General features: G+C 41.4%; 2 protein-coding genes and 1 non-coding gene across 3 annotated transcripts; 2 read left to right on the top strand and 1 right to left on the bottom strand.

Moving 5' to 3' along the window:
- Positions 1-29993: 29993 nt before the first annotated feature.
- PSF2 lies at positions 29994-35893 on the top strand. The gene is made up of 8 exons (XM_086773653.1): positions 29994-30116; positions 30199-30273; positions 31067-31181; positions 34649-34748; positions 34870-34900; positions 35073-35165; positions 35248-35400; positions 35519-35893. The coding sequence occupies exons 1-8, from the start codon at positions 30069-30071 to the stop codon at positions 35537-35539; spliced, it is 636 nt and encodes a 211-aa protein (XP_086629779.1). The 5' UTR covers positions 29994-30068; the 3' UTR covers positions 35540-35893.
- A 2372-nt stretch (positions 35894-38265) lies between these two features.
- Positions 38266-38338, top strand: TRNAF-GAA (transfer RNA phenylalanine (anticodon GAA)). Its single transcript has one exon. It is a non-coding gene; the product is annotated as a tRNA-Phe (tRNA).
- An 8430-nt stretch (positions 38339-46768) lies between these two features.
- Positions 46769-48275, bottom strand: LOC147618624 (uncharacterized). The gene is made up of 2 exons (XM_086774444.1): positions 47909-48275; positions 46769-47806 (listed from the first exon to the last, which is right to left on the bottom strand). Exons 1-2 carry the CDS (start codon positions 48246-48248, stop codon positions 47022-47024), a joined length of 1125 nt encoding a protein of 374 aa, XP_086630570.1. The 5' UTR covers positions 48249-48275; the 3' UTR covers positions 46769-47021.
- Positions 48276-65978: the final 17703 nt, after the last annotated feature.

A 65978-nucleotide genomic window follows, 5' to 3' on the forward strand; every position in this document is an offset into this window, starting at 1 on the left:
AAATACCATCAGTACACAATGAAAAACTACCAACTGATAGCAAAATGGGTGTTGACACATAGTGATGGATGGTTTGCTTTAAATATTGAAAATTTATTCTTCGAAACTGTGAAAATCATGGTCAACAAATCAATTTGGGTTCGGCTACGCAAAGCCAAATTGAAAAGTTCTAGCCGCACAACAAGAGATGTCATTCGTGACACCAATATAGAGCAAATTTTAGCCTCTAAGAAAGGCTATAGAGACTTTTAGACATTGTGTACTTCTCTTGACTTCAAAGAGAAGCTCAAGAAAAATCTTTTTGTGATGATTTGACAACTAGGCCCTCCCACTTTCTTCGCGACTTTTTCTACAATCGAGAGACTATGGGGAGATCTGATTGATTCTCTGCAAGCTTTGAACCCAATCGAGAAGGCACTTGATGGCATACAAACGACGACTCATCCGATTTGATCCCATTACATGTGCAGGTTACTATGTGCATCGCTTCGAAGCAATGAAATAACTCTTGGCATCTGAAGAAACCATTATAGGTAGACTCCAAGATTACTTCTTTATCATAGAATTTCAAAGCAGGGGAAGCCAACATGATCATGGCCTGCTATGGATTGAAAATGCTCCAATTTTAGATGACACAGACCAAGCCATTGCACTTTTTGTTGACAAATACATAAGCACAAACTCTGATAACCTTCTAGAGAACCTTCGTGAGGCACAAAATCATCGCCATACAAAAACATGCATGAAAACCAAAAAAAGACATGCAGATTTGGCTTCCCTAGGATTCCTATGGGATTAACAATCTTGCTACGACCGCTCCAACAACTTCAAACAATTCACAACTACCAAAAACAACAAGACAAAGGCTTAAACTAGCCTTGAAGAATGCAACACCCTACCAAAATTCATTCACAAATTGGTTGTAATGCTTGCAAATAACTGAACTAGAATACCTTTTCTACAGTCGCAACACAATAAGAATGCCGACATTTTTTTCGCAGCGAAGGCTGCAAAACATAAACACAAATAATTTCAAAAAGAATCTATATGAACTATGGTTTGCCAACATATACATTGATTTTTTTCTCAATGCGCATGGTGTGGCAAGCTATTACACTTCATGTATGACAAAAGTAGACACCACATTGACTAGAACCATCAAGTAAGAATTCCAATGGTGTGTTAAGAACAATACCAGCAGTGTTGAGTGACTTCACAAAATTGGCACTGCAATCTTAAAACACAGCAACTAAGCTCGTAACAATTTGTGTGTGTGGCCTTGTCACTGCCTCTCAACACTTCTTCTAGGCAATGTATCTTTGTTAACACAGCCCTGATAGAGGAATGCACATTGTTGCTAAAACGACGATGATCCCTGGAATGTTTACCTGAGAATAGCACTGAAACATGTTTCTTTGACTCAATTCAAAAGTACACTAGACGACCTGCACATCTCTCCAACATATGCCTTGCGGATTTCCTAGAACTCTTTGACACAACCGGAAAAACACACAAAATATGAAAGAAACCAAGAATACTATGGTACATAAACTATAACAAGGAAAAAGACCCTGAGAATCACTAGTGAGAACAATGCTTGCTTTTCCTTCCATTCCAAAATAATGAGCTCTCAAGCTTGGACGGTTATGGGTCTTTCATGATGTCTACACCTCAAATGTTGATATTATTCTCATAAACATGCAAAAGTATAGCACGCCATCAACAATATAAGATGAGAATGAATGCAACAGGTCTTGCTCAAAAGCATCGAGCTCAAATTCTAAAAATCTTGGCGGCATAGAAAATTCTAAAAATCCTGGCGGCATAGAAAATGAAAGAGAGCACTATGACATTGCACTTGATATTTTGAACAAAAAACCCAAAAAAAAGGACCTTAGAGCCCCAAAAACCTACATCTTCATGCCCAATGCAACTTTTTGTGAACAGCTCCAAAAACTAAATGATGAGCAACAATTAATCTTCAATGATGTTATGCTCCGAAAGAGGTTGCAACCAACAAAATCCCTCAATCTTTTCTTGACTGGTGGAGGAGGCACATGAAAGACATTCACACTATTGCTCGTTGTACAAGGCCTCTTTTTACGACATTACAGTTAGTCTAATTAGGACTATGTTGAGTCTCCAATAGCCCTGCTTATGACCTACATGGGAAAAGCTACATTCAACATAGGTGGAACAACAATCCATTTAGCATTGCACTTACCATTACTCACAAATACACCTACAAGTCTATCCACAGAAAAACTAGATATCTTATCCACACATTACAAGAATCTCAATCTAGTTGTATTTGATAAGATTTCCCTCATTGGATCCCGAACTCTCAGCCTTTCTGATAGTCGATTGCGTTGTATCAAGCACGTGCATGATAAACCATTTGGTGGCATTTATGTCATTATGTGTGGTGATCTTTTTGAAGCAATTCTTGTTCGTGATTCATGGATCTTCAAGCCATAATCACAATTGCTAGAAGCAATCACACCCACATATTGCCAAACAACACCAAGGTGCTACGAGCTAAAAACCACTATGAGACAATGTGATACAACCTTCATATACATTCTCAATAGAATAAGAATAGGCACCACTTATACCCACATGCAATACCCTGTACATGGACACCATTGCATATGGTTGCAAAAGAATTCCATATAGGTAAAAATGTTTTGAATACAGTCACAAGAAAGTAATTCCCAATATAGCTTGCATCAGCAAGGACGATACATAGGTCTCAAGCGCTCACGATGGAAATCTTGGCATTTAGTCCCAAAAAAAAAACCGTGGCCATGAATTAGTATACACAACTCTCTCAAGAATCAAAGAGCCAAAGAACTTATTCTTGCTAGAACCCATACAATCCACACACATAAAGATTGATGAGAGCGTCCAACTAGAGACTCATCATTTGCAAGCTAAAAGAAGATGGGAAAGCTTCCAGAATCAATTGGAACTTTACAAACACTCACACACAATCATCCAATCCTTAAACATAATCTCCTTAAGACAACACAAAGACAACATACTTTGCGACAAATCGTTGATGTCGTCACACATTCTATGCTTCCAAGAAACAAGATTGCATGCAGGTGAAAGCATCAAGCTTGGAAATTTCAATGTCATCACCTCAACCAATGGCCATAGTCTTGCAATTTATTACGATCCAATTTTGAAAGTGCAATCATCCCATAGTAGCCAGGAACAAGACAACATCATGACACTTTCTACTCATTTCATTGACCGCACCAACAATCACTTCCAAATAGCAGATCACCAACGTCATCTCCTTGTGCTTTTCATCAACTACTACAAGTCATTCTCCAACAATTTAGCACACAACACCAAATTGTTCTTATCGGAGATTTTAACATTGACACACTAAAGCAAACAAAAACATATGCATCTCTCACATCTTTCTTGGCTGCTCACAACATATCACAATACATACATCACATTACCAACCACATTGCACCAATCAACTACAGATCACATATGGACAAATAATAAGAGCATCAATGCAAAATTTGGAACCAACTACCGTTACTGGTCGGATCATTCAATTCTCCACATGGTCACACCAAACAAATTAGCACCCTCCTTGTAAACTTCATCCTGTTACACTCGATTCAACCTACCATTCGTTGCCCCCTACAACTTCCCACCCCCCCTCCCCCTTCACCAATCCTTATGAGCCTACCCATCACCCTCCAACAATCCTACAAAAAACACAATCTAGCCAATCACTCAGCCACCTCAATCTCAAACTTTACATCACAATCCTTTTTCCAATCCCATCCACCATACCATGTAACTTGCCTTGTAAAAACTCCTATTCTAATATAATCTCATTTTTCTTTCATCCATTTCCAAAACATTGTTTGCTTTATTTTACATATTATCCCTTACATTCAGTACAAAAGGCAGGCCATCTTAAATTCTTTAAGTTATTTCTCTCTCTCTTGCTTGAAAATCTTCAGTCTCTTGGATTTTAGCATAAGACAATAAGACAATCCAAGGACTAAAGATTTTGGCATACAACCCGAATGAAGTAAGGAATTTTTTATAATTTGAGACTATGGACACAAGTACGTGTGGGATTTATTGACACAATAGGTACTGGACCCCATCTTCATGCCAATCAAATAGAGGTTCACCCCCAATAGAGTTTGTAGAAGAATAGAAAAAAAACTCACATGCTTGCTACACTTTCCATTGTTTAATCTAGCACAATTTGACAACATCATGAATCCTCAATCACAAGATTTTCATGAGATTAACATAGTCACATATATGATTTCTTACAGTTATAGGCGTTTGAAGAAAGATCGCCCAATGGAGACATGAGCTTTTTGAAGCTTGTAAGGTTTGGAAGCTTTAATAGCTTTTAATGAATAAATGTTTTTAACATATAAAGGTCAAAGCTTTTTAAATATAAAGCTTAAAATCTTTTGTTTTGTTGAGTTTTTTTTATAAAATATATAAGCTTTAGAACTTGTAATAGTTTTAAAGCTTTTGAGTTTTAGGGTTGAAAAAAAACTTTTGAGTGGAAAATTTTAACCCACCTATTTTCGAAAATAACATAGGTGTTATGTAAGCTTTGATATTAAAGCTTATGAAGTTTAAGGGTGTAAAGCTTTTGAAGCTTTAAAATGTACATATAGCCTTTTTTATTAGAAAAAGAAAAAAAAATCTTGTAATATTTATAGTTTCAAAAAAGCTTATAAGAAGCCTTGAAACTTTTAAATAACAAAGCTTTAAGCTTTAACAATCCTCGTGTCTCCATTGGGTGCTCTGTCATGCCTATAACTGCAAGCAATCATATATGTGACTATTTTAATCTTAATAAAATCTTGGTCCAGTACCTATTGTGTCGACAAAGCCCACATGTACTTGTGTCCATAGTCTCAAATTATTAAAAATTCCTTACTTCATTCGGGTTGTATGCCAAAATCTTCAATTCTTGGATTGTCTTATGTTGCTATCTTGAAGTACCCTCCTCGTGTCTCCATTGGTGGGGTGCTCTTTCTTCAAATGCCTATAACTATAAGCAATCATATATGTGATTATTTTAATCTCAAGAAAATCTTGTAATTGAGGATTCATGAGCTTTACCATGTTCTCCCACAAGGTTCCTTACCCCGCCGCTGTCGATATTAGTTCATCCCACTTTGGCATAGGTGCCATGATTGGGATATGGTGCGTGTACGGGAGATTACATGGACTTGTACCATAAGCCTTGGGAAATAATCTTGTTGTTAGATTGAAGGATATTACCTACACTAGCACTTTAAAAAATAGTTTAGGCTACAACATTGTGTTCCCAAATTTGATAAGATCTTTATAATCTGTAAATAGAGAGCTGTCCCAAAACATCTTCATTAACATAATTTGCAGGTAAGGTAGTACCTCATGGTGTTACCTTAGTGTAGCTATATGGGTCGGCTTTCATGCTAGAGATTCCTTGGGGGTGAGGGTATCAGTGGAAAGAATAAGAAGCTCAAAACATCTTCATTAACATAATCTACAGGTAAGGTAGTAGGTCATGGTGCTACCTTAGTGTAGCTACTTGAGTCGGCTTCGGTGCTGGTGACTCCTAGAGGGTCAGAGTATCAATGGGAAAGTTAAAGTGGAAAGAAGAAGAAGCTACATAAGTAGGTGGCCCAGTGTTAGTCATGTCAAGGGTGGTCTCATGAGAGGGGAGGAGTTTGGAGGAGTTTGGAGTATCAATGGGAAAGTTAAAGTGGAAAGAAGAAGAAGCTACATAAGTAGGTGGCCCAGCGTTAGTCATGTCAAGGGCGGTCTCATGAGAGGGGAGGAGTTTGGAGGTGAGAGGCCTATAAAGGGGATATATATAGTTGTATGCATTCTCTCCCTCCCTTTCTTTGTCAGATGATATGGGTGGATAATAAGGCTTAGTGCTATAATGATGAGCATATCAAGATCCAATTGATCTTCTTATGTTATGATAGTGGGGTATTCAGTATTGTCAATAGCAAAATCATAAACAACAAAAACTAAAATCTGTTCTAAATGTTTATAGATTTTTTTATAGAGTTTTGGTATTCTATAGGGGTGATAAAGAGTGATCTCATGTAAGCATAAATATTTATGGGTGTCATAGACTTCTAGCTAGCCCTAAGTTTGAAACCAAGTAAAGGAGTTAGTAAGGGTCTCAAAATTTATAGCGGAAGGTTAGAGGGCATAAATAATTCAAGCAAGTACTCTCGCTCATCTAAAATGGTGGAGTTTATTAATACCCTAAACCATGACCTAAAGTTTAGCACTATTGGATATAATGAATAGGTATACATGGTAGCAAATTAATCTGTGGGATAAACATCATTATGGAAGATGCCCATGATTAGTAGGTTTAGCATCCCTATTGGAGTTTTGTTGTACTAATGCAATATCCCCATGTGTTGGATCTTTGTTAATATCTATGTCATAGTGCATAAAAGAGAGGGTTAGTGAGGAAAATAAAAGGTTTAGAGTTTGAGGAGGGGCCCTTGGAGTCACCGACAATAAACAAAGCTAGTTTTTTGAGGCACCTCCACTAGCTGCTTCATTTTGTCACTTGTCTCTCGACTTGTAGTTTCACCTATTAGCTTAATTGTTGCTCTAATTTAGCTACTTGTGCACCCTTTTTTGTTAGCAGTGTTGTAATGGCTACTTTTATTGTTTCCCTTACCTGTGTAGGAGTTGGACATATTTGGCATTTGCTTCATGTGTTAATTTTATCATTTCTTCAAGATGTAGTAAAGTCTATTGAAGTAGTTCTTCTTTTGCCTACATTTTTACCTTCGTGTCTTGGATGGAGGTTGTCAAGTGTGATACAACTTGCTGGTGGCTATTGATTGCCAACTCCAGCTATCCTTTACCTCCCTAGATATTTGTATGGGGGACTTGAATGTTTTGGACATGTTTTCTATTTAATTCTTCTCTTTCCTTCTCCAAATATTCTATTCTTTCCTTTTAAATTTCTTCAACTTTGTGAAGCTCTATGATTTGCTCTTTTGGCAACTTTTTTCTTGCATCAAAATCCTTCTCTATCTTGTTGTAGCTTTGTCTTGCGTTCATTGGCTTACTCTACCTCCTTTTGTAGTCCTGTCATGTAATTGCTTAATATGTTGTCTTACTTGTTCCTTTAGACTTTGGAATTTTTCCTCATATGCTCTAAATTTCCAATAGTTTTTTGTCAAACTTTGCTTTCATCACATCAAGATGGGCATTTATTTCCTCTAATGTAGCTTGATACCTTTGCTTTTGTTCATTGAGTTCTTTCTCAGCTTTGCTTCTTTTTGCACTTTCTCCAATCAACGCCTCTTTTGTTATTTTTAGCTCTTACTCACAAGCCTCTAGACTACTTTTGTGACTGTAATTAAGTATGTAGTTGGTTAGCATGTGGTAATCTGACTACTTTTTGTGTAGTGATTGACTGACTACAATTAAGTATGTAGTTGGTTAGCATGTGGTAATCTGACACTTAAGTATTCACATTGGCAGCATCTTCAGCTTCTGGAATTTCACTGTAGGTGCTTGTATTCCAATATTTGTTGCAAAGACCATGCTCTAAAGCTAACATCTTTAACTTCTTACAAAGGCCATGCTCTAAAGATGACATGTAACTTAGAAAATTAGGCTTTGTGTTGCATGGGATCAGGAGAGCAATTGATTAGATTTGTCGTACTTTTTGGAGGGTCCAACCTCGTCTACTCTAATAGGTCCCGATTTTGTTACCTTTTTTGATTGAGGGTTGGCTTCTTGTGAGATGGACTCTACTAGTGGAATCTCTTCTTTTGATTGAGGACAGGCTTGCCCTTAACCAGTAGCTCATGTTGTGATGGGAGGGTACCTGATTTTTTCTTCGATTGTGGGCTGCACTAGTTTATGCTATGACTTATTTATCACCTTTACTATTTTTACATGGAAGAGGAGAGGTTCTTATTCTTGTACTTTTTGTATACCTTCCACCATAGCTAAGGCTTGAGGTTCAATGAATGACACTCATTCAATTCCTATGTCAGGGTCAACCATGGAAGAGAAGGAGTATGTAAATAGTATAAGTGTAAATGTGTGAGCGTTTTTTGCGAGCGGGGGATTTTAATATTGGCATAATATTCTAGCTAAGGAGGAAGAAGGGTTTAAGGGGAAAATCACTAAGCTTAATGAAGCCCTTGCTGTGCACCAGCCGAACAAAGAATGGTCAGCCTTCAAACTAAAAGGGAGTAGATAAACAAAGCCCAGGTTGACAAACTCAAAGCCTTAAATGAGGTGATCCAAGCAAAGATTGGATTAACCCCTCACGCACTGCTGTTTTCACAACCTGCACCTTCACAAATTAAAGATCATTACCACACACTCATCGGATTAACCCTTTCGGCCATCACTCAGGCCAGTACAACGAGGTCACCAATGAACAGAAGGAAGAGAGCATCACGCGGCACTAAACTTAGCTATCTTGGGCCATATGCGCAGAAGTCTCAGGGCTCTATAATCAGCACATATATACAAATAGCTATTAAGGAAAGCCTACCCTAACCATGTCGTGGGAAGTTGCCTATCATCCCGTGAGCTTGAGTATGGCTCAAGAGCACCACCGTAGCCACTCGTCTTCACCACCGTCCTCCCGCAATCATTGTCACATCGAGGTGGTTGCTCTAATCTAATGGGTGATGCAAGCTCTCTCGTTCATGAAGATCGTGTGGGATTTCACTGAAGAGGATTGCGTTGAGAGAGAGAGAGAGAGAGAGAGAGAGAGAGAGAGAGAGAGAGAGAGAGAGAGAGAGAGAGAGAGAGGAAGCAAGAGTGATTAGCACTCCCAAACCCTAACCCTAAGCACACCACACATGTTAGATTAGAGTTTCAAGAGAGAGGGAGAGAGAGACACTCCACTTCTATTGCACAAATGGGAGAATGAGTTACAAACAAGAGAAATTGGATTTTATAGTTCTTCCAAGCCTTTTCCCACTAGGCTGCTCGGGAGTAAGTGACTTGGGGGGGCACCCAAAACATAGTTACAAAGCTTTTCTCTATGGTTTGGCCAACTGACCAAAGGTCCTCTTGTCTGTCCTTTGAAGCTAATACTTGGGAGTGTCTTTAGGGTGTTTCCCTCATCAAATGATGGGATTTACAATATAGCATGGGCACCCATTACACAAGTGTGCGGACATAGTTGTCATAGGAATGTGTTACCCAATATGTGGACATACTCCCCTTCCTGAAGTCGATCGTGTCCTTGTGATCGGTGAGAGGTTGGTGAGGCACACGGGGAAGGTCACACTTGGTTGGTTCTCCTCTCTCTTGGGAAATGAGAGGGGGTGGGGGAGTTAGTATGATGGAAAGAAGTTAGTGGAGTATTGGTGATTAAGTATCTAGCTAGTCGTACGGGCTCTTAGAGTTTTTTTTTGTATGTGCCCAGTAGTACTCTTTATCTTTTTGTTTTTTATTTTTTTAAAATTTTTAATCGCTTTTGTGGACAGTGGGACATCCTCATTAGAGGAGTCAGATTACTTGAATGAGTAGACTAGCATGGAATACTTAATGACCAATATCCTAGTGGTAGGTGGTATGATTAAAGAGGAGTTAGTAAAACAATGGGGTTAGTAAGCAAATGGAAAGGGGGTAATTCCAGAGAGGGAGAAGGAGGCAACATGCATGAAGACTGCTTGTACTTCGAGAGATGCTGTAGGTTGATGGGGATGGCGATGTTCATGAAGCTCTAGCATTTGTGTCAAGACATCATGATGGGTATCTTGGCTCCCGTGGATGTCGAGTCATCAAAGTTGCAGTATTCTCTCTTTTTCTTTTTATGCTTTATCTTCTTTAGTCATGGTAGCTTATGGAGCTGGGATCCTGTTTTGATAAGAGTAGTAATTGATGGCAAGGATCCATAGGTGTTGAGCCGAAGAAGAAGTTTTGGGTAGGATTGATTAGACATGAAGCACAGTTATTCGGGTGCAATAGGGGTGATTAAGAAGATCCAGGCGATGGGTCATACCATGGACCAGGCTTGCACCCACCATGGTCCCCCCATCAAGAGATGTACCTAGATGGTTGTCAATGATGAAGCTTTATCTGGTGTGTGCGCATAGGACAGAGCCCAGTGAGATTTGCAGGTGTTGTGCATGGGCGAGGGAAAAAGGTGTGCCCGTTGTCCTAATCACCTAAAAACTCTCTCTCTCTTTATTTATTATTATTTTTTTGACAGGTGTTTATTAGTCAGCACCCCTAAAGAGGGTTTTGTACTGAGTAGCCCATTTAGCTAGATTGGTGAGCTTACCTTTGAGTGTATCTTTGTGAGTAGTTGGATAAGCTCGGCCATTTGTAGCATGACCCCTTGGTTTGGTGACGAAGTTGAGGGATGGGGTGGAGTGTCGTGGTGGATGAGGATCCGTGTGTTGAAAGGGTTGGGCGAATTGAGCTTTAGAGTGCCCAAGGGTTGGGTGTGGGCAAGTTTGGAGGATTTTATTAAGGAGGAGGGGACTTGCTTTCGCGTTGGTCACCAAACCATCTTTGTCAATTGGATAGGTACTGGCGTGGTGGGTGTGGTTTGGGCAAACTGCTAAGGGGTATGCCTTGGGAGCCAAATGATGGAATTGTGATCATGGAAGCCTTGGGCTTCTAAGAGACATTTGGGCACCCAACACAGCTAAGTGATGAAGGTCCATGGTTGGCGAGGCTTCAAGCTTTTTTGTCACGAGACGAGGCTTTGAGCTATGAAGTGGTTGTCGACGTGGAGAGAAGAGGCTTTTGATTGTGGTTTGGGGAGCCATAGGCGTGTGTTGCCTTCATGAAAGCCTTGTGCTTTGAGCACATTGGTAGGCACCCAGCATTGTTGGCTTTGCTATGCTTGGGGTTGCCAAACCTATGGTTGTGATGAGACCTTTTGTCGTGGCTTCTTAGGGAGTTGTGGTGGATGACACAAAGCAACATGCTTTGGTAGCGCCAAAGGTGAGTGTTGCCTTCATAGTAGCCTTGTGCTTGTAACAGGGGACTAGCCAATGTTGAAGCTTTGTCTTAGGGTTGGTGTGTTTTGGCTTTGTTGACTTTTTACGCTGGGTTTAGAGATGGCTGTCTGGGGATCCATAATTCTGTGTAACCATCGTAGAATCCCTGAGCGGCAAGAAGATTCTTGGGCACCCACCCTTTATTGTCATGATAAAGATATGAGGTTGGGGTGCTTGCATTGTGGGTGGTCGAGGATGTAGAGTTGAGGGGCAATGTCGATTTGACGAGGCTTGTTTGTCATTTAGCGGGTGGTGCAGTCGAGGGTGAGGGTGTGTGGATGATTTCCTCTTGGGGACACAAGAGGACAGTGGCCTTTTTTTCACGCCAATTGATTTGGCAGTGAGTGGCATCAATCCACTCTTTTCCAATAATAATTTGGCCTTGGAGTGCTCCTGCATCTATAACATGAAATCTGCACTCCAACTGGTTATTTCCAATAGATATTTTAGGAATGAAATACCAACACTCATTAAACGCATTTCATGTGAAATTTGAATGTAAGTGTTTTCGTTTGTTAGTGTGGGTTTTCCAAGAGTTTTCCATGCCTCCAAGAATATGAGATTAGTGCGGACCATAAGATAGATGTGGGCTTGCCACCATTGGAGACTATTCTTGGTTGGGAGTCTAGTCCATATTCTTGGTGGGTTGAGTTCTGGTGATAGTTCAGGGGCAGTGGAAGACTTACCAGTTATTGTGGGGGGTGAGGGAGTACCCTTTGTGGAAGGAGTTGGTGGGCGCAGAAGATCAGAGTCGATACACTCCTCGTCCCCCTAGAGGAGCGTTGTTACCTTACCTTGGGGAAGCTTGAGGGTAGCTATGTTGTCAGCAAAGTTGATTGTACTTGTAGCATTATGGACCCAGCTTCCCCCAAGGATGACTGCTTTTTTTATCTCACCTGTGGGAACCACATAGAACTTACAAGCCAATGGGTTACATACATTATGTACAGTTTATGTAAAGGACCCAAGGCTTTGTATGCGTTGTCCAACCGGCAATTGAATTTTGGCATGGGTAGTTTTTAGAGATGGTTTGCCCAGAGAGAACCATGTTCCCCATGGCAAAAGATTGTGGCTTGTTATGGGAGACAGCAAGGCACGTTTCCGTTATATGTTTCTGACAAAGGGAAAATCTATATCCAAACCCGTAGGGTAGTTATTGTAGGTTGTGGAGCTACGCTTACACTCAGGGTGTTAAGCGAGGCAGTGGCTTTGTAGGGTTCATGAAGGGTCTGGCCATTTGGGAGCACAAATTGTGTGCCGAGTTTGCGATCTGGGAGGGTTTCAAGTGTAGCAAGGAGTTTCAGCCAATCGTGGTTGACTCCGTCACCACGGACAGAAGCGGCTATGCATGGCACCCGTGCATCATCAAGGGCTTGATGACAAGCATCACAAACCAAGAGATCATTGCTCCTAGAGGTAGTCATAGATTCTTCAATAAGGGGAGATTTGGCCATGGGATGTGAGTGCCAAGTATATAAGTTGATCTTAAGCATTTGAGACGCTTTGCCGAGGTAGACATTATGTAGGTCCCAATCATGGAGAATTGGGTTTGTCTCATGAAGGGTCAACCCAAGATGGCATCATAGGAGGCATTACGAAAGTTCATGACCACAAATGTGGGGTGGAATGTCATGCCACAAACTTTAACCTTAGGTCATGCACTAGGCCTAAGGGTTTTGCACAGTTTCCGTCCACAAGCTTGATCACCAATGTGGTGCCCTAGATTTCCCAGCATGTTTTCATAAGGATGCTTACTCTCTAGCACCTCCATCCAAGATGCCTTTGACCACATGTCCATTATAGGAAATGGGCAATGCTACGTTTGTGTCATCACCTTCAAAGTATTGTTCCCCAGTGCATTGACGCGAATTGTCAATGCACCTTTAGGTCATGGGTGGTGGTGATGGAGTAAGTCTAAATGATGGGGCTCATATTCATCTGAGGAATCCAGAGCTTCCTCGTTCACATAAGCTTGTAGTTTGTGTTCCATCCAATCCCGTAGGTCATTCCATAAATTTGGACTACCTTTTAACAAGATTCCAATGGGCATTTGGATTTGGAACGAAACGAAGGCAGAGAGGCCAGCCAAGTTGCGTTGATGTGAGTAGAGGCTTCTTGAGGGGCGGGGCCTTGATCATAGGGTGGACCAGCAATAGTATATGGAAGTTCAATTTGGTCCTTATTTGACAGGTGTGGAGGTTAAAAGGTAGTTGCAGTAGGAGGATAAAATACCTCAACAAATTTGGTGTGCGAACCTTATGAGTCTTTTTCAGACTCTATGTCAGTGTTCGCATCGAGTTGTTTGATGTGAACGTCGGATTTGGCCTTGGTCATTTGTGGAATAGGCATAGGAGGATGAGGAGGTGCATGAGGGTCAAAATCGTCAATTGCCAACATCATGTTGGCGAACGGATCTTCCTCAGCCTGGAGCGGTTGCGGGGGCTCCTGCCTGACCCGATGTGGAAGTTCAGGTTCAATGGGGGACGACACGCACTCCAGTATACGGGGTCAAAGGTTACGAAAATGGGTGGCGGTTCAAGTTGAGACTAGTATTACTCTACCAGTGCTTGGGCCTCCTGAAGATGTTGCTTCTCAAGGACGATTCTCGGATATTTGGCCAGCCGTTTTTCTCGTTTGGTGAGTTTTTGTTAGGCTGCAGGGGGGAGAGGTAGTTCGAAACGATCATCGCTTTGCGGAGGAGGAGGATGTGGTCTTTGTTGACCTTGTGCAGATGCTAACCCAATCGTCATCGTGGCCAATATGCTTAGAGCGTTGTTTCTTTTGGGATGTGGCCTTCTTTAGCATGGCCTGCAACCATGTGACGACATTCAATGGGATAGTGGATATCTTCCCATGTTGAATGCTCAACACATTGGGGGATGGCATGTCTTTGATTGTGGAATGAGAAACTGATTGCAAAGGGCAATCCTTATAGTAATGATCAATTCCATAGCCATGACATTGTGGTTGCATTGGCAGACGTTTCTTTTGAGGGCAATCTGCCACTCTATGGGGTTCATGTGGCGCAGAGGAAACATAGAAGAGGTGGTTTCCCTGCAGGTGAATAAGTAGTTTAGGGTCCATGTGAGGTACCGGCAGAGGGAGGTGAGGTGGTAGAGGTGCCTCAGGGATGGCGGAGCGCATGGGCTCCACAGGTTTAGCTATGGAACTAGTTGGGGTCTTTCCATAAGCAATGGGGTTTGCCTGAAGAGGCAACGGTTGGAGTGGAAAGATGGGCACATGAGAAGGTCGTGGTGGCGCCATGTGTGAGTCGTGAGTTTATGGTGGTGCCACCAATAAGGTTTCGGGCCTAGGAGGAGAGGAAGGTAATGTTACAAAGGAGCTATGGCGTGGCATTGACGTGGTGGCCAATTGCATGGAATAGCTTTTTTGCATATTGTCATTGAGAAAGATTTCCCATTTGCAGGCCTGATCAAAGTGGAGGGGACCTTGACCAACCAAAATAGGTTTTGTATGTGATGTGTGTGGGTACAAGTGTTGTGACACTCCCCTTCCTAGAGCTTGTGCTAAGTTTGGAATGTTAAGTTGTGGCGTAAGGGGAGGTGTTGCAAGGGTGGGAATAGATCCGTTGGTGGATAGAGAAGAGGGTATGTGAATGTGCTCGGGGTGTCTATCCATGCTAGGATGGCGCATGTATGGAGGGGCCCCACTAGATGAGGGATCTTTAAAGATCGTTTCACCCTCCCGGCCAAGCATGTGGGGCATGGCGATCACATATGTGAATGAGCAATTGAGGCCAGGGTGCTGTTGAATGGAATGGTGGCATTGGGGACATGCAACCATGACCAAAAGTTGTCCATGGTGTGCGGGTAAGCTTAAAGAAGCTTCAATGGTGTGCGCGTAGGTCCGAAATAAGAGTTTTAGCTCACTTTTGCCTTGTGCTTGCATGAACGCACCCTTAAGGTAAACAATGGCCTTTTGAGGTGTTTTATGCATGTAAACACGACCCTAGTGAGTCAAGGAGGTAGACCAAAAGCATCTTAAAAGATTTAATTATTTTTTTTTTAAAAAATTCGTTTGGGTTTGGTATGGCCGTACACTCACACAAGTGAATGCCCGTGGCTTTAGGTTGGAATGGCCATAGCAAGTTTTTTTTTAAAGTTTTTTTGGTACCGCCGTACGCTTACGAACATACATCTATGGTGGGTGGCTCTAGGTTGAAAAGGCCGTGGCAAGTGTGGAACAACTGTGGTAAGTTTTAAATTTTATTTTTTTAAGAGTTTTTTTTGGCGGCTGTACGCTTACAAGCGAACGCTCGTGGCTTTAGGCTGGAACGCTCGTGGCTTTAGGCTGGAACGGCCATGGCTAAAAAAACTATTTTTATTTTTTTAAAATTTTATTTTGGGTACGGTCGCACGCTTACGAACGTACGTCTGTGGCTTTAGGTTTGGAACGGCCATGGCAAGTTTTTTTTTTTTGAAAAAAAGTTTTGTTGGGTACGGCCGTACGCTTACGTACGTCCGTGGCTTTAGGTTGGAACGACCGTGGGCAAGTTTGAATTTGAAATTTGAAATTTTGGATTTGAATGTGAATTTCAAACTGGAGGGAAGTGAGTGGGAGACAACTAAGACCCCCTCTTTAATGCTAGGTTGTGGGATAGGGCTAAAGTTAGAGGCTACCTCTAAATTAGTGGATTTTGACTAATTTAGAGGTCCTCTAGCTTAACTAAAGTTATGCTAGAGGTCCTCTAACTTAACTAAAGTTTAATTCTCTTAATCCCACTATTAATCACTCCTTAACCCTCTTCTTTGCCTTCAAATTACTCCTAATTGGAAGCATCGTGTCCAACAACATGTACTGTTTTGGAGATTGGAGGTGGCACGGGGCCTATGCTAAAAGCCTCTATGCTCATAGGGCATGATTGTATGCTCATTGACAATGAGCATACAATCATTGTCAATGAGCATAGGGCATGATTGTATGCTCATAGGGCATGATTGTATGCTCATAGGGCATGATTGTATGCTCATTGACAATGACAAAGAGATATGTGAGGGCTATCTTACTCCTTTTATAGAGAATTATTGTGGTTCTATGCAAGTGGCTAGCATGGAAGTGACTTTTGCCAGCGAGATGATGAAGATCAATTTGTTGTGGATGATGCACCTCTTGACTAGTAAGTAGACTATCTTGACTTTTGATGTGTAGTGCTTTTTCTCATGCCTTACCCAATTATATTGAGTGCCTTGTTATGTAGAGAAAATGGTAAGGCATATGATCTTGGATTCTTCATATGATCGTAAGCCACTGGAGGAGCGACAGGATGCATGTTTTTTGATGGACGATGTGGATGTTGTTTAGATACTAGCATGGATACATTGCTCACATAGACCTTGAGAGACATTTTGGATGTCCCTGGTTGCATCAAGTTTTCTAGATTTTTTGAAACATATGTTTAATCATTTTATGGCATGGTTTTGTGTGAATTTATGGAGTTAATTAATTTATTTTATACCATGCTATGACAAGATTCTATATTTAAGTAAATTATATTTTCCTTTCTTTCATTTCAACGTTCGCTATACAATAAATACAAGGAAACATTTGTGGGATTTCATCGTTGTGATTTAGAATTGTTAGCATGTGTCTCTTGCTAGCTAGATGGATTAACCATATTAATGTTATTGTTGTCCTTATTTGTTTCATTTTATTACACACTCATGGAATTTAGACACTACCAATTTTATGGGATCTCATCATTATAATTTGAGAATAAATGTATGATTGGAAAAGACATGATACAATATAGGAGATAATGATTGGATTGGAATGCATGTCTCTTGCTAGCTTGGTAAATAAATGCTCATGGTATGGATAATGTATGATTTATAAAGTCATGATACAATATTGAATTAAGTGTCTCTATGTTTTGTTTTGATGACTACTCAATAGAATTAGTCGTGGGAGTCCTGTGTGGATTTTCATCATTATGACTGGGAATGGTTAGATAATGCTAATTGTCTTTGTTTTGATTTATTGCCCACATAAAGAATTAACTAAAGAAAAATGTATGTGGGTTCTCATTATTATGATTGGAGATGTTTGGAATGCATTTCTCTGCTGGCTTGGTAAATGAATGCTCATTGTATGGATAATGTATGATTTGTAAAGGCATGATACTATGAAATAAGTGTTGTCTATCTTTGTTTCATCTTTTTGCGCACTCATAGAATCAAGAGACCAATACTAATGTGTTTATCACAATGTTGGTCCCTAGTAAGTTTGATAGGGTAATGCTCATTGGATGGAAAATGTATAATTTGTTGCTCTTTATGTGCAAGTTTTCTCACCTATACACATAGAACCAATAACTATTAGTTTCTTATAACAAAAAACCCATGCAAAGAATGAATATTAATGTACCTTTTTTGCCCTCTCATGCCCATAAGGGGGACACATGCTAGCCTTGTGCAAAGCCAATGCAAAGAATGTAGTCATTTACATGAAATTTTAAAAATTAATACATAACAAGAAAATATTGTATACCTAAACAATATGGTACATAGCATACCTTGAACACATGAGTATACTTTGTAGATGTTCCACATGGCATCAACCTTGCACATGAAGCCATGCGCTCTACCAATGTGATAGATGAAAGTGGACAAAATATAAGAATCCAACCCATGTCATCAATGACTGTGGGGGAAGCCACCAAAAGTGAGAACTTTCCTAGTAAAATGAAATCATAGTTCCACACCTTCAACTCTTGTAATGTGGTCTTCTTCTCTAGTGCACCAAAGGTAGCCAATGGAGCATACATAATAGAGCCCTGGCCAATCCTTTTATGTGAAAGAGAAAGATCACCAGAGGATCTTGTGTCTACACAAGACAAAGTAAAGTCATTTAACACTAAAAGAAAATTGAAGCATGCCATGATAGAAAAACATGCCATATTATCAGGAACTTGTATAGTAAACTTACCCTTTATGGTGGATGACCCCCCTTCTTGCCTTGTTCCTTGGCATCTTGATCTTCTTTCTCCTTGAGAGCTTTTAGTTCTTCCTCCATTCCCTAACTCTAATTTGCATTCACCATTTAGGTGCCTAAGATAATTCTCTTTCTCCTCTTCCAAGCACTCCCCTTTCTTCATATCAAGCCACCAAGGGCAGTGCTTCCGCTCCCAATCAGTAAGCAAGAAGACTCCATTGACTACATTATTCTCCCTAAATATGACTAAAGTGTACATGCAATATGTAGGGGGGAAGATTCCATGCTTTGTAAATATTTGGCAAGCATGGAATTCTCTTTGATGAGATGAGATGCATCAAGAACCTACTATAACAAAGTAGAAAGAAAAGTCCCACTAAAAGTAACATATGAGACTATCGACATAAGTAATTTTAGCATATTTACATACACCAATTAGCAAAACTGATAGTTACCTGTAGACCAATCAACGAGATGAGTTCTTTAAATCCACATGCTTGGCAGGTGGAGTTCCCACATTCATCTCCTTTTGAAATGCATAAAACAAGACACCCATGTATCTACTTACTATATCACTAAAATATGCCTCCAAACTTACACCAATAGGTAGCTCCACTTTATTGCCACCCCTGGTAGAATCTAAGACTTGTTGTAAAAGCCTTTTTGCATCTTCCAATAGTTGATCCATCCATACCTCCTTTGCCAACCAAGGAATATAGTGATAGCTCAACCAAAAATTCTCATCTTGCCCCAATTTTTTTAATATTTTTTCTTTTTAGAGACATTGATTCCTCCATCCAAAATCCATGGATCAAGAATAAAATAATTTCATAGCTCCATTAGCACTAGGCTAATTTGGAATAGAGGAGTGTCTCTAGAAGATTATCCTTAACTCTCGTCACTGGTTCTCCACTCAAGATTCTTGGTAGTTGGTCAACTCTTACATGCATGGACCTTTTTTTTGTAAAATCAAACTTAAGAAGAAGTAATATGAGACCTAGTGTTAGTAGGTTCTAGTTCTAGTTTACCCAAAGCCCAAAGCTTTCCATGTTTTAAACGATAGTAAGTTGTATCTTTCCCCTTTGTCAATTAGAGCAATGCTCGTAACTCTCATGGTGGTATGGTTTCCTACAACAAAGCAAACACGTGAATCTTAATTCACAAGATCAATATCCAAGTCATCATCCCGAAGGGAAACTTTAGCACACTTCTTTGGCCAGCACATCGAACTACGACGATGTACACCACAATGCAACACAGGATTCCCTCTAGGGCAATATGCCCTCAGGAGTTGTCACAAGCTAGTGAGAAATGAGCTATATGCAACACACACATAGCTCACTAGTACACAGAATAGATAGATAAGCAAGAACACACAAGCTCTTTTTCTTTTTAGAGACATTGATTCCTCCATCCAAAATCCATGGATCAAGAATTAAGTAATTTCATAGCTCCATTAGCACTAGGCTAATTTGGAATAGAGGAGTGTCTCTAGAAGATTATCCTCAACTCTCGTCATTGGTTCTCCACTTAAGATTCTTGGTAGTTGGTCAGCTCTTACATGCATGGACCTTTTTTTTGTAAAATCAAACTTAAGAAGAAGTAATACGAGCCCTAGTGTTGATATGTTCTAGTTGTAGTTTACCCAAAGCCCAAAGCTTTTCATGTTTTAAATGATAGTAAGTTGTAGCTTGCCCCTTTGTCAATTAGATCAATGCTCATAACTCTTATGGTGGTATGGTTTCCTACAACATAGCAAACACGTGAATCTTAATCCACGTAGGATCAATATCCAGGTCATCATCCTTAAGGGAAACTTTAGCATACTTCTTTGCCGAGCACATTGGACTAGGATGATGTACACTAGAGTACAAGACAGGGTTCCCTCTAGGGCAATATGCCCTCAGGAGTTGTCACAAGATAGGGAGACATGAGCTATGCAACACACGCATAGCTCACTAGTACATAGAATACACAGATAAGCAAGAACACGCAGACAAGAAAGAATAGTAAGAATGGCGAGAACACGAGAACACGGAGTTATAATACACATCACACAATGTGCGATAGATGAGACCCAAGGTGCAATATTATTAGCCCAAAATGATCCCCATCACACAATCCCGATATCCCTTTGTACAATGTTGCTTGGTCTTTGGGTTGGTCTAAGGGTGACATCAAGTGGCCCTGCCATCACGTGGTGCCCATTAAGTGAGTATAAGAGACAAGTAGTACACGGTTGTAATGTCAATGCAAGTGGTGTGCTTGGTACTCTGGTGGCTCGAGGTGTCAATGTAATGGGTTGGACCGGTCTAAAGTGACAATGCAAGTGGTTGGACCAGTCCAAAAGACTAAAATGAAATATAGGTGGCCGGTATGGTGATGTGGATAGTTAGCACTTTTGTCTGGTCAAAAGTGAAGGGCCAAATCGGCAAATAGTTGGCAATTAGGGTAGCTACAGTTGCCCACCACTAATTTATTCATCATCCTTGATGAATTGCAGAGAGATGCTGATAGAGAGGATGGAGAGGTTGTTAAGACATTGGAGGGGGATTTGTATGAGTTCAAAATAGATATTATAAGAGAGATAATGTGATCAACGTGTTCAAGTCTATATATAATGAAATGAAATAAAATTTAACAAAATAAATCTATGAAATGTAACAATAACAAAACTGAACTAGAGGCCTATAGTGTTAGGAGGATCAGTGGAGCCATTATGTCCTATAGATAGTGGTCCACTACAGTAGCTACACTATGACTCTGGGTTGGACTAGCAACAGGGGTGGCCATGAGGCCTCCAATGCAAACTGCAGAGTCTGCCTCACTGCTTAAAACTAGGCAGCCTGCTCCCTAAGAGAGGGTAGTTGTGCAAGATCCATATCAACAGTAGCAAGGTGTGCCCTTGTAGATTGAATCTCTACCTCCACCATGGCAGCATGTTTTTGTGATGTTGTGAGAGGAGACCTGAGAGTAGCAACTTCATCACAAAGTTGTGTCACAGTAGTAGTAGCATGTGTTAGCTCCTCTTGAAGACAGTTACTTCTTGAGAGCATATTTGCTAGATGGTGATGTTGGTGTAATGTAGTTCACCATGTAACATGGACCACTCCTGATGATTGGAGGATGAAATAATAAGTCAGGTACTCAGAGTAGATGCGAGCTCACTCCACAAGGGGTCTAGAGTGGCATCTATGAAAGGAGATTCGCGTGGATCTCGAGATGTGGAGGAAGAGGCTCCAAAATTAGAAAAAGATGCCAATATCGAGAATGGAGATGCATATGGTTGGACAGCAAGGGGGGCGAGGGAGGTATTCACCCCTATGGGCTCAGGGGAAGCATTTGTGACATGTGGGCTCAGTGGCAAGGTGTGCTCCAAGTAAAGAGGGAATAGAAGGGGAAGAGAGTCCTGTGTGAAATTGATGGGTACATGACCAGAAGCAGGTGGGGAGAGTGGTGAGGTAGTGAGACCGGCAAAAAAAGAGGTGAAGTAGTGTGATTAGTTAGTGGAGTAGTGAGATTAGTTAGTGGAGTAGTGAGATTGGCAATTGGATGAGCCTCATTTGTCTCCTGAGTGAGGGAAACCATTGGTGTGATTACCCAAGAAGCATAGATAGTAGATGAAGTTGTGGAAGAGGTGAAGGAGGCAAAGATTATTGGGATACCTATGGATGAAGGTGCTCGAGTCATTACAGACACGTGCATGGACTCACTATTGCCAAGCAGGCATGGATGTAAGTGGCATAGGATGACTACTCAATACCCAGTGTAGTATGTAAGTAAGGAACCAGACACTGGGCCAAGCAAAGTAGAGATGGAGGGAAACTGGTGTTGGGCTTGGAATCTATGGCATTTGTTGCGAATAATCTCGTAGATGAAGTGCCCAAAGGGGTATGGCCTACCCGTACATAGCAGCAAAAGACCTCTATGATGGCAAAGGAAGAAATAAGGGGGAAAGGGTTGGTGGGGTAGGTCACGGAATAAAAAGAAGTAACGAAAAAGGACGAAGAGGGATAAGTGGCAAGGAGAAGTGCTATCTCCTGTAAATAAGGGATGTGGTGGAGGTGCTCAATTCAATGGTCGGGATGCCGGTGATGAGGATATTGGACAAACAGGGGGGCCAACCATATCGAAAAAGGCTAGGGGGCAAAGAGGCAACATGTGAGGTTATTAGCAAGTCCAAAGTGAGGAAAGTTGCGGATGAGGGAGGCACACAATGCAAGATCTGTAGGGGGAAGTTGGATGGTAGCCAAGCCTGTCAACCCTAGTGTAGCAAGCTTGGAAGGGTTGAAGAGGCAATAAAGAGATGGGCTTGGGAATGGATTAGGCTAATGGAAGTTAATGTAAAAAGTGTACTACTGAGAGTTGCAACATGGGGTGATTTGGAAAAGAGTGATGAGAATATTTAAGGGATTTGGGGCTACCTATTGCAAGTGGGTTGGTGGTGTAGGTTCTTCATATCAGATGGCACACAAGCTGGGTCATTGGCGTCAGACCTAGGTGAGGGGGTGGAGAAGGGAGAGCCTAGAAAGAATGGAACAAAAGGATGGTTGTTTTTTTATATAGTGGACACCAAAGTTGAGAAGAAAGAATGGAACAAAAGGATGGTTTGGACTAGCCCAAAGTTTGACCCTTGATCCGTTGACCAATGGTCAATGCTGACCATCCATGGATGTGAGTTGTGGATGTGAGTTGAACAGCTCCGTGATCTAGGATGTGCTGAATGATGAATGTTGCTTCCCATGCTTGGACTAAGTTTTTGGCCCCCTTGAGGTACCGAGCCTAGTACATCAATACTGGATCACCTGTGCCAAAGTGTGGATGGCACAAGCGATGGTCATGCCATGCTTTTCTTCTATTCTACTCTTCCTGATGTGCTTGAGAGGCCCTTGCCCGTGTTTCCTCCAGAACAAAGAGATAGAGGATGTTGGTGGTCTACATGGCCATGGGTTGAGTAAGGTGAGTGGAACCTACCTAGAGTGATCCACTACTATTGAATTCAAAATTGGAGACTTCCTCTAAGCCAACAGCCAATTGGAATGGGCTATGTTGAGTTGTGGCCTTATAAGCGGTGCAGTATGCCCAAAGGGTGCCAAGGAGAGCTTCCGACCATTTGTTTGGGTACTGGTAACACATCTTTTTTAAAAGCTGGCAACAAAACTCTGTTGGTGCTCTCAGCATGGCCATTGGCTCAAGGGTAGTAGGTACAGGATTTCCTATGGAAAATTTGGTTGTTGGCCAGAAGGGTTGAGATGAGCTCTTTGACAAAGTGAGAGCCTCACTCGCTTGTGATTTCAAGTGGACATCCAAACCCAGTGAAAATATACTCATACAAAAACTGTGCCATTGTCTAGGCAATGTAATCTTTTGTTACTTGAGCCTTTGCCCACATAATCCGTGGCCATGAGAAGGTGCTTGCATCTACTAGAGGGGTAGTGCATGTGTCATAGTAGAGTACAAACTCCTTGCAATCCTTGAACATGGTGGGCCACCACCAGAATCCTCATTGAAAAACATCGATGGCTGTGGTGACACCCGAGTAGTGTCCACTTGCCGAACCAGCATGAGCATCTTCCACTAAGTGCGGCACTTCATGTGAGGACTGACACATTTGTGAAGAACCCCATCATGTCCAGCTTCATATAGTTGACTCGCCACAAGTTGGAAGGGATTACTTTTGATTAGCAGATAATGCTTGTCTTGGGGGGGAGGCCGATTGAATAGGAGCCCGTAGACAAAAGAAAGACTACATCCCCATACCAATCTGGGGCAGCATATCAACTTTGAAAAGGACATTATCAAGTAGGTCATCGTCAATACGTGAGGGTATGGTTGGTTCTCCGGAGTCAGTTGTAGAAAGATGATCTGCCATGACATGATATTTGCCCGGGCAAAGAAGAATTTTGAAGTCAAACTCTTGAAAAAGCAGGATCCATTGCCACATCCTCCCAGCAACTTTTGGTTTGTTGAGAAGGTATTGCTCTTTGGTGATTACAATGAAATAAACACCCAAAAGATAGTGCCAAACTTTTTGACATGCATAGACAATTGCCATACCTTCCTACTTCATGGTGCTGTAATTCGCTTCTGCACTATTGAGTAAAGGACTGGCATAGTAGATTAGCTAGTCCTCTCGATGTTCCTCGCTAGGTTGGGCCAATACTACTGCACCAATAACAGTGTGGCTTACATCTGTATGGACATGAAAGATGATGGACCAATCAGGTGGGATGAGAATGGGAGCCTCAGTGAGCCATTTTTTGAGATAAGCAAAAGCACTGGATTCTGTGGTGGACCATTGGAAGGGATTGGAAGGGCATAGTAAACATGTTAGTGGTAGGGCTATGTCATTATACATCATGATGAATCTTCTATGATACCGAGTGTGGCCAACACATACTTGAGTTCCTTTGGGACTGATGGGAGGGGTCCTGTGTGCAACCTAAGGATGGCTACAATTTTGTCGGGATCAAGTGCAAGGCCTTGTGCAGAGATGATGTGTTCAAGTAGGGTACCTTGCACCACTAGAAAATGACACTTAAAAGCGTTAAGGTGTAGCTTGGTGACCTACATTTTGCAAATATTAAGGATAGTTGAAGTAGGTGTTCAGCAAAGCTTTTAGACAAGTGGATAAGTGAGTACCAATGAAATTTGAAAAATCATCAATGAAAACATAGAAGAAACTGAGGAGGAATTCCCTAAAGATGTTAGTGACAATGCGTTAAATGTGGCCGACGCGTTGTTGCACAAACCAAAGGGCATCTTATTGTAGAAATATGTGCCCCATTGTGTAACAAAGGCTATTTCTACCCGATCATCTGGGTGTATGGCCACTTGGTTGTAGCCATTGAACCCATCCATGAAGCTGTAGAGATTGTGACCAGCCACATCCTCAAGAACCCTGTCCATGAGTGAAAGGTAGAGGAAACCCATCTTTGATTGTTGCTTTATTAAGAGAACGGAAATCAACACATACCCAAATCTTATTGTTTTCTTTTTGGGAGCGATGACCATTGGGGAGAGCCACTCTGAATGTTCCACTAGAGATATTATATTGACAGATTCCATCTTTTCCAATTCCACCTTGACCGCCTCTACTGGGATTGAGCTTGTAAGCGTGTCCCCTAACTAGCTTGGTACCTTCTTGGAGAGGAATGGTGTGAACCCCAATGTCTGTCGGCACATCATATAGATCCTTATAGGTCCAAGCAAACACATATTTGAAGAAATGGAAAAAAGAGGTGGCTTGGTCCAAGAGGGTGGGGTGATCCCACAACCAAGATGCTAGCAGGATGGGACAAGGATCTTTGGGAGTACTAAGATTATATTTCCTCACTAGATCTTGGCTCACTAGAATAGGCAGAGGTTCACCTATAGCTGTAGAGAGGGTAGCTGGGTCATGAGCAGGGTGTGGATCAAGTGGAAAATCCCCATACTTCTCCTCTTTCCATGAATGGGGGAGCTCCTATGGGCAGACGGCTGACCCATTGAGGGAATCGGAGTGTTGTTGACGCGGGCGAGTGGTACATAGAGTAGGGGAACTATCATCCTTGGTTGGTTGGGCGGCGAATGGGTGATTGTTAAACTTCTTGCCCCAACACTGGTCTGTAATTGGTTCCCCTCTTGTTCCCCTAGGCCATCTACTTCAAATTGTTCAGAGGATTCTAGTGGAGGGGGAAGCTTGGAAATCTCCACCATGTAGCATGTGAGCTTCCGGGTAGCTTCCAACCAATCTAATAGTTTTGACTCCTCCATGAGGTACTATGCCCTCTTCAAATTAAGTTAGTGCTGGTATGGACAATGTCGATGTCACTGTAGCCCCTTGCACACCTTGGTCTAGGCCCTCCTCGAAGCAGAAGTCCTTGGAGCCGTACTCTGCTGACGAGGAAGGTATAACTTTTCTCTCCCCCAATCATGCAGCACACTTGCACCTTGTAACCAAGGTCTGGCGATGAGTAAGGAATAAGCACCTTTGACTATTGGAAGCATAATAATCATGAAATCAAGTAAGAAGATGGTATCTTGAATTTGTACATTGACGCCTTCCACCAAGCTAAGGGGTATCACTTCACACTTGTCTACTATGCAGACAGAGAAGTTGGGTGGACAAGTGATGTGAAGTCCCAATGCATGGAGTGTAAATTCAGACATCAAGTTGATACCTGATCCACCGTCTACTATTGTGCTAGGCAAGGGGGTGCCATTAATTTGCACAATGAGCCGAGGACTTCGGTAATCTATGAGGGAGGCACTGGATGAACTAACTCCCATGCACCTTGCAATCTGCTTACCTTTGTCTTGCCTTTGCCCACCACTATGAGATTCTATTAAGGCCTCTCTCTCTCTCTCCATTTGGCTGAGAAGTAAACCCAATTGTTGCCTAGCAATATGATTGATCCCCTACAATTGGTAGATTGACACCCCAACTTGAGTTTCTTGAAGGAGAGTCCCCATTGAGAAAGTTGATGATTTTGTGCCGAGCAGAAGTGGGACAATTGGCACAGCTGTATTTACCATTGGGGAAGCATCTTGTAGCTCTTTGAAGGCTTCCAAAAATGCGTGATCCACCAAGTTGTGAGGAATAGGAAAAGAGGTTTCCCCTTGCTCTTTGACTAATGGTTCTATTCCCCCCCATGGCCTTCGATTGGGCAGCATGGGTGACAACTGCAGCGGTGAGGTTCTGAAGTTGTGTTGAGGAGAGTGGTGAAGGGGCTACACCCAAGGAAGAAGAGGGTATGATGAGGGTGTTTGGTGCTTCGTTATCTAAACTACTGAGATTAGATGGGGAAGAGCAGGTGGGGTAGGAAACATGAAGTTGATGGAGGTTGATGCCCTTTGTTTGGGGCAGTTCATGGGTATAGTGCTCCTTGGCGTTTGGACAGTGCTGGTAAGGAGGTGTTCATTCTAGAACGAAACAACGACTTTGGTAATGGCCATACTCCCCACACATGTAATAGAGAATTGGATGGTTACAGGTAGCTGGTGGACAAGGTGGCCATGTAGGAGCAGTTGGTGCAGGGGCAACACATGTAACAGAGAATTGGACGGTTACACGTAGCTGGTGGACAAGGTGGCCATGTAGGAGCAGTTGGTGCAGGGGCAACATGGGAGAGTAGGTGGAATAGGGATGAGAGGTGGAAGGTATGATGGTGGGGGTGCAAGGTGGTATGCATAGGAAGAGTGGCAGGTGCATAGGCTTGTGTTGAAGGAGTGTAGATTGGTGGTACACTGATGGTGTTGAAAGAGCAGAAGTTGTAGTGTGGTGAACAATGGCTTGGGCTGCAAGTTGTTGTTGCTGCTGTTAGTGAAGTTGGCAGACACCTTTGAGATAGTAGCACTCCTTGTCTTCATGGCCACAGAAGGTGCAATATCTTCTTTTGGAAAATTCTTGTGGAGTATGGCCTGGAGTTTGGCAAATGGCACACCATACTCGTAGCACCCAAGGTTGAGCCTTCAAAAAATTGCCTTGCATTTTCAACTTGCTAGGAGGCTAGCTCTTAAAACTCCAACAAGGTGGTGGTCGGCTTACTCTCTTGGATCTTTTGCTGGGTGGTCCAAGGCAAGGCTTGCAACACCCATCGTCTCGCAAATCACCAGGGTAGGCCGACAAACGGACCACCAACACTGTGGTTCTTGTCATGAGTTTAGATATTGTTTCTCCATGGTGTAGTTGTAGAGTTCCTAGTTCTTGGAGAATGTGGTCCTCATAGTTGTTGGGCCAAAAGGTGTGGACAAAGGTGTCCCTCAAAGTGGCCGAGTCTTCAAAATGATCAGCTAGAAATTGGCTGAACCACTTATATGTAGAACCCTCAAGTAAGGACAACAAGAGAACCACATAGGCATCTTCCCTCTCCAAGTCTCTACTCCTACATGTAGAGAGGAAACACCGCACATGGTCATCCACATATTCTGAAGCAGACTCTTTGAAAGTGAGAATTGACCTAGCCCAACACTATGGATAGAGGTTCTGGTTGAGGGTTTCCTTGGTTGTTACCCAGGTTCCCCCCTTGGTTACCTTGGTTGTTGCCAAAATTAGGGTTACCAAGGTTGGCAATAGCCATGGGTAAAGGTGGAGGAGGGGTTTGGGATGGTATGGAATTGACCTTCCTATGACTGTAGCAACGTACAAACAGAGGGCTAGATACTAGCACAAGAATGTGTTCGGCATGTACACAATATACTATCACAAGAACTCCTGACACACAGAAGTTCCCTAGCATGATCGCCAAATTTTTAGCATACGTGTAGCACACTTCTTTGCTCGACATGCTGGACTAGGACGCTGTACACCACAATGCAACACAAGGTTCCCTCTAGGGCAGTATGCCCTCAGGAGTTATCACAAGCTAGGGAGACATGAGCTATGCGGCACATGCATAGCTCATGCGGTGCACACATAGTGCACTAGTACACAGAATACACGGATGAGAAAGAACACGCAAATGAGCAAGAAGAGTAAGAATGGTGAGAACACAAGAACACAAAGTGCACAATACACATCACACAATGTGCAATAGATGAGACCCAAGTTGTAGTAGCATTAGCCCAGAATGATCCCCATCACACAATCACGATATCCCTTTGTACAATGCCGCTTGGCCTTTGGGCTAGTCCAAAGGTGAACATCAAGTGGCCCTACCATAACTACTGAGGGGCGTGGTGCTCATTAAGTAGTGCAAGTGGTGCGCCTGGTGCTCTGGTGGCCTAAGGTGTCAATGCAATGGGCTGGAATGGTCTAAAGTGACAATGCAAGTAGTGGACTAGGCCAAAAGACCAAAATGAACTATAGAGTGACCAGTACAGTGATGTGGACAGTTGGCATTTTTGTCGAAAGTGAAGGGCCAAACTGACAGATAGTGGGCAGCTAGGGTGGCTAGAGAGACTAGTGTAGCCATATTTGCTACTAGAGTCTTTTCCTAAAAGCCCATTTTAGCCTTAGTATAAGACTTTAACCTCATCTTGGGATTATCTCCTCACTTTTTTCTCTTATTTTTTTCTATTTCCTTCTTCTATGGATTTGAGCAAGCATGTCTTAGGTCAAGGGTCCGTAGTAGTTTTTCGACTTACTTCCATAAATGCAACTATTGATCTCTATACCATGATCCTTATTAACGAATACTGATTTGGACAACTCCTCTCCAAGCTCCATAAATTTACTTCCTTGACCTCTATAGGTCCATCATATGAAACCCCTTCTTAACCTTCTTTAGAGTGTTTTGTTTTGTATATAATTTGTAGTGTTCAGAGACTAGTCTTGGGTCCATTCCATCATCCTTTAGAGTGTTTTGCTTTGTATATAACTTGTAGTGTTCAGAGACTAGTCTTGGGTCCATCCCATCATCCTCTTTACCTTTGTTTAGGCCAAGATCCTCTTCTAAGGCTCTATTTTCCCCACACCTTTTTGATCTAGAAAGTCGTGGCTCAATCTTCTCTTGAGACTGAGGTTTTTCTTGTGTCTTACCATGGATAACGACTTTCTCTAATTCCCCACCCCAATTGCCAAAAAACTATTCATGCACGTTTCGACGTATCTTAGCAACTGGGTATCTATCAGTTTACTTCGTAACAACATGTTTTATGTTTGGGCATCTATAGTCGACATGTTACTTTGTAACATGTTTCGAGGCATTTCCCTTCGCAACATGTTCGAAGGTGTTTCCCGTCTGATGATGCCTCATTGTCTAAACTTATTGTGCTTGATAACTTTAATTATGAATTATCACAATAATAGCCACAACCCTTATCATAATTGCTTTGTTAAGTCCAGATCAATGTACTTCGTACCCCAACTTGGGAATACATCGATGTGATTGACAAGCTTACGAGAGTTTAAATGTTTGAGAGGTGAGACATAATCTCTCATGGACTCATGCTCTTATATTGTTTGATATTGTAGATATGTGCCACTAGGCTCCACTTATCACCTCACCGCTTCGTGCAAATGGTACGAATATGTTCTTAATCTCAGTAAAATTGACCTTATCCTCGGGCTTTAGAGTTGATGCCGGTGGTGGGCGGGCACGTTTGAAACCCCTTCAAGCTCTACCTTGCTACTTTGCCGCCAATTCATCACACAACACACACACACACACAATGGCTGGACAGTCGAACCCTCAGCTCTCTCTCTTTTCTGCAGCCGAGGTACGTCCCTCTTCTTTTTTCCATCTTAGCCGTAGTCCTACACGCAATTGAAAGCCCTAACCCTAACGCATTTAAAATGCAGGTTGAATTCATGGCGGAAGATGGACTCATCGACATCATCCCGAACGTCAGAATGGACACCTTGCACATGATCTGTGTAAGCGAAACTCATCTATGTCGCTAAACTCTTTAATTAGCCCGTTAATCTGGTAATTAGCCTGTTTGATTGGCTCGTTAATTTCGTGTTTTAGCCTCTTTGATTAGCTCTTCATATTGAGTAGCGAAAATTAACAGTTTTTAGACCATCAAGTCTGAGTTATATGAGTTTGCTGTTATGCTGATGCCTTATATTTCTTAGAATGGGAACCGCCACAAGAAGCTTCAGCTATTGATGGTGTAGCTGCTCTGTTGATGTGTCTGATAGCCACGAGTATGCCATGATTGAGAGAGAGTCCATTTACCATGGAGGTAATCAAGGCCTTGCCCATGGGTGGGTGCTTACCCCTGCCGTTATCCCCAAGAGAATACCCTTGGCAGTGACAATGCCCTAACGAATGAATGTATGGGCATGCGTATGCCGGCGGACTGGCAAGTGAATTGGTCACTTGCCATGTCCTTGTCCACGGGGTCCTGCTCTCATGCCTAGGAGAATTTAAAGATGCATCCTTGGCAGTGAGAAGGAGGACGCATTCTGCATCCTCCATGTCAAGATTTGAGAGATTCTGCTAGTACTCCCTGAAAGTCTTTGCAAGTCCCTTGCTGTTGGTGATATTTTAAAGCCAATCCTGTTCGGGGACAGTGTGGGTGATGGTTTACATGTCCACAACGGGTAGGTTGGTGGAAAGTAGAGCTGATCTTAAGTTTAACCTGGCATTTGTAGTTGTTTTCAAAATACTTCTTATCATTTAACAAAACAGTATTGTTTGTTTGAATTTGCATTTGTTTTCCAGGGCGATTATGGGCCATTTCGACCCCAGATACCTGTAAAAGTACCACTATGGCTAGCCATTGCTCTGAAGAAACGCAGCAAGTGCAGAATCCAGCCACCGGATTGGATGAGTGCAGGTATTCTCTATTTGCAGAATCTACCATCTCCTTAGTATTCTATGTTGATATTCAGTCCAGATTTTCTGCTTTATTGACGCTGGATCGGCCTGCTGCATGCACTTCCTGGTCCTGCATCTACTTAGAAGGGATTCTTGTTTATGAAAGATAAGGAGACACATACCACATGCCATTTTGGTGGATCATTCATTTAAAAGGAAACTTGAAGTTGGGTCTTGTGTGTTGGCTTCAGGATGAGTATGGGTGCAGCTGCAGGTGTGTGTCCTCTCCATCAAGATAGGAGAGGATAGAGCAGGTTAAGCATGTTTTTAGGGACAAAACACTAATGAGATCCTTTCATTCTTGATTATTGAATATGGAATGCTGAAAGCTTCTACCCATGGTATCAGCAAGTCACTCTATTTTCTCAACATGGCTAGTACGTGTATGTAAGTGAGTTGTAAGCACAGGGCTAAGTCTTGTGCAGTCAGAGTAAGGGGCTCAACTTAATCCAGTCAATGGGGCGAATGCAAGGCTGCTGAGGTATCATGCACTGCTATGCAAACAGTCTAGAGGTTGTGACATACAATGATGTCTTCCCGTGATTGTCATATATCTGGAACGCCCGCACACATTACTGATCACACAAGGAAAGCAGTAGGTGGACTCATCTCCCAACTGTAAGCTTGCTACTTGGAAGCACCCCTGAGCCTGGGAGAGAGAGATGCACACCACCATAGCATGATGCCTTGAGATCTCTAGACCAACTTGTAGTCAGATTATCACCATACTCGTCCCATACTACGTATGTCTAGATCTAGGCTTGCCCTTGAGGTAGTCCCCTAGCTTTGTGAACTCGGAAGCCCAAGGCCCACCTCAAGGGATAACCTAGATCTAGACCTACACAAGGTTGGTTTGACACTTGGCGATGAACCTATTCCTTACTTATATAGAGCTTGGGTTGTAACATGCAACCGGTATGATCGTGTAACGCACAGCAAGACCTTCTTTATACCTTTATGTTAGTGAGCATGAAGCAATCCACTTTAATCTTTGTTCATGGGAGATAGAGCTGAAGAGAGAGAGAATGGAGACGGCACGAGATTGGGTCCCAATCTACCCACATAAGGGTCCCCTCTTGCAAGCAGGAGTATTTGCTTTCTTGCTTTGGAGAACTTCTTTACAATGAAGAAAACTTACTGATTGAAGATGCTTGACCGAGGAATGCCAAATGCAAGGACGATGTAGGGTCGGCTGAACCATCAAACAGATTGAAGACAACTGTGAAGCCACTTCAGAGAGCCTTATGCACTCCCAGATCTGCCAAGGGAGATGCAAGAATGAAGGCTGCAGACTGCCTTGGATTGTAGCACAATGAACTGTGAAGCCACTTCGGAGAGCCTTATGCACTCATAGATATGCCAAGGGAGATGCAAGAATGAACGCTGAACGCTGAAGAGAGCTTCAGACTGCCTTGGATTGTAGCACAATGAAGTGTTTGGCTGAGATGATGTATGCACAAGCCCTAAGACTCAAGCACACATACTTCTGCATTGGTTTGTTGTTGAATCTATGAAAGAATGGGATGATTTAGACAATGGGCTGAGAGGCTTCTCATATATGACGATTTGCTAGACTGCTGTCGGCCTCTTCATAATGCTCTCTCAATTGCTTCAAATTAGGCTAAATGCTATTATCGCTTCACACGTGTGAGTCGTGCTGTCTTGGTTGCTGCTGCTGGTCGCCGACCGCACTAATTCTGGCCGACTGGCTGTTAAGCCTTTGTAGGGCTGCCGACTGGGTATAGGACCCTTGTATGCCCCTCTTGGTGGTCAAGATAACCTATGTGCGCTGAGTGTTCTCCAAGTGGGTTAAGTGAGACTCTGACACCTAAATCTTGGAAAGACCTACGTAGCTCGTGCGTGATGTCTCCCTGAACTAGGGCTCACAATGGGGTCTTGCCTCATGACAAATAATCCTTTAAAAAGTAATAATTTTGTAAAAGTATGCCATTGATGATGAGCCAGGGTGTCACATGGCACCTCAGTGCATGGGTTCATGTGACATTCCCTTTTGCTTAGCTTGGCAGTAGTTGTGCGGTCTCCAAGTAGTCCACCACTATTTGTGGATAATCTTGGAAGAATTCCTTGTCGAGCCAAATGGTTTCGTGAGTGCTTTAGTCTCTGAACTTGGTGTAGAACTGTCTGAGTCTTCGATTGGAACCATGCTTCTGATAGAATTTTGCATCTTAGTATTTGGTATCTGGATCTTTTACCGGCACACACTTGTTTTTCTCACATTTATGCAGGTTGTGGGTTGCTGTCGGCCAGCTCTTGGACTTCCTGTATTAAAGGCCTCTCTCCAACTTGTAATCAATCTATTCCCAGTGCATATGTTCTGAAGTCCATCTGCTGGCTGTACTCTACCCCTTGTAATCTCATTCTATGATAATAGAACTTGATCATTGCCTAGTACCTAATCTCTCCCTTTCTCCGACTCTCTCTACTTTGTATATATTGTTGATCGCCTCCGCCTGTGCATACTTTCACATGGTATCAGGTGTCTAGGTCCTGGCTCTCCACCTCTTGGGTGGCAACCCCTTCCCTCCCTCATCTGCGTTTTTTTGGAGCAAGAAGTGCTGCTGTGTTTTTCAACAGGTGGCTGCTTTTTTCTTCTCTGAAGTGTCTTCCACATCAGCGCTTCTTCTTTGGGCTGTCCTGTAAACAAAAATTAAAGAAAGAAGTTTTACATGGCATTGAAAGAGGATAGTGACTGAGATTCTTCAATGTACATGAATCTTGTATGAAAGCGTAGCTGGTGTATGGACTAATCTTTTCTGGAAACAAGTGCCCTGTTTGCTTCATCTCTTTTGACCTTTCTTATTCCCCCCCCTTTCCAGACCTTTAACCCTTCAAAGCGTGAGCATCTAGGATTAAAATTTAAAAATGTGGCCATTTAGAGTCATGGCACCGAGCATGGGCAGTGGGAGCCTGAAAGGTGTTTAGGACAGCCAGTGAGAAGCAGGAATGCACATTCCGTTCACATTTTTTTGCCCATTGTAACCTTGGGCACAAAATGGCCAACTGCATCAGTGTGTTGATTTTAGTATTTGCTTGCTTTCTAGGGATGATGTTCTCAGGAGTGGGAAACCCTGACAGAGAGCATTGATGAATAGGTGTGTTAAGCTTGTGGCAAGGTTCTAAGAGTCACGATTAAATAAATCTGAGTAAAGCTTAGGATGTGTTTGGCCATTCTTGAGATCAAGTAGCGTTATCATTACCTTTGTATACACTTAAATCATGTAAGGGTTTGTGTGCTAGTGAGTGCCCGTTTGTACAACTTGCCAACTGTGCAATGCAAAGGTGGAGAGGCTTTGCCTAACGAGATGGAATTTGTAGACAGTCATTCAGCTTGTGCACTCTCTTATGCTTAAATTGTCCTTGTTGTATCTCATGCCTTGCTCTTACCCCTTTCTTTCTGCTCACTAGAGAAGCTCACTCAAGTCTTGGAAGATGAACGGGAGGCACCGAGGGAGTTTCAACCCCTTCCTTTCCACTATGTGGAAATCTCCAGGCTACTATTTGACCAGTGTGTATTCTTACATCGAGTTGCTGCCACAAAGATTTAACCCTGTTAGTACCTTTGTTTGTGTGTTATGTTTTCTTGAATTTCCCATGGATTTGTGCTTACTCAACTTCCATCTTAACAGTGCCCGGGAAGACATTTCAGATCCATATCTTGTAAGTTGTTACTTGTGGATTGTGCCACGTATTTGATTTGATGCAGTTTTCAAAGGGGTTGCAAACATAGCTTAGCACTTGGGCTGAGTCGACCCCACTGGCAGTCTGTTTTTGTGTAAAAAGTCTTATTTAATATTGTAACAATTAAGGTTGAAGCCCTGATGTCTTGCAGGTGCGGTCTCTGCTCGAGGATATCCGGGATGTTAGGTTTCATAAAGTGGAGAGTGGACTGGAGACACTTTCAGGCAAAACACATGCTGTTAAGGTATTGTGATAAGAGTATAAATTGCAGGATTGCTCTTGAATAGCTAGACCTACTGCATGGTTGCTAACACTGGGTGGCTCAGCTAAAAAATCTTGCAGCAATGGAGGTTAACATAGTGCGCCCTTTCATAGTGAGGGCCTTGCAATGCTTCTACAAGCATGACAATGAGGATTTGGTCAAGCAAACTGCAACTGAAGTGGAAAGCCAAGCAGCTGCATCTGATCGCCTTCCCCGAGTAAGCAGAGATGATACCTTCTTGACTCTTAAAATGAATCCTTATATCTCCTGTTAGAGGGTTAATGCATTAATAATGTTGCTAATAGCCTGATTTGGGCATACTTTTCTTGATGCAGAGGATTCTCCGGCCTCGGTAACGTTGTGGACCAACCTGAGATGGCCTAAAATGCTTAAAATAATGGGTGTAAAGTCTCTTATCACACTGACCATAGCAGAAGTCTGGGAAGGTTTTTAAATATTGCATCTTCCCCCTGCATGGAAGCAGGGGAGCCATACTTCAGTCAAAGAATGTTGCATGCCTTTTGTAACCTCTTAATTTGTAGTGCAAAATTGGCATTCCAAACCTTCGATTATTTCTTAACATTTCCATGAAGAGAGCCTTCGCCCTCTCACCAGTCCTGTTTCTCACATGAAGACCCAGGCCCCGTCACAATGCCTTAGTTATTTAAGAAAAATATGGTATGAGATTCAAGTTTTCATCTTGTCAACAACTCCATTGGTTTGCTCTTCCATGCTTTCTCTCTTTTGTCTAAGTTTGTTTGCAAGCATTTGATGCACAACTTGGTTTATTGTCTCTGAGTGGTCTCCATGTTAGAGGTACATGGCTTGATTGACATGTCACATGCAAGGGCAGATCTTTTGTATATTGCTGAGTTGAAGGTATTTTTGTTCAGTCCAACGTACTCGGAAGAAAAAAAAGGGTTTGTTCTCAAGAATGATCCATAACCATAATCTCTTAAACTTCACGGACCATTAGATGGGGCCAAGGAGCAAGTTTCATCTTTTATTGAGTTATTTTGATGAACACATAGCAAGTCTCTTCATCTACTTGGGAAAGAGGCTGCTCTGGAAGAACTGATAAGTGATGTCTCTTCACGGACCATTAGATGGGGCCAAGGAGCAAGTTTCATCTTTTATTGAGTTATTTTGATGAACACATAGCAAGTCTCTTCATCTACTTGGGGAAGAGGCTGCTCTGGAAGAACTAATAAGTGATGTCTCTTCAATCTTAGGAGGTCATCATACATCACCAAAAGCTTGCCAAAAAAGGTCCCAAGGCCGTTTGCATTGGTTGTAAGGCTTGTTTTACTAGTCGATCATAACTCTACATGTTATCAACAAACCTTTATGATGTGGTACGACAGTCCTTTTAAAACCAGGAAACTGGACACTTGAGAGATTTCTAATCTTCAATGACTAGGGGAGATGCCAAAAATGTGGGTCAAACCCCTAAACATGAAGAGCTTTGATTTGTATCCCATCAAGGAGAAAGGAGAACATTGAAAGGCGGACAGAGGCTCTACCATTCATGGTGAATGACAACTGGCTGTGTGTCATGCACATCAATAAATTTATGGAGACTTGTTATACCATCCTTAAGGAGTAAAGGGTTTGACCCTCTATTATAGGGTCCCAACCAAGGTGGGTGAAAAATTTAAGGTATTGGTTGACATAGCCTTTGTGTTTGAGAAACTATAGAATTATTATTCCTTGCAAAAACTTACCCAGCATGAGGACTTGAGGAGGAGGACAAAAGCATGGTGGCATTTTTCTCTCTAATTAGTTCTCCTATGAATATTCCCTTGAGTTTTGCTTAGGAATATAGCATAGAACTTTGGAGACTTCTTAATCAATGGGTGGATAGACAAGTTCCCTTAGGCGTAAGTGATAACTTGCTCTCGAGAGCTAGAACTCTGTGTCCTTCAGGCAGTCAAAAGCATGGGAGAAGGTTCTTTGAATGTGATATTTCTAGTGCAGTACAAGTAATTCCCAAGCATCTTAGCCCTACTTGATAGAGACTTAAGAGTCAATGTAGTTATTGAAGCCTTGTAGCAAGAATGGGGTTAACCGTCCACTTGAGAGGACTCACCGTCTTGAAGCTAGCGAATTAAGAAAGAGCAAGCCCATGGGGTGGATGCAAGATGTCCTGGTGAGGACAGTCAAGTCCTAGGTTCACAAATTCCATAGTATTGCTCCCTAGGTCTAATCCACCAACTTTTAATGCTATTCCAGGTAGAGTTGGCTTCTAATTGCAATTGCGTTGCAGGATTTGGCTCTAAGAGCCAAGTCAAATGGCAAACAGGAAAGGAAGTTATCCTTACAGATAAATACATAGTAATAAACATCTCAATTAGATGCATGATGTATCCGTGATAGGGTCTTCAAGTAGTGAAATTAGGGAACATGCTTTATTGGAAAGAAAGCGGTACACTTTATCCTTTCCCACCCCAACCAAGAGCAGCTCACCCTAGTGTTTATGGACGTCTAAGCACTTGGGAAGAGTTCACCCTTCATCCATCTAAACTCTCAGAGATCACCCACCTTAGGATTTATAAAGGTCTATCCACATAAACATTTGGTTGATGAGTTTGATATAAGGGTAGAACCTCTTAGGGGACTTGCATATAAATCCACAAGATTTCATAAAATTTTAGTTTTTCATTATGCAGTTTTATAGTAGATGAGACCCTCCGCCATTAGACCATGCTCCTTTTGTTTCTAGATGAAGTTACATTGATTGCACTCTCTAGCCTTCACCTTATGACTCACGGTAACAGACATCCTTATGCTTAAACCTGTGTGACAGTGTCCTTGCTCATGCATGGGGCTTTGTCACAGGCTCGCTTTAAGTGGATTCCATGCCTTCCCGGGTGATGCCGAACAAGTCACGTGTTGCGCCACATGCCCCTACTCTGACCATCTGCCTGTGGGTGAGTGAGTGTCATTTCACCATTCACCTATAGCCGCGACAGTTTCATCGCCTTATCTGCAGTGGTGGTGGTGGTTTGTCTCTTCTTCTTTTTTTAGCTTGTTTAAATTTCACTTATTATGTACAGTATAGTAAGAGCGTTAGGTATCGAAAGCGGGGATAGCTCAGTTGGGAGAGCGTCAGACTGAAGATCTGAAGGTCGCGTGTTCGATCCACGCTCACCGCATTTCTCGTATTATTCCTAATGCTTTTAATTGGTAGGATTTACTATTGAGGTTCTTGATTTGTGGGTGCTCCATTCTCCATAAAGTAAGAGTGCACTCTGAGAATTTTGGGAGATATGGGTTCTTTTATTGGTAAGTTGAGAATTGATCTTTAAAAAAAGATGTTGCTGACAATGAAGCTACCTCTCTAGTGTAAAATTAGACTTCATTATACACAGTGAGGTATGGTCAGGTACCTCTTTAGATATGTAGCGGTTTCAAAAGGAAGTTATCGGTTCAAGTCCGATCGTCTCCATTCATATATAGATTGGCACATTAGATAGAAATCCAAAAGCGCCACCAGCAGACAGGCGACACGTGCTACAATGGCCGGGACAGAGCTGCGACCCCGTGAGCGCAAGCTAACCTCTTTTACGTAGATTATGGCCGGAAGATACTGGCGGGGCTACGCGGCTTGTTGCCTGCCTAACGGCGTTTGCCACACCCATAATACGGAATTCATTTGAAACGAGACACACGCGGCACGAATGTAAGAATTTTGATATTAGGACCAGCGAGTGTGCACTACCTTTTGGGTAAGCCATGTAATTTGAATATTTATTTCAAGAAAATCTTAGCAAGATCAAGGGGAGGAGTGTAGGTTTTCTTTACTGGAGCTAAATGAGCAAGGTGTCTACTACTAGAACCAAGATAGAATCATATCCTACATGAATTGGAGACAATCCAGTTTGACAGAATCTATACTTATGTACTCCCATTTCATCTAAGGAATGTCTAGAGGATGTGATTTCCCTAGCATTTTACCCCTCTTAGCTTTAACCTTCTAGCATGTCAAGCATTGATTCACATAATGCAATACACCCCTCTTGAGTTGTGGTGGGTAGAAGAAAATTTTCAAATTTTTCTTAATGGCCATGTATGCATTAGCCGAAATAACGGCATCAATTCTCTATCTCGTGTTCCTGAATCTTTCTAATTGCATGAGGAGTTTTGCTTTGAGCTTGGAGGCTATTTTTTTCATCCTCTAGCATACACACATCAAACCTTGGTCTATTTTCAACTAGGTTATCAAGGCTTATATTCAAATTTTTGAATTTGTGTAAGTACATAGTCCTTTTTGAGCCTTGAAGTCCTTGTCTTTTCATTTTTTCATTATTTCAAATTCTCTGTTAAATTAAATAAGAAATAAAGGTTTCATTTAAATCCATTAGATATGTACTTTATGTCCTAAAGTTTATTAAATAAATGAATTAACTCCTTTATGATTATGCACAGTCAACCTTAGGATAGGGGATTGATTAAACCATGGGGGATGACCTCATAAAATAATGTTTATACCCTATAATAAATTATTATAGTGAATCATAGGGTAAGTATGCAATATGGTTTTGGCAACTCTCCTTGATGACTTCAAGAGAAGCCTGTGAATGACCTTAAAAGTAATTTTAGTCCTAGATTTCAAATTTTTTAAAAAATTTAAGGATTAGGATTTAGAAGAATATGTAGAGGTTAGATTATTTAATTTATTATACATCCTAAAAATGTGTACATAAAATAGTCTTTATTTTTGTTCACATATAGAACTTTTGGCCTTTTTCCTAGATTGGGATGTGTAAATTTTAGGATAAAGGAGTCATGAAATTAGCCCTAAATCAAGCAAGAATTAGTGAGAAAAAGAGAAAAAGCTAAACCTAGTAGAGAAGGTTTAAATGTGCTTAAGTTGCATAAACCCTAGTGCACTCCTCTGCATAGGAACACTGCACATATCTTATATCCATAGGAAATCCTTGTAGTGTTAGGAAAAAATGATGATTACTTTTTAGAATTTTATGATGTTTCGCCCAATGTATGTATAAATAACCTTGATAAAAGAATTACAGTATTGTGACCATAAAGAAGTCTGTTATCTAGAGAGAGTGCACTTCTTTTTAGGTAGAGGTGTGATAGGAAAAAAATTGGTTAAGACCTTAATGCAAATCGACTTTATGTGAGTCAAGAGAGAGAAAGTCTATCTATAATGAGTATAGATAAAGATAAAGATTATCTTTAAAAATAGGAAACACCTTTAGTGAGAGAAACCCCTTGGGAAAAAGGAAAAGGTTAATGACTAGGGATTAACTCTTAAAGCTAAAAAAATCAAATTAGAATACTTAAAATACACTTTTAAACTACGACACCAAAAAGCAAAGAAATAGTAGAATTATCCAAGTAAATAGTAGGTATATCTTATTTTTATCCTAAATTGAGAAATTTATCATCCTTAGTATAGACCAGAATTTTGCATAAGAACCTTCTGATAAAAGTTAAGCATTATTGCCCTTTTAATAGAACAGAGTGCTTAGTCCTAGCACCATAATAAAGGATTCACAATACCTGATACTATACTTAGAGAGACTTATAGAAGATAATTGAAAGGTAGAAAGAAAAAGATCCTAGTAGATATGAACTGATTCAAAAACCTGACTATTTGTTCAAAGGACCGTGAAGGCTTGGACTGATATTATTGGATCAGGAAACACATTTGGAGATTTGATGGAGGACCGAGACTATCTCATTGGAGCTTGCGATGGTTTTCCCCATTTCGTGAAGATGCATGGGGTTGCTTGATTATGTTTAATACTTGTTTGGATACTGTTTGTTAAAATACTATTTGCTGTGAAGCTTGTGAAGGTACCACATAAGCTAATGTGATATTGGGTGGATGCCATTTGAGTGGTGAGTCTTGTCGTGAAAGACGGTCCTCTGAGACTTTAACCCATCTTGGTAGGTCTAGTGTGGACTTGACATGCTTGGTGTGAAGACAAAGGTAGCTCCGCCGAAGTGTACTGGGCGAGGCAGGTATGGGTTGGACATATATGTCGGGTTATATGACTTTGGTGCCAATGTAACCTAGAGTGTTCATGCCTAGGAAGGGTATGACCATCAGAAGTGGCTCCTGTCAATCTAGGATGCGAGACTTATGGGCTCCTCACGGCGTACAGTAGCACAAGTTGGAGTGCCCGGGTTCAGTGGTGCATATCTTCCTAGTGCATATCTACCTTGGGAAGGGTATGGCCATCAGAAGCGTCTTCTGCCCATCTAGGATGTGAGACTTATGGGCTCCTTGCTAGATGACAACACATGTTGGAGTGCGAGGCGTGGTGTGAGGAGATATTTTTGGATACGTGTGACATTGTTTTAATTGCTAGTTGGATGATATTACAGAGTTTTTAGTATGATTTTTAGAATGTATGTTTTTCAATACTTTTGGTGTATAAAATCTTTAAGTTCAATGTCAGGTTTTAAAGAACTTGTATGCCGTGGAATGTGCGTGAACTATTTTTCATTGCTTTGGTTGTGTATGTGAGTAATGAACCATGAATATCAATTATGGATGTGTGAGTTCACGCCAGTTCCATAGGACCAGTGGTGGTAGGGTAGCAGGCTAGACCCAAGGAATTGGATGGGGTCTAGGCTGTGCTTATATATTTGGTCGGAGTAGAAATTATATACACCATTGGAAAGCAAGTGTGGCATGGTGGACCAGAATAAACGGATAAAACTAAAAATATATTTGAAAAGAGTAGAAAAATAGGTGAACCGAGAAATTAGAATCTAGGAAACAATGGTGGAGTAGTCCAAGGGTGTAGAGGTTGTTTGCTTCATGATCGAGGAGTAAGACAATGGTATGTGCTATGCATGATACACGTAGCCAAATGTCTATTACTTGTGAGAGGCATGAAGGGACATATACATAAGAGGAATCAGATGCCTTTCTTGGTGTAAGGATTTTTTGGCAGATGCAAGATATATGTTGTTAGCAAGCCGGACATTAGGCCATTGTGTATGATGCCTCTAGGTGGGGCTCTCTACCCAATATGTGTAGATGTCATTAACATAATTTGGGAAGATGTATTTTATTGTATATAGGGGGTGGGGTTCCTCACAAACAAGCCTTATCAATAACCAACCCTATGTTAAACCTTGAACATACTCCATAGCACTTATAATATGGGTCAATAATGTCTCTTTCCATTTGGAACAAATTCAACATAAAAACAAGCCTTATCAATAATTAGCCCTAGGATAAACCTTAAACACTTATGATATGGAACAAATTTAACACAAAAACCGTATGTGTAACTCATCACATGAATCTTGACTATAAATAATAAAATTTCAAAACTAAAGATGTTACAAACTATGGTCTATTTCTAGTCCTAAATCGTCACTTTATCATACTTATCACCTTCCAAGAAATGATTTATCATATCTAATCCCATTTTAAAGTTATGACCCTTTATGTGTTGTCAAGGATCTTTGAACATGGAGATTTTGCAATTACCACTCTCTTTTCCAAGAGAAGGATCGAATCAATAACCTATGAACAAGATAATCAAATTAATCAAGATAAGCATCAACATGAACGTAACATAAGTAAATAGAAGACACAAAAGCACACACAAGCATTGGGTTCAATCTCCCCCCTACCAACATGAGTGGCTCCGCTTTCTCATGTGGGTATTTTAAAGTTGTATTCATCATTATTATCCCTTGCAGCCATAAATAGTTTTTACTTTCAAAATTGGGCTTGTACACAAAACTAAACCATAGTCCAATATTTAAAAGTGTAAATAAATGTTTTGCTCAAACTTATGTACGAATGGGCCTAGCCATGTAAAGCCAAAATGTAACAAGTATGCAACTAGAAATAATAATATGGTAAACACGTAAAGTTGGTGTTCTCGCTCAATAACCATCATCTATAGCAAAGATAGTCTTATGATGGTCTTTTGAATCTATAGATACTTGGTTGTATCGAGAAAATCCATATAAAAAGCTATAAGATTCTTTCTCTTCTACCCTTTCAAGCACATGTTTAGTATTGGGTAGTGACTATTGGCTACATTTACCTTTTTTAAGTTCACGTATACGCAAATCTTTCCATTCTTTTTTGGTTCTATGAACATTGGTGAAACCCAATCTTTGTGCTCAATCTCATATATGAAATTTGTGAAATTTGTGCTCAACCCTTGATAGTATTATAGTAGGTGTCATTATACATGTACAACTTTTATCTAACTGGCCTTGCACTGTCTTGCCAATTGAATCATATGCTGGTAAACTTCTGGAAGGACTCCCTTGAGATCCAAGCAAATACATCTTTGTACTCTTTAAGTAACTTTGTTAATTCAGACTCCTTCTCAGGGGTTAAGTCAATAGAGATCCAAACCTTTTTGGGCTCTTTCCCTATGGTAGTGCTAGATCAATTTATTTAGCATCTTCTAGTCCATCATATGACACCCGAGTTTCTTTTAGTTTCTCTCTTTTAGGAGTTTTATTCTTAATCTTGTAGTTCCTGTAATGTGAGGGGACTTGTTGGAAGGGCCTTTGGACAAGAGGCAAGTAACACTAACCATAGAGGTTGCCATTGAGCATCACTTTTTGCTACAAAAAATCATCTCATACTCTTGTGCAGATACATACCCTCGTCACTGCTACCTTCACGAGCATAGTCAGACAAAACCATACACAACCTTTCTCACCTGATTATATCATTGATCCTTGCAACATGATGCACTGGGGCGGTAGCAGAGACGCCTAGATGGGACAACATGTTGAGGTATGGAGTTAACATTTTTGTGCTCCAAAATAGGGGCCTTACATTTTTTGGTGGAATTAAGAGAGATGTTTTCTTTGCAGGTGAATCTCAGCGTGGATATCACTTTTGGGCATCATGTAAAGCAAGGGCAAGTGATAGTAGAGCTTTATGTTGGATGTGGATATTGTGCTATGGTAGCACAAAAATTAGGCATGAACGTTGTTTGTATTGATCCCGAAGAGGATGTAGTGGAGGGTGTCTTGATGAAGATTTCATTGTAGGTGCAGTAAACATATTTATTTGTGAATATTCAAGTCACTAGGTTTAGCAATTGTTTATAATTGTGTCATGATATTAAAAGAGAGGGAAAGAGGGCGAGAGCAATGCATGTTGGGGTTTTGCAATAAGACATCATTCCCCTCTTCAACGATGTTTATGTACAACATGTCATACAAATCAATAAAGAATCGACATTTTTAATATTGTGTGGATGAATAAGGTAGTGAAGCGTTTATAGGCTCGAGGATATGTATGTAAAACATGAGTTAAGTATGTTGTGTTGCGAAATGAGAAGGAAATATAGAGAGAGTGAGCAAAGAGAAGGACAGAAAGAGTGAGTGAGAGAGAAAGAGAGAGAGGGAGCGAGAGCAAAGAGAAGGGAAGAGAGAGAGGGAGGATAGAGAGAGTGAGAAAAGAAAGGGACTGAAAGAGTGTGTGTGTGTGTGTGTGTGAGAGAGAGAGAGAGAGAGAGAGAGAGAGAGAGAGAGAGAGAGAGAGAGAGAGAGAGAGAGAGAGGGGGGGGGGAGTGAGATCAAAGATTAGGGTAGAGAGGGAGAGAGGGAGGGAGGATAGAGAGAGTGAGCAAAGAAAAGGACTGAGAGAGAGAGAGAGAGAGAGAGAGAGAGAGAGAGAGAGAGAGAGAAGGATAGAGAGAGAGAGAGACAGAAAGAGAGTAAAGAGAAGGATAGAGAGAGTGATCAAAGAGATGGATAGAGAGAGAGGAGGAGGATATAGAGAGCGAGAGAGGGAAGGAGGATAAGAGGTAAGAGAAGGATAGAGAGGGAGAGGAGGATATAGAGAGCAAGAGAGGGAAGGAGGATAGGAGGTAAGAGAAGGATAGAGAGGGATACGAGAGAGAGAGAGAGAGAGAGAGAGAGAGAGAGAGAGAGAGAGAGAGAGAGAGAGGGGGGGGGGAGAATAGAGAGAGAGAAAAGAGAAGGATAGAGAGAGTGAGCAAAGAGGTAGATAGAGAGAGAATGAGGATATAGAGAGCGAGAGAGGGAAGAGGGTGGAGAGAGAGGGAGGGTGGGAGATTAGGGGGTAGGGAGGGAGAGGAGAGGGAGGGTGGGTTGGAGATTATGGTGGGAGAGTGAAAGGGAGGGAGAGAGAGGGGGAGGGAAGAGGGTGGGAGAAGGAGGAGAGAAGGAGAGAGAGGGTAGTGTGGACTGTGGGCTGGGCGGTGGTGGGCAGAGATGGTGGTGGCAATAGTTTTAGAGAGATTGTTCAAGTAGAGAGAGAGGGTAGCCAAGAAAATCTCCCTCCACCCAGCTCCCTCTACGACCATCCCCCTTGCTTAATACTAGTAATAGCGGGCAGGTCCATTTTAAAGTTTGGCTAGCCTAGTGTGAAAACTAGTCACTTATGTAAAAGTCAATATTGACACTAAACAATAAACATTCATTCCCTTATAATAGAATACTTGTGATATCTTCTCTTCTCTACTCTTGATTGCTTGTACTCTATTAGATTCTTGCATTGGTAAATGGATTCTTGCATGCTAGATGGATGCTTGATTCAAAAGGATTGATTGCAGGTTTCCCTCTTGCATTAGCTTCTTCCTTACCCACCTTTTGTGAGAGAGAACCACTGTGCATGAAATTCTCTTTTTACCTCTATCTAGGCATAGGGAGCTCTACATTCACCCCCTTAGCAAAGGAGCATTTTGGTGTGATAACAGAGCGAGGATGCAATGGGGATGAGCTAGTGCACCACATCAAGGAGTTGCATTGTGCCTCAAAGAAAAGGCCCAATGACACATGATTTAACTAAGGCTAAGATAAGCTCTTGAACTGAAAGTCTAGTTGTGTTTGCTACTTGTGACAAAGAGCTTATAGGTTTTATTAAAAGACTGCATGTGTGTTTCATTTAGGGCATGAATTAATGAATTTTGATGATGGAGAGTGTAGTAAAAGGGGCTGGAACCATTGGTCTTATATGGCTACTATGATAGCAATTAAGAAAGTTCAAGAAAAATCTATGAACTAATAAAGGGTAAGGAAATGAATTATACATTTCTATGTCTTTAGATGTGCTTTTATTCTTAGGCTGTAAAGGGCTTCCGAATGAGGATTACAAATTTTCTCCTTCTAGAGTTTCTTACAATAGCATTGTCATGTGTGATACATAGTATTGTGTGCGTATATGTGTTTCTATGTGTGTGTGTACAAAGACACACAACTTGGCAAATTGCTATGCTAGCTCGCTTTGCTAATGTTTTTGTTGGCTTTTGTGTAACACATCTAAAAGGAATGTTATGATGATAATGAGAGAAAATATTTTTCTAAGACATATAAGGGACATATAAGCATTTGCATGAGAAAGACGGTGAATGATTAAAAGAAGTGGATAAGGGGTAGTCACAACATATCTATTGGCCGAGTTGTGTACATTGAGTGCATATTCGACATATATCCATAAGAACTCCTTGAATGACCTTTGAGACTTATTCTCAATGGATGGTCTAGTTCACTTCTTCTACTTGTTAATCATTAAACATACTTGTTGCAATGGCACCAAGAACTTGGCTCGTCTAATAAAGTTCCATTTGTATGCTAACAAAGTTCCATTAGTATGCGAAAAAGATGCACAAGCTTTATTTCTTGAATGTTGAATACAATCCTAGCAAAGAATTCCACCAAAAGAGAGAAAATGGAGGGGCTTGCTCCATTTTGGAGATCCTGTGTGGTCACACAAGGGCTACATATAATGAGTTCAAACTTCCACATGAAATGGGACCAACTCCACTTTGGAGTCGTGAAATATTTTTTATGGCGGGCATGCAAATGTATTAAACTGTGAGGAGGTTAATTATATCCAGGGGAGGTTTAGCGACGGCATACGATGCCTCCAGCCGCCGAGGAGCTGGTGCATTTGGCGCCCAAGCCGCTTGGCATGGTGGAGACGTCAAGGGCGAGGCTGGGCTGAGCGAACTTGTTGGCCAGGCAGTCGGTAGCAAAGAGAGAGGAGACCTTGAATTTGGTCTCTCCGCCCATCACCGGCATGGGCACGCCAACTTTGACAGGGTTCTTGAAGTCGGGCTGGTAGGTCTGCCCAAGAACGCCATCTACGGTGGCGGAGAGCTGGAAGAAGTTGAATTGGATGTTGAGGTGGGCGAAACAATCGTCTGCGGGGAGGTTGTAACTGTGAACACGGTCCTCTTCTTTCGTGATGGGCACTACCTCTACGTTGACGCCCATCACGCCATCGATAGTCACCTGCACGCTGTTGGTTTCAGAAATGCGCTCCACACGGACCTCGTCCATGGGCGAGCTCCAGGAGGCGGAGGGGCCCGTTGGAATGGCGACCTCTTGGCCGTCGTACGTGAAAGCGAGCTGATCCACAGTATCGTCCCATGCGGCCACCTTCTTGGCGGCGAGGCTGAACTTGTGGTTGTCGAACATGATGCCCAGGGCCTGCACCCATGTGAAGTCGCGTGTCCGGCCCTCCGGGCGGATACCAATGAAGTGGGCGTTCACGTGGAGGTTTCGATCGGACACGAGGCAAAAGTCCTCGCCAGACTTCCCGTGGAAGTAGAACATGATGCCGTCTCCTCCAACGAAGCGTGGGTCGTAGCACACGGAAGAGTAGCCATAGCAGTTGGGCTTGCGACCTGCATGAAACCCAATCGCCATGGATTAGGGCTAAACACCACGGATTAGGCTGAAACATGTGCAGTGATAGAATTTGCAGGACGATATGAAGCCCCACTTACGCTTGCAGGTGGTCTGGCACTTGCGGGAGCAGTCGATGAAGCAAGCGGACTGTTGGTGCTTGCTGTTGACGCGCTTGGGGCACTGGCGGGGGCACTTGAGGGTCTTGAGGTAGCAGTTGTTATGCGCAAGGCAGCGAGCCTGTACTCTGACATAAGGGTTAGGGGACTGGCGGATCACCACATACTGCGTCGACTGAGGGTCTACGCCATGGGGGAACTTCGGGGGCTTGTGGACGTAAGGCTTCTTGTTGTAAACAGGCTTCTTCTTGGCGCTCGCTAGCACAGGAAGCAGCAAAGCTACAAGCAGAGTGAGCAGGAAGGGCTTGATCAGAGCTGCCATTGTTATGCTATCGCTGCTCTAGAACGGCTCAGAAGGCTGCTGCTGAACGAGCTGACAAGAGGACCTTATATGGTGCACTTCGCGCAAGTCAGCAGCCCACCACTCTGCCACTCTCCGCTCATCACCCGGGTTGCCTTCACAACGTGCTTCCAACTCCCCAAAAAAACTGAGTATCTTATCTACCTACCATTCCTAGCTATTGATCAAATTAATGTTTTTTTTTGCTTTTAGAGGATTCTTAGTGTTTTATGCAACATCCAATAACTTTTTTTTAAAGGCAAGTTGATGACCAACCAACAAAAGTAGAAACCAACCCCTTCTACTACTATGATATTGTTGTAAACAATGGCTAATTATCTTATGTCATCCTATGTTGTACATACATAATTTCATAATTGAAAAGAAGCTTCTCTAGTAATATGGGCGCTCGTATAGGGTAAAAATAGGCGTTATCGGTTAAGTATGGATAGCTAGTGTGATTTTCATATGAAGCTAGTAGACTCTCTAGTAATATGGGCACTTGGATAGGCTAGAAATAGATAGTATCATTTAAGTATGGGTAGCTAGTGTGGTTTTGCATACGAAGATCTTATTTTACATCATCTCCATCTGAGGTGTCCCAATTAGTCTTGAAAGTATGTATGCCACACGGGGGAGTGAGGTGCTTGTTTTACTTGGTGAAGGGTGTGGCCACACTTGGCTAAGGGACACTAGATACACATGGTTGATAGAGGTTATACAAGTGGTACAAAGGTGGTGAAATGTGGAGGATTGTGAGAAGAGTGACACATGGATGGAAATGAGGGAACACATGACACCATGCGAGAGAGCACACATGGTTGAAGGATTGGCACAAGAAAGAATTCAATTTGTACTAGACGGAGAAACGTCTAATACATTAGAGGTGGAGAGGAGGTCTAAGTGGTACACATGTTAGGTGGAGAGGTAGTTTTATGGCTATTGGGAGAGATTGTTAAAACAAGTGGAAAAGTAGATGCACATATGATGGCCATTGTGAGTGGAGACTCGGATTGTATGGCTAGTGGAGAGATTGTTTGAACAAGTGGAAAAGTAATTACGCATATGGCCATTGTGAGTTTGCGCATGTGGCATGACTAAGGTTTGCACAATTGGCAACAAAAAGGTAAAGCACAAGTGGCCCCATTTTGCACACATAGAAGAAAGTGGATTCCCAACAAGTGGCAAAAGGTGTTCCAAATTGGTAAATGGAGAATAAAGACTATAATTGAAGGTGGATTCCCAAGTGGAAAAAGGTGTTCCAAACTGGTAAATGGAGAGGAAATCCGAGTGAAAAATGAATAAAGATTAAAATTAAACCAATAAAGGGTTAAGAATCCCATATGCATTACAAGAAACCCCATCCAGTTATCTATGAGTATCCTAAGGCTTTTACAACTTACACTTGACATAAAAACATGATAGGAACACCTATAAAAGCACAAGAATGAATATGTTAGTGTATGATGAAATTACTTGTGCTTTAGGGGGGAATCCCGACCTAGCTTACTTGATTCAAAGGGCTAAATCAGCTGCTCATAGTGGCATTAACTTATAGTAATGAGCTAATTTGAGACTCTGAAGATACAGTTCAAAGTATGTAAAATAGCCCATGAGTTTAACATTAGGAGGGGTTTTGGGATTTAATAAGAAATTACATATAAGAAAAGGATTTTTTCTCAATTAAATAGGTAAAGAATGAGTAGTTATATTGTCTTAAATTTTTGGATGGTGGGTGTATAAAGTGTTAAAATTCAGGGATAAGGGTTGCTCTATAAATTTCCTCTCGAACACGTATAACATTTATGGGGTTTTTAACCCACTTCTTTGAGATGCATGATTATGAAAGAAAAAAACATCAGATCCCATAGAATTTCTAATATAAAAACGTACTTTGTTTCATAAATGATTCAGTGGGCTACACAACATTTTGGGGTTGTGAACCCACTAATTTGAGATGCCATCAAATTATCAAAATGTACTTTGTTTCATATATAACTCCAATCGGGCATGTGAATGCAAAAACATATGTAAGCCTATGTACAAGTTTTGTGCATCAAAACAAAAATGCATAAAATGGCCTTTTTTCAAAGTCCCTATACAAATATATCACCCTTAAATTTTTCTTTTCTATCTTCTTGTAAAATGATATAGATGTACCGATACATGGATCTATTGATCCCCTCACACCTTCAACCTTTAGTTTTCGAAAAAAATATGTATAGGCATACCAATATTCCTCTGTTATTTGAGATTGACCAGTAATTGTGTGCTACAATGATAAGAAAAGATTATATTAAGTCTCATATACACATTGTAATAAGGAGATAATGGGAGCTGAAAATATTTACAAATCATCGAGGGAATTGTTTCTTTTCAATAGACCCAAGAAATGAAGCACCATGCATTTGCTAGTGTAATATTGCCACTTCTTATTAATACTGGTTTTACTTGTTAAATGATTCCTTACTTCCAACTTTCCAATTCTCATTTGAAGCACATGGGATCTAATGCTAGACCTGCAAGATCTGCAATGCTTCTTCATGTTGGCCTTCATTTAATCATCTTTCAAGTCATTATGTGGATGCTTTGAAAACTCATCGACGTTGGATGGCCTCGTTGGATGACCCACACTTTTTTAGTTGTGTTCTTACACGTGTCAGTCCGTGAATACATTTTAGACTCTAATGTTTTTTATTCATGGCTTATAGATGGATTTCTTTACAGAACACTAAGCGAGTCTCCATCAAGAAAGAAAGTAATTGAGTCCATTGAGGCAGTCATTGAAGCAGGTCATTGAAGTAGTGTGCCTTTTTTCGAAGCACTTTTCCTCTCATATTTTGAGCACACAAATGCATCTTATTGTGCACTTTCTTGATGAGGCAGCTATAGTTGGAATGGTTCATTTAAGATGGATGTTACTCTTACTAGAGGATAATTTGTAAAGCAAAGAGCAAGGAAAGAGGGGAGTATGGTTACTTTCCCTCTAGTATTTTGAGCACACAAATGCACCTTACTATGCACTTGGTTTATGAGGTAGCTATAGTCGGAATGATTCATTTAAGATGTCTTAAAGCATAATTTGTAAAGCAAAGAGCAAGGCCAGAGGGAGTATGGGTGAAGGTTAGTTACTTCAAGAGTCATTGGCCTACATATGAGGTTTTCTTTTAAAATAGATCCTTCAACACCCTAACAATGGAGAAATCAGGATGACTCACATTTGGTATCTAGAACCTTGCGCTAGGAAAAGGAAAAAGATGTAGGATGGATGAGTGACAAAGAGTAAAGGTCTTATTTTCTTCATAGTTTGGCTGGTGAAATGCAAAAATGGATTGATAGATATGAGCAAAAGAGATTAGCATAGTACAACCTATCTAACTCATCCCCACCATCAGACAGTAGTAACCAGATCTTTAAAGTTCAAATGCTGATTTTATATTCGTTAACTCATTGCCCCATGTGCCAAAACGCCAGACAACCATCCAAAGCCCTCATCAGAGGTTACCCAGTCAGCAAAATTATGATTTTTTATTATCTAATCTTTATGTGTGGATGCCGTATCCAAAAAAGTTAAGAGTTGAATTGGATATGTCAATCACTCTACAATATCTAGTCATAATGCAGATCACGTGTCTAGACCAAAATACCCAAATATAGTGTGAAGTTTCCAAATGCACGGGACAAAATTCCAAATTTCAAAACAGAAAGACACACACAGTAAGTCCAAGAAAATTGCAAAAATGCACGTCTTCAGAATACCATAAAGTTCCATTAATAGCAGAGAAGCAAGAACTTAGAGTCTATATGGGGCATGCAATAGCAAGATGCATATGCCTTAGAATAACAGAGCGTCAATACCCGATAATCCTTCAGATGGGATCCAAAGAATCATTATTCCATGAAATAAGAAATCGCCGTTGGTAGCTAAGAGAGTGCAGCAAACCCATGGCATAGTTGTGAGTACCTTAGAGGATGAGCTCCCAACCAAAGCAAGCACGATTGACATCACTAAAAAGACCTATGATACACTACATAGACTAAGTGAGTTTGTGTAACTCACCCGTATGATGTCCTTTTTAATATCGAGGCCAAGCAGAGGATGCCAGCTACCACCGCCATGAGCCTTCATGAAAAATCTGCATGAGATTTTGTGCAGAGTTACCTTCTGCATGCAGCTAGAGGTAACTAGTGCGATTATGCCCATTTATGAAGAATTTGCATGAGATTTTGTGCAGAGTTACCTTCTGCATGCAGCTAGAGGTAACTAGTGCGATTATGCCCATTTATGGTGATAAAGCCAAAAGTTATAAGACCTAATTTAAAGCCATTGATAATAGTTATCCCAAAAAAAATGTTGAGTCGATTATGTTAAATAGACATCAATGTGTGTGTGTGTGTACACACACACACACACACCTTTTTCTTATATAAATAAGCATGCATGTAAATAGTTTAATTGTTTTACAAGTTTTATTTTCACATTGTATACTACAAGAAATATGGTCACAAGAGTGACACTTTCATGTGAAGCATACAAATAAGTGTAGATATAATTTTGATTGTGGAGTCATGGCTTCCTTCATACAAGATTCAAGAGCTAGCTAGCACTAGAAATTCTAATCTTGTGATGTCTAAATTGGACTATTGTGGAACAATATAAGATATCATTCTTACAATATTGCTTTTTTTAATCAAGTGGTTTGAGATATAATGCAGACCAACCCCAGGAGGATACTAAAAAACAATAAGATATGGTTAGGGACCGTAGGGAATGTAGGTTTTTTGGTATGGATATATATGCAGGCTATAACAAGCTGGTGGCGTGAGAAAAAGCGAAAAAGATTCGGGTAAAATAGGTGTACATATAAAGATAGAGGGTAGTTGTGCTATAAAAAAAAAGGAGACGAGGATTATTTTTGGAGGAAAGGAAGCGATAAAGAACAGGGAGAACTTCAAAGAAGTGAGAGACACCCTTTGTACAACAGCTTCGTAGAAGGTGGCTGCAGTTTTTTTTCTTTTCTCGTAGTGAGGAGTGACACAGGAAGAGTTGAGGAGATTTGGGAGGTTCAGCAAAGCGTACACAGTGTGATGGAGGATCTTGTAGGATGTGCGGTGCCCTAAGATTCCTTGCTGTAGCCTGTTTGAACTTGGACCTATCCCAAAGATTGCTCATTTCTCTCCCTGTTGTTTTATGAGATCGAAGACAATCTTATGGTGGATTTTCTCCTTGCTCATGTTGTTTCTTTGTTGGTACCCCCTAGTCTCAGGGATGTTGAGACCTTGAAGCTTCTTGTCCATCTGATGATAATAGAGGATTTTGGTTTATATCTATTGTGAGAGGATATAGAGACTTATGGTTTGATGAATTTTTATATATGATGTTGTTTTATTTGAGTTGATGAAGACAAATCATTGGAGTGTAGTGGTTGTTGTCTGGGATGGTAGCGATCCTGAGTTGGTGTAAGGTGATTATGTGCTTCAGTTGACAATTTTGGACCTGTTAGAGGATACCAAACAGAAGGCTTACTATTTTATAGTGTGTCTGTGGTGGCAGCAGTCTGACACAGCAAGTCAGCTGAGTGCTACTGAGGGTTGGATCTAGTTTTGTTTAAGTGCTTAGAGATTCTTGTGGTGTCAACTAGCTGAGAGGATAATGTTTCTATGTCAGCTAGGTCAGTTTGGGTAGTTGGGTAGGTATTGCTCATTTGGACGCAATTGTGAGCTAGTAATAGTCAACAGAGAGCTAGAAATGTAGTATCTTGCCTACTTGAAAGGTTTCTGGGGGTTTATAGTAGCTGATAGAGAACATTTTAAGAAGGGTCAGAATTGCTATTGATTTTAGATGTAGAAGACATGTAAAGTCTGATTGGTCTGAGTCAACCAAGAGAGTATATTGTCAGACAAAGGTCAGCTAACTAGTTCTGGAAGGTTTTGAGACCTTTTGTGAAGCTAGCTAATGATGGAGGACACTCTGGGTTCTAGGGAGTAGCATTCTGAGGAAACAAAGAGTTAGCTCAGTGGAGGTAGGTTAAGTGGAGGTAGGTTATGAGCTGTTCTGCATTCGCTAGAGGTGGTTTTTGTCAGCTCGATGTTAGCTCGAGTCAGGAGAGGCTCTAAATAAGTAGACCAAAGACATTGGAGGTTAGGCGGCTGACCATAAAGGATAGCTGAGAGGTAGGAGATGAAGTCATTAGGGTGGCTGGAGGGGTAGTGAAGTATTATTTTGGAGCAGCTGAGGACGAGGAGACAATGATTGGGTGCTCTGGTGTCTGCTGGTGTTGTTTTACTACTGGGGTGTGGTGCTTGTATAGACTCCTCTCACGGTGGTGCTTGTATAGACTCCTGTCATGGTGGTGTGCTTTAGACAGAGCTATAAAGGTGGTATATCCTGAGGCCATCATTGTTTTGGTTCCCCCACTGAGGAGGGATTTCAACCTAAAAGGAGACATAAACACCAAAGAGCCAAAAGCTATACAAGATACAGAAGAAGATACAGAAGCATCCACATTAAAGACTACCACACAAACCTCAACACCCATATGTACGACACAGGATACAAAAACCCAAAAGAAAATTCGATCTCGTCGCATGAGTAAACATAATGAAAAACTGACAAACCAAAGAAAGAAAATGAAACAAGTTCTTGTACATCACTAAGTGAGGATGAAACAAGTTCTTACTCTTCGCTCAGTGCACCACATAGACCAATCGAGAAACTAGAACCCACCCAACCACCCCAAATGGATAATAATGATCACATGACGTATGTGGAATGCAAAAAGCAAGCTCAGGAGAGCATGCTTATCTTGGTTGAATGTCTTACAGGGTCACCGGTTGTGATTGAGCCTCATAATGCCAATCCTAAAAGAGTAATCAAGATTCAAAGCCTAGAAGAGTACCGCTTTCCCTTTCAAGAGGAAGACATACTCTCTATAGAAGAGTCATTTGAGACAGATTGTGTGAACTATAGGCTTGAGAAATCACATGAGGAATTTGATAATTCCCTTACAAGATTAAAACAATCTCTTAGAACCTCATTCGGAGGAATGCTCTTCTCTCATGATAAAGCCAGAATCACATCAACACTTGCACATTTAATGGCTCAACCTGAGTTATACAAGGATATAACAAACTACATAAAATAGGACTATGAGGATTCGTAAGTTTCCAAACAACCCTCATTAAGAATTGTCAGAGGGCCAAGTGTGCCAGTGTACGCATTGGGTACTCTTGAAAAAATTGAGACCCAAATAGAGGATGAAAGTGAATGGGAATATGAAACAGACATAGGATCTGAAGCTGAAATAATAACCGAAACACCCATGGTTCCTTTGGAAGATTCTATCACGGTATGGTTGGATTTCCCTATAGGCAATGATGTTCAGCGCAAACGCGCATTGATTAACCCTCGAGCTAGTCATAACATCATGATAATAGACACTTGGGTGTCATTGGGACAACTTAAACTCATCCCTACAAGCAATAGTCTTGTGAGAGGAGCCAATGGACAAAACATTGAAGTTCCAGGTTCCTTTAGATACACTACTCAAACGATCGATGGGCGATATGGAATTTACATTCCATGTTATCCTAGAATCCCTTGAGTATGATGTCGTCTTTGGTGGACCTTGGATAAGTGACTCGTTGTATTCACTAGATGAATCCATGCAAACAGTCACCTTGAACACTCTTGTAGGCAATGTACAATTGCTGTACAACGGGAGGAAGAAACCTTGCAAGAGCTGGAACTTCCAACATATCTTACTGAAAAGATCCCTAGAATTTTGGTTGGATTGGAAATTACAAATAAAATCACCATAGATCAAGCACAGTTTTATCCAACACGAAAACACAATCTCATGACCCTCAAGCTATGGAATTTGTTAGGTCAACCAACACTCACTGCACATTCTGAAAGGATTACCTTTACACGAGACTTGAACATGCCATGTCTGGGGTACTTTGAACATACAATGTATATTGAAACTAACCCCCTCACTTGCAAGTTTTTTATGGTTGAGTATGTGTTGGAAGCAGATTTAATCTTGGGGCATAAATGGACTGTTGTTGCTGCCCAAGCACCAATGTGCTTTGCTAGCGATAGAGTCATCATGATGATCAATGACCGTCAACGACTAACTCCGATAAAGCATCAACTCCTTCAACCCCATCCTCACCTACAAAGTTCGATTCCAAAACCTCGCAATCAGCTCCCAGAGCCCAACCATCTATCTCTAATAGGGAACGCAAAGGAAAGACCCCGGAGCCTATGCATTTTCATTGGACAAACCTCAACAAAGGAGACAACCACATGCTCAAAGGCCTTGTTTCATCGAGAGCCACTCCACAAGAGAATCTAACCTCATCATCATCAACAATGCCCATGAATCTCAAAAACCCACAGCCTCAGCACCAGCCAAAGTCAAGGAAAGCCCCAAACCTTCCACATCAACCCTAAAGAAAACTCCACCAAGACTCCCACAATTACGATGACTTAATAGTATCAAAATGTGGGTGGAGAAGCAGCTACTTATAGCTCAAGGCTACTATGAAGGTGCCAATCAAATTTGGGTGCCTCGACAGTCAAAACCTCTTCCTCAACGAAACTAAGAGGGACCACTATTCATCGCCATTTTAAGCTGAAATCTTAGTGTGTGTGGCTGGGCATGACAGGTACATTGTTTGTGATAAGCACTCTAGTTATTTCCAGATTTCAATAGCCCTAGAGGATTAGAAGAACACTACCTTTATTACACCATGGGGTTGTTTTGCCTACAGAGTGATTCCCTTTGGGCTTACTAATTCCCCAGCTACCTTCCAGAGAATTATGAACCTTATTTGGGATCCTTTATCAGGGTATTCATAGATAATTTCCGTGTATATAGTAGCATATTGTTCCATTGTGAGAGCTCAGGATGGCTCTAAAGAGATTGGATGATTTGAAAGGTCAGCTCAACTATGACAAGTGCAATCTGGCTCAAGTCAAAGTCACCTTGCTTGGAAATGTAGTGTCAGAAAATGGGATTGAGGTGGTGGAGGCTTTACTCTTATTGGAAGCACCCCAGACTATGAAGCAGCTTGCGACATTCACACACAAACTTGGGTATCTTGCAAGATTTATCCATTTATTGTCCATTTACACACAAACTTGGGTATCTTGCAAGATTTATCCATTTATTGTCTCAAGCCTTGTACCAATTGCAACAAACTACCCAAAGGGATCCATTTCTGTGGCAAGACAAAGAAGAAGAAGCTTTTCTACAAATTAAGGAGATTTTGAGCACATTGCTAATTGTCATGCCCCCTGACTGGAGCAAAGAATTCTTTGTAAATCCTAGTGTGGGAGAGGATGCTATTGGAGCAGTACTGTTGGCAGGGCAGGGAGCATTCTTCCATGAGGCTAATATATTTTGTTGGCATGACTAAAATAGATGGAGAAAGGGCCTACTCTGAAGTAGAGCTAGTGATGGTGGCTGTCATCTTTGCCCTGAAGAAGTTCAGGTCATACTTGCTTTGAAAGCAATTTACTTTGCTAACTCATTATTCTTTATTGCCTCTTTTGATTCAATAAGGTCTTCCATCTAAGGGGCTTTCTAAGTTGTTAGTGGAGCTGCAAGAGTTCCATTTGATGAGTGAAGACAAACCATTGGAGTGTACTGGTTGTTGTCTGGGATGTTAGTTCTGTATTAGTCTGACTCGGTCAGAGACACTGGGAAGTACAGTATCATATGAGTTTCAGCCTGAAATTAGATATATCAGCAGATGGTAGGGATGTTGATTTGCCTAAGTTGGTGTGAGGTGACTATGTGCTTCAGCTAACAGTTCTGGACCTGTCAGAGGATAGGAGACAGAAGGCTTATTGTTTTATAGTGTGTCGTCTGAGGCAGCAGTCTGACACATCAGGTCAGCTGAGTGCTACTGAGGGTTGGATCTAGTTTTGTTTAAGTGCTTAGAGATTCCTATGGTGTCATCTGACTCAGAGGATAGTGTTTCTGAGTCAACTAGGTTAGTTTCGGTAGTTGGGCAGATACTACTCATTCGGATGCAGCTACTATGAACTGGTAATAGTCAATGGAGGGCTAGAAAGGTGGTATCTTGCCTACTTGTGAAAGGTTTCTAGGGGTTTATAGCTAACAGAGGACATTTTAAGAAGAGTCAGAATTGTTGTTGATTTTGGATGTAGAAGACATACAAAGTCTGACTGGTCTAAGTCAACCAAGAGAGTATATTGTTAGACAGAGGTCAGCTGACTAGTTCTGGAAGGTTTTGAGACCTTTTGTAAAGCTAGCTGACAGTGGAGGACACTTTGGGTTCTAAGAAGTAGAATTCTGACATGAAACAAAGAGTTGGCTTTGGAGGTAGGTTCAGAGTAGTTTTGCATCCGCTGGAGGTGGTTTTTGTCAACTGGGTGTCAGCTAGAGCAAGAGAGGCCCTGAATAAGTAGACCAAAGACATTAGAGGTTAGGGCGACCACCATAGAGGACAGCTGAGGGAGCAACTGAAGTCATTAGGGTGGCTGGGGGGTAGTGAAGTATTATTTTGGAGCAGTTGAGGATGAGGGGACAGTGATTGGGGGCTCTGGTGCTGCTAGTGTTGTTTTACTACTAGGGTGTGGTGCTTGTGATAGACTCCTCTCATGGTGGTGTGCTTTAGACGAAGCTATAGAGGCAGTATCTCTCTGGAGGCCATCACCATGTCCTCAATCGAGGTTTCTCAAGCTTTGCTAGGCCTTTCTCTTGCTCTGCCATGTGGTCAACCATGCCCTATAGTAATCAAGGAATGGGTATGCCACCTTGAATATCCACATTAAACCTTGATCTTGGTATGGTGACACATGGGCATGACATCTCAATGATACCATGACACCATCATGAACTCAATCGAGGTGCAACATGACTCATTCATGTGTCACATACATGCATCATAATCACAAGCTTAATCAAAGGCTCGATCCAGGTCTACAATTGAGAATAAATCAAGGACCTGAACCACACACACGCACACACACACCCACCCTGTAAACGTCAAGATTACATCACAAACCTCGATTAAGGTCCTTGATTCAACCTCAACTCTTGAAACTTAGATAAAAAATATATATAAATATAGAATTTTTTTATAAGTGTTTGTCTATTATATATAAAGATATATTCACATAGCTTAATCGAGGTTGTAACAATCAGGATTGCATCACAAACCCTAATCAAGGCCCTAAATTCAATCTCGATCATCTCGAGACCTTGATCGATGTATATACATATATGCATCATATAAATATCTATATATTCACATACCTCAATTGAGGTACCAACAATGTAGATGCCTCCACCTCATTTTTGCATGTTATCTTGGTCGTTAATTTTGAACGAAGACCTCGATCGAGCTATTTAAGAGCCTCTCTGCCATTTTGTCATTTTGCAACAAGAGGAGAGCTAAAGAAAGAGGTAGAATCCCTTTTTATGTTATAATCTTAGTTTAATCTTAATTAATCATCATTCATATTATTTAATCGAGTGAAGAAAAATATTAAACAAAGTGATTAGTGTTTAAATAGCATGATTAAGTATAAAATAATACGATTAAAAGGTATGATTAAATCATGATAAAATCACTTCTTAATCCTAAACACACCATAGCTAAACCTTAGCCTAGACCTTTGATGAATAATGAATATAAACCTTAGCCTAAACCTTTGGTGAATAATGAATAAAACCTTAGCCAAAACATTTGATCAATAACATTAGCCTAAAAATGGTCCCTTATATTTACACTGCCTTGCATAATAATCCTTAGCCTAAAAATGGTTCCTTATATTTACAGTGCCTTGCATAATAATCCTTAGCCTAAACCTTTGAGCAATAACCTTAACCAAAAAAATGTGTCCCTATATTATAGTGCCTTCCACAAAACTTAGCATAAACCTTAGGATAAATAAATTTATCCAATATCATTAATGATAAATACCATTGACCATTAATTAAATTAACTATTATATGCACTTTCCTTTCTTTTATGATCTAATAAAAATAGGTTGTCTTCTTTATTATTTTAACTCATTGCCCTCTTTTGCGTGTTACATGTACAGTACATGTTTGCATTTATGCCCATCATCCACCACTAGATTATCTACATGGATTCACAAAAGTCTAGTGGTAGTGGAAGAGATAGACATGAGCCTAGTGGTAGTGGTGAAGATAGATTATTTGAGTCGATTGAGAGAGATTTGATAGCTATTAGGAGGACAATCTTCTACCACCACGATGCACATTGTTGTTGATCTAGAGTCCATGATTGCATCACTTCATAGTAGCAACCTTGAAAGATTTTGAGATGTAGATGAGTGGCTAGAGAGACAACGTCTCGCATGGCATGACATATCAACATGTGTCTAGGATCGCTAGGATTAGACAGGAGTGCTAGAGGCTTTTAGGTATCCTGGTGGAGTTTGGGTTGGATCACTGCCCCTTCGCATATCTAGGTGTACACAATGTGGTATAGTAATAGATGTATATAGCTAATATATTGTTGGTCAGATGTGGTCACATGCCTCACCACCATGAGACCCCTTTGTACTTTACAAAATAGTTATATAGACTATTTGTGCTAGGGCAGTGGGTCAACTACACAAATGCTCGACCTAGTTGTGGTGCATGTAGGAGCATGATAGGGACCTCCTCCAGCAGCCCCTGTCTATAGAGAGCTAGCTTTTGTCCACTCACTAACGTTGAGAGACTTGGTGATTATATAGTGGTGGATGTGAGACTGGACATAGGATGATCCATTCATTAGTTCTCACAATTTACCACTACACCTCTTCAAGTAGCATTACTCTCTCTCTCTCTCTCTCTCTCTCTCTCTCTCTCTCTCTCTCTCTCTCTCTCTCGACACTCCATATTAACGGTTGATTATTTTGTAAGCTCCCATAGCTACTACTAGTGTTGAGATGATTACAGTAGTATAGGGAGACAAGATAGCATAGCAGGCAGGGAGACGAGCTAGACACTCATTCTCAGGAGTTGTAGGAGGTGAGAGTTGAGAAGGGGTGATTGAGAGCTATATATTAGATGGCAGAGGCAGTCGCCGCCGCCGCTAGAGGTGTGCCTAGGTAGAGATGCTAATTAATTAATTTTAATTAAGATATAAACCTAAAAATTTCTTAAGTTATATTACTTAATTATATTACCTAATTAGAGGATTATGAAGATTTATTGTGTGCTTTACTTTCTGAGCAGGTTGTTCACTCATGAGATTCAATAGGCTAGATAATATGTTGATAGCGCTATAGCTAGGACTAAGCAGCACATAGTAGAGCAGTTGATTTTGCATGATTATGGAGTGTACTACGTAGTACATAATAGAGCAGTTGATTTTGCATGTTAGAGAGTTCTACAGATCCTCAGATGTGTTAGTGCCATACTTACCCTTATATCCATGGCCTATTACAGAGGTGTTGGGATTGACGATGTCTTCCTCCTAATGCACAACCATTTTTATGTGAAGCTTGTTTACAGTTTGTGCTTAGACGACATTGATGCCACTGTTGGTTATGCTCTTGGATGTGGACATTTTTTCTATTTGTTCTACATCACTCATGAGCTAGTGCATTTGCAACATGTTCCTCTTACTGCACATGAGTTGATTTATCGATATTCTGAGTCCTAGGCATCGACGACCTCCACCTTGACATTGCTTATGTTGATGTTAGGACTAGCATACCACTTAATTATATGACACATACTGACTTAGGAGAAGTTGAGCCTGTTCTGCAGAGTAGAGGTAGATAGTTCTTAATGTTGAGGTGCCTCTAGAGCTTGTGTGCAGAAGTCTGATGCCTAACAATGTATCCTCAAGAGAGTAGGCTCATCGCACATAAGTGTGTGGGTGGTGCTGGTCCAAGTGGCATGTCAGATCATGCTAGTGGCAGCACTGTATATCTCCATGAGAGACATGCCCACAGCACTATCTATCTCCATGAGAGACATGCCCTTAATTGTAGAGGAGCTTACACATGCAATGGGCAACAGGCACGGTCAATAACAGATCATACATTTTTGGCTTTTCACATAGAGACGCCTTTTGCAACTACACTTGCTTCCTAGTATGCCACCACCTGCCCATGATCCTACCTTTGAGGTAGACCTACCCACGAGATATTCAGTAACCCCATAGTTGGCGCACAGCCTTCCAGGGTCATTAGGGAGAATGATATATATTGGGTCCTTATTGATAGTAGTGACTAAACTTAGACTAGCTAGGTTAGTTCACATTGTACTTAGATCTATTGTTGTTGCTAGTGTGACTAAACCCACACTAGCTAGGTTAGCTTACACTATGACATAATTAGTTGATCTTTATGGTTTATGAGATATGCTTTCCTTGAGCATTATTGTGTTGGACTTAGTTGAAGTCCATGATTTATATATTTACTTCATTATGCTTCACTATCTTGTTATTTAGAATACGAGAGACATATCACCATATCGACTTAGGGAATCATCTTGGGGAAACTTGTATAGAAAATGTGGGAGGGAGTGCCATATCTTGCCTAGACGATGTCTGATGGTGGCCAAACTATGCAAGTGTGTAGGGAGGGCTACTGTCCACACACTTGCAAAGTTTGACCCCACCATCATACGTTGTTTAGGTGAGATGGGATTGAGAAAACCAAATTTTAGTAGTTTGGGCCGACCCACTTGGGAAAAATCGCATAGAAAATGTGGGAGAGAGTGCCGTATCTCACTTGAACGATGACTGATGATGGGTGGGAAAACTTTGTGTGTAGGGAGGGGTCCCCCACACACTTGCAAAGTTTAGCCCCCACTAGTATCAAATGCCATTCAGGTGAGATAGGATCAAGAAAACCTATTTTTGGTGGTTTGGACTTCTTGGGAAAATCGCATAGAAAACATGGGAGGGAATGCCATATCTCACCCAAACAACATCCGCCGATGGTGGTGATTGAATTTACAAGTTTGTGGGGAGGGGTACCCTTCACATACTTGGAAAGTTAGGCCACCATATGTCATTCGGGCAAGACAGATAAAGAAAACCTAGTTTTGGTTGTTTGGGGCCTCTTGGGAAAACTCACATAGAAACTTGAGAGGGAGTGCCATATCTTGCCTTTGAACAACATTCAATGGTGGATCAATCTTTTCCAAGTGTGTGGGGAGGGGTACCCCACACACTTGCAAATTTTGACCACCATCAGACATCATTTGGGCTAGATGGAATTAAGAAAACCCAATTTTTGGTGGTTTGGATCCCCTTGGAGAAACTCACATAAGAACTGTGGGAGAGTGTCATATCTCATGATGTCTAATTGTAGTTAAACTTTACAAGTGTGTGGAGAGGGATACTCCCACCCATTTGCAAAGTTTGGCCACCATCGGATGCCATTTGCGCGAGATGGAATTGAGAAAACCGAATTTTTGGTGGTTTGGGTCCTCCCATGGGAAAACTCGCATAAAAAACATGGGAGGGAGTGCCATATCTAGCTCGAATGATGTCTGATGGTTATGGAACTTTTCTCCCATACACTTGAAAAGTTTTGTCACCATAGGGAGTCAAGAAAACCCAGCTTTTGGTGGTTTAGGCCCTCTTGGTAAAACTCGCATAGAAAACATGGGAGGGAGTGCCATATCTCACCCATATGACATTTGATGGTGGTTGAACTTTTCAAGTGTGTGGGGGGTCCCCCCCACACACTTGCAAAGTTTAGCCACCATCACATGTCGTTCGGTCTATATGGGGTCGTGAAAACCCAGCTCACATAAAAAACGTGGGAGGGAATGCCATATCTCACTGAAACAACATGATGGTGATGGAACTTTGCAAGTGTGTGTGGGGAGGGGTACCCCCACACACTTGCAAAGTTTAACCCACCATCAGATGTTGTTCGGTTAAGATAGGGTTGAGAAAAGCTAGTTTTAGTAATTTGGGCCACCAAGGAAAAACTCATATAGAAAACAAATGTTGAGGGAGTGCCATACCTTGCTTGAATAATGTTGGATGGTGGGCCGAACTTTGCAAGTGTGTAGAGAGGGATACCCCTCAAACACTTGCAAAGTTTGACTCCCTCCCCACATACTTACAAAGTTCGGCCAAACCCTTGGATATTGTTCGAGTGAGACAAGGTCAAGAGAACCCAATTTTTGGTGGTTTGGGACCTATTACAAAAACTCACATAGAAAAAATGGGAGGGAATGCCATATCTCACCCAAACAACATCCAATGGTGTGGCCAAATTTTACGTGTGTGGGGAAGGGTACCTCTCACACACTTGTAAAGTTCAGCCACACCACCATTGACGTTCAAGCAAGACGGGTTTAGAGAAGAGATGGAAATGCATTTAACAAAATCCATGTACATAACTCAAAACGTAGTGTACAAAAAAACATAAATTAACAAAATCCATGTACATAACTCAAAAAGTAGTGAACACAAATTCAACTCAAAGACACGATGAACTACAAGAGAATTCAATAGTACAATGATGCAATAAAATGGAGAACTTGCTAACTAGGGTGTTAATGATGAACTTCTAGTAGATGCTGCATTGTTCAAGTTAGATCTGGTATTGAATGGAGTGAAGAGATCTTTGAATATCTTGCCTATGGATTCCCCACGGGACAAGCTATTGAACAAGCATAAGTTGCGATTAATTATTAAGTTAGCAGCACCTTACCAATTGATAGTAGGTCAACTGTACATAAGCTAGGCAAATATCATATGCTTAGATGGTGTGTCAGCAGGGAGGATGAGTTCCTGACCATTTTGAAGAGGTTCATAGTGGGATCGTTGGTGGACATTTTGTAGGCAAAGTAATTGCTCATAAGATCTCATGGAATTCATTAAACATTATCATGATGAATACCAATGCTTTAACATTCCTCATGGACAAGATAGGATGTCTTTAATTTCGATCATTGTGCAACAACCTTTTGAAATGGGGAATAGACTTTGTTGGGACCTATTAGCCCAGTTGCACGTCAAACGCAAGCCCGATATATAATTGTTTACCACGACTATTTCACTAAGTGGACGAAAACAAAAGCCACATGGAAGACGCATGATCGTACAACTGTCAAATTCTTATACAAGCATGTCATATCAAGATTTGGGTGTCCCCTAGAGCTCGTTAGTGACAAGGGCGCCCATTTCATCAATGAGGTTATTGAACATCCTACTGATTGAATTTTTGGTGCTGCACTATACTATCCCTAAGCTAATGGACAAGCAGAAAGTGCTAATAAGGTCCTTTGTGGTATCCTGAGACCAAAACTATAGAAGCTAGTCACAAGCGATTGTGAGCATAAGCTAACAGCAACAATGTGGACCTACAGGAATTCCTATAAGGTAGCCACATGACCAATTCCTTTTCGGCTCGCCTATAGAATTGAGGCAGTGATGCCTATGGAATATTTATTATCCAGCTTAAGGATAGTAGTGAAATAATCCTAGGGAATTCACTCTTAGAAAACTTATGATATCATGTGAGTGTACAAGACAAGGGTTTTTTGAAATAATGCATAAGCTTATAAGGAAGGGGTAAGGCCATGTATTTAGGTGAATACTAAATCTTAAATTTAAGTTAGGGAGGGGGTCTCAATAGTACTTATTTCATGTTGCATGTATGGTAATAATCTAATGATATCAAGAAATGATCACAACATGCTTTAATAATGATTCAAGTAGATTGTGGTGATTCACAAA

This window comes from Cibotium barometz, chromosome 34, assembly GCF_041138505.1.
Source record: "Cibotium barometz isolate CiBa-2024 chromosome 34, ASM4113850v1, whole genome shotgun sequence".
NCBI lineage: Eukaryota > Viridiplantae > Streptophyta > Polypodiopsida > Cyatheales > Cibotiaceae > Cibotium > Cibotium barometz.

Coding starts and splice junctions, on each gene's coding strand:
- PSF2 (XM_086773653.1), top strand. CDS start 30,069: ATGGCTGGACAGTCGAACCCTCAGCTCTCTCTCTTTTCTGCAGCCGAG. Junction 34,901..35,072: donor ACATTTCAGATCCATATCTT/GTAAGTTGTTAC, acceptor GATGTCTTGCAG/GTGCGGTCTCTGCTCGAGGA. Junction 35,166..35,247: donor GCAAAACACATGCTGTTAAG/GTATTGTGATAA, acceptor TGGGTGGCTCAG/CTAAAAAATCTTGCAGCAAT.
- LOC147618624 (XM_086774444.1), bottom strand. CDS start 48,248: ATGGCAGCTCTGATCAAGCCCTTCCTGCTCACTCTGCTTGTAGCTTTG. Junction 47,807..47,908: donor GTGCCAGACCACCTGCAAGC/GTAAGTGGGGCT, acceptor GGTTTCATGCAG/GTCGCAAGCCCAACTGCTAT.